The following is a 70,044-nucleotide window of genomic DNA, read 5'->3' on the forward strand; positions in this document are numbered from 1 at the left end:
TGTATACAACTTCACATGTTTCATTGTGACAAATGTCTGTCTCACAACTGTACCGGTAAAATTTTGCTAAGCCTTACAGTCCTAAGCTCATCTAGCCCACTTGATGTTCAGGTAGAAGTATACACGTGTGTTGTATAGCATTTCTGTATAAACAAACACCAGAAGTTTATTCTCGGTCACCTTCAGCCTAGGACCACCAGCAACCTAGCTAGTTGCCTTATGATTACATGGGTATACAAGCTTTGACAGAGACGGTCAGGATTAGGAGCTGATGGCCAAAAAACACTAATGCTTTACAATTGTAACGAACCCTGGTTAAACACGGGCAATGTTTATAGGGATAAGTAACTTTTCCTCTTGACCTTTTCATGCTCTGGTTGTTGAATCTGTTGGCGATGAACCTGTTGGCGAGGGGCATGTATCGAGACCCCATTTTCCATTTGATTTCTTCATTTCGCTTTGAACCTCGATTTAACCATATCAAGGTGTCCATTGTGTTTGCAAAGTTACCGATCGCTATTGCAATCAGCAGGACCCCAAGACCAATGGATTTTTATAACACATCGCCAGATTTTGAACCAGCAGTGATATGGGGTTCACATCACTGCCGGTACTCAGAACCGCCAGTGATGTATAGGCAAGACTGTCGGTTCCTAGCACCACCTGGCAGTGTCAGTTGAGCCAACACTGCCGGCTTGTGGCACGAGCTTAGAGTGATGCTCAAGCAAACACTGCCGGCTTGTGGCACGAGCCGACAGTGATGCTCAAGCCAACACGGTCGGCTTGTGGCTCGAGCCGACAGTGATGCTCAAGCCAATACTGCCGGCTTGTGGCTCGAGCCGGCAGTGATGCTCAAGCCAACACTGCCGGCTTGAGCTTTGAACCGGCAGTGTTGCTCCAGACATCACTGCTGGCTTGACATGCAAACCGGCAGTGATAGGTTTAGCAACACCGCCGGCTCGTAGTTCAAAATGGCAGTGTTGTTGAAGCCATCACTGCCGGCTTGATACTATCCAGTAGTGATCACTTTTTCGTATTTTATTGTTTTATATAATTTATTTTTTATTTTTTAAATCGGATTTCGCTTTATATTCGCTACGTAGACGACAGGTCCATCAACATTAAACATTACAAATGTTATGGCTACAGTTCAAATGTATTTATGAAGCTCTTGATCCCTTGAAATAAAAAAAAGAAATTATAATAGTCTAGGTAGCTACTCTGGCCCGTACTGCGCCTTGTACCTCACAGACTGTGCAATGGAGAATGTTCCTTTTTTTTCAAGCACTTTAATACGATGAAGGCTGCTAGCTCCGATGACAGTGCTATGACCTCCATTTCTAACAGCCTACTGTGTTTAAATTTCTTGCGCTATCATTAAAAAACGGTTTTGAAAAGCAGAAATATTAGAGAAATAAGTAGATCATTTTGTTGAATTAACATATATAAATGAAATGGAGATTATACACACCAAATGCTTTGTCGCCTCTGATTTTACACCGAGATAGCGAAGCATTGCCTACATTACGTAGAACCCACACTCATTGTTTCCCGTCGGCTGGTTTAGGGTCTCCAATTGCATTGGTGCAACCTGGAATGGGACCTTCGTCCCACCGACCATTCTTGTCTGGACACTGTGCCACATTAGAAAGTGTGAAAAAGGGTCAACATTAGAATGTGCTATGTGCGATTATAAAATGCGCTTACGCATTAAGCACTTCGACTAGGGGATCGAGCAAAGAAAGTGGATTTTTCTTCGAGTCCCACACCTTGATACGATTTCTTTTAATATCGACAACAATGAAGACGAAATGGTTGCTGCAATCACAAAACCCTAGTTAACAAATAATCGTAACTACAAAAAACAAGCATAAAAATAAGAGCAGAGAACACATACTCGCAGTTATAGGCTAGAAGTATTTCGGTTTTATTACTCACCATGAATTTTTCAAAAATGGCCGTCAGTCTCTGTCAGATCTTCTACTTTATTTCCATACATGCCTCTGCATGTTCTCTCGTTGACTAGTTCGGGGTCTAGGAAAGACATATGAGCGTACTTTGTTTTGAAGCATTATTTCGCTACACACCTGCATAATTCATGGGAATGTGCAGTCGTTAACTATTTGTGTATCGAGAGAGTAGTTAATTATAATATCGTGCGAGTAGGGTACTTACATAGTCCACAGCATCAACATTTGTGTATCAAGATCGCGTCTCTAGAATAGCTGAAACAAGTGATCCCAACGGACAAAGTGCTTCTGTTCAATAGGATAATGGAAAACATGTGGCGGACGGATAATATATTTGAAACCCGCCTGTCCCGTCTCAAGTGCTTGGGCCAGGTAATAATCATGCAAGTCACGCATATATGTTGTCAAATTTTTATACTCCTCCTCGTCCACCAAGAAATTGCCTCTTTGAAACTGCATTGCCGGTTTTGCCATCTCAGATAGTGAATCATACTAGATGTTCGCGGCATCATCCCTGGTTAATCTGGGGTTGTCTTCGATAATCTTGTTTATCTTCCTTTGATCTTCATGGTGTATTTCTTTGACTTTTAATTGATTGCGCTTACTCTCTGTTTGCCTATTGAATTCGAACTGCACCCTCCACTTAGGCAGTGAGGCAAATAGATTCTAGAATCTAACTTTGTCTTCCTTGGAGGCTACTTCTGGCTTTTGTTGGTTCATCAAGTTTGTAACGCTGCCACTCATCGCCCTTTTCATTTTTTATTGGTCTACTTTGGGAGCATTAGTGACTGAATCCGAGGACCTTTTCTGCGACTGCCAGGATGCCTTAGATCTTGTTTTGGGCTGTTGTGGAGGAGGAGGAGGACGAGAATTATGTTTTCTCGGGGCTGATGAAGAGGGAGGAGGAGGAGTCTTCTCTTTGGTTGGGGCTGATGAAGATGGAGGACGAGGAGGTAGAGAAGGAGACTTCTGTCTTCTCGGGGTGATGGCAAGGAAGCAGGAAAGGTAGAGTGATCTCCTCTGTTGGGAGATGGTGAGTGATCATCTCTGGACAGCGAAGATTCACCGTCGTCCTCATCATCATCCGGAGACAACTAGTGATCAAGCTTAATGAAGCACTTGCGCTAGGCCACATGAGCGCCCTTGTTCTAAACAAGGCGTTGCCTGTCTTCTTGCGCGGGGTAATCAATGTGCATCTTGTTATACTTCTTATCAAGTATAGTATCAATGCTGATGTGGGCATACCCCGTTGGAATTGGGCGGCCATTAATGGTCCTGTCTCCCGTAGGCTAGGCCTGGCCAACCGCCACCTTGTCAGTTGTCCATTACTGACAGATGTACAGCCTGACATTGACAAGTTCGGTGATGCTATCCATCGGATGAGGCGCATTCGCCTCTTCATCGTCGAGCGGGGTCGATCCGTAGTTGCTACGACCCCTGAACTGTGGACTAAAGCTAGTCGGAACAAGTTCTTGTGGTACTACTCCTGATCCCATGGACGCCATAAGTACATTGACTTTTTCTTGAACCCTCTCATCAATCCATTTTTTGAATTTGTCTTCCATCTCTTTCAGAACCCTCATATACTCTGCCTCTTGTGTCGCTCTACCCCTCGAGCGGCTCCGATAAGTGGAAGATTCTTCCTCGAATGCTATTTTCCAAGGAACAAGATTGGCTCCTCTAGTGTGACCAGGGTGCTCCTTGTTTCTGAGTGCTTGGGTGAGCACGTCATTCTCCCTATTAGTAGTGTGGGTCCCTTTTCTCACCTCATCATTTATCTCGGAGATCCTCTGGATGAGGTTGCTCATGGCTGGATTTGTGGAGCTAAAGCTCCCGTCTGAGCCGTGGTGTACCCCCCTCACCATACAGAAATATATCGATCTGGGCTCCTAATTGGCAGTCTCAAGCTCAACGCCAAGGCATTCCACCTCCTAAGTTCACTTTCAAATTCATCCATCTTACTGGCGTAGCCACGAGAGCCGAGTTTATAAGGATTCATCACTTTAAGCGAGTTCTCCTTATTCTTCCTGCTCATTTCCAAGTACTTCTCAGATTGCCTGTATTGCTTGAATTCCTGCCAGAAGTCCTTTTGCTTGGCGTACTCTCCACCATCCCAATTTGGCTTTTTATCCTTGAGGATAAATTTCTTGTACAATGTCCCCTTGAAAGTCTTGAAGCATGTCCCCATGATTTCTTTTGCTTTTTTCTTGACTTGCTCCTTGATATAGTCCTGTGGGAAAGTGAAATACTGTAGGATCCATTTCTCCCATATGTCATCCTTCTCACTTTTGAAAACCCTCCATAGGTCATTCTCTTTTCTAATCCACTTCCTGTATTTAATCAGGATGTAGTCCCTTATAAGTAGCCCGATGACCGTCTTGTATTTGGCCATAGCTTTTTTAGGTGCGGGCGGCTCCCTGACTTGGTCAAACTCAGTGATGTGCCAGTGTGCATTCCTACCAGTAGGAAGCTATGACACACCTCGCTTGGTTCTGGCCTTGCTGCTACCCAAACCATCTAGCTACTCGGTTGGCTGAACCTCCTGCTGGAGACACCAAGTAAGCTAATAGACTCTCAATTAATTAGCGTGTGTGGCTACGTAGTCACATGATACCTAAGTTACCTGGTCATCTTGGTCATCTTGGTCCAGCTGAAGAAGAGTGGTAGGGGTCCATGGTACCTCGTTTTCACCATCGTGATTGTTACCGCCACCGTTTGTCGGATCATGCGGCTCTCCCATCCCACCGATATCAGCTGCTTCTTATTGCTTATCGGTTCTTGGGTGACGGGTTAACGGGCGATGACGAGTCATGGCTGTGACATGATCGTGGTCAGTTTTGGCTGCATAGAACTACTAGTAGCATTTATGCATATATATATTACCCAACTAATAAGATTTAATGCAAAGTCTAATAATAAGTCCACATACAGTTCACGTAGAACAAATGCATTGTTTGATTGGCTCCATACAATAAAGTCAATCTACTGTTCTACGAAACAAAGCCTACATCAACTTCCAAATAAGAAAAGCAATGACTATAGCCATAAATAAAAACATGGCATATTCCCAAGACCAAGGAGCAATTCTTCTAATCTTTATATCTCCGGTGGGTGGCTCCTCTTCAATCTCCAGTGCCGGCGGATGGCAATGGTTTGTATTCATTGGACCATAGTAGGCCCTCAAAGCTTCAGCTTCTTTGTTGTATTTTTTTGTAACAATTACCTAGGTATTGATTGACTTGAGCATAGAAATCTTTCTAGGTAAGGTAGATCCCAGGCACCCGACCAACATGCACTACATACCATGCCATGGTTGCCATTACATTTAACCAAATTAGGTTGACAGTGCTATGTCATTCAAACATGTTGTAGACTAAGTTTAGTGTATCGAGCAAAGTTGTAGACTATATTCAAATATTCAAACTTTAATTTACAACACATTTAGCTAGGCTTCATCCCATGCGTATTGACATGAAAGTATTATGGTAATTGGTAGTACATAAAAGACATAAGAAAACAAATATGAAGAGGCCAAGTTCGATAGTCTTCCAGTGAATCAGCTTGTAAGTGACCTATGTTAAATATTTTTCTCTGGACTACTTTGTTCATTCCTTTTCTAATACCTTTGCATTGAAAAGATCCATGTATAGGTGCTGCCATGCTATGTTAATTTGCTATTTATCAGGAACTTTAATTAATTTGTTCATTTGCTAGCAATTTTCGGAAGATTCTACAACCTAGCAAATTAGCAATTCATGAATACACACAGCAGAGCCCATCCAAATGGCAGACAGTAACAGTACACAGAGCACGATGAAGCAGGTTAGCATTGTTTACCTCATGGAGAAGAGCCCGTCTGAAGTGATGGTGACCTTGGTCTTCTAGCGTCGAGGAAGACGAGGGCGTAGGCGGCGGCGGTGCTCCGACGGCGTCGAGAAAGACGAGGCCGCTGGCGTGCTAGGGACAGCGTCGAGCATTGAAGAAGAGGATGGTGCAATGGAAACAGATGGCGGCGCGGGTGGCGGTGGAGCTCTGTCGACGTGGAGGAAGATGACGGCGTCGGGCGTTGAAGAAGAGGATGGCGCGACGGCTACAAACGGCGACGCGGGTGGCAGTGGAGCTTCATCAGCGTGGAGGAAGACGACGGTGCGGGCGTGGCTAGGATGATAGTGATGGTTAGCGGCAAACCGTCGAACACCTAAGGGGCCCAGTGAGGGAGGCACTCACCATGTAGCGTGGTGACGCCGCTGTCCGCGCGCTCCTTCAAGTCCAAGCTGTGGGAGGGCTGGGAGGGGGCGTGGAGGACCATGGGGTGGGGGACGTCGGTGTGGACGACCGTGGGGTGGGGGACGCTGGGGTGGAGGACCACGGGGTGGGGGACGCCGGGGTGGAGGACGGCATCATGAGTCTTCCTTGCTGGTGCGGGCCGCACGGGGACACGTGGACGTCAGCGTTAAAGAAGAGTAGGGCGCTCGGGCTGCGGACGGTGAAGCGTGGGGCGGCGGTGCTCCGGCGGCTAGGAGGAAATGGATGGCGCGGGCTTCAAATGACTTAGAAAAATTTCAGCCCGCGCCACCGGCTTATATACTCATGGCACATCACTGCCAGTTCTAGAGGCAAACCGACAGTGATGGTATAGCATCACTGCCGGTGCCAAATCCAACCTGGTAGTGATGTCCACTACCATAGCTGGTTGGAGCGAAATGTTAAAAAGATAAAAATAACCTAAGCTAACGAATTCCCTATCCTAGCGCAGTGGTTAAGGTCGCGCACTCACGACCCCGCGACACGCGTTCGAATCACAGGCGGGCCAAAATTTTGTTTTTTATTTTAATTTTGAATCACCTAACTGTACTATGTATAAATAAATAAAAATAAAAAACTACTCCAAATGAATTACATAACTAGCGTAGCGTTCAAGGTTGTATTCTTTGGAGCCCGAGACCCGGGTTCCAACCCCGAGCGGGGCAAATTTTTTTAATTTTATTTTATTTTAGAATATAAGCTAACTACACTATAACTAAATAAAGAAATAAAAAACTAAGCCTAACACAATTACTATCCTAGCGCAATGGTTAAGGCACTACACTCTGGAGCCCAAGACTCCAGTTCGTACCCCGTGCGGGGCACAATTTTTGGTAATTTTGTTGTCATCACTGTCGATTTCTGTCCAAACCGACAGTGATGATTATATATTTTTTCTTTTTTAAACTAAATAAATTCATGTATTTATGTTCCTATTACACCTATGTCCAAATGGCTTGAATTTTTTTTCAAGCATGTACATCCAAATTATGGCCCCACGCAAGATCTTAGGTTTTTCCGATCATTTTCTTTATTATTATATTTTTCTTTGCGCTAAACGGGACAAAAGAGGGCCAATTACATGTTGGGCACCCTAGAATTTGCATCCACCTCGACCAAAAATTGGTCCCTAGGGCACATAAGATCCCGTGGAAAAGTTTGGCACCATTCCAGATCGTTTCTGGGGTAGGCTCAGTTCAACCTCTAATTAATCGGTGACATCACGCAGAAATTCAATTAAATCAGAGAAAGTACCGAACCATCTTAGAAAAAATCCCAAACTTGGTGTTTCATTCACCCGTGGCGCGTGCAAGCCTGAGAAAAAATTTGAGACCAATATGGCATCGGAATTTTGAGTTCTTGTTCCACAGCACATGAATTACATGACAAACACAAGCCGAATTAAACTTAAACCTTGCAAATTAAACCTAAACAAACACTAATGAGGGGGTGGGTGCGCATCACCATACATTTGCATCCAAGCATGATAATTGATGTCATGGATTCTGTAATCACAGCCATCGATGAAGGCCAATGCCCGTATGATTGCACTCTCTCGTGCCTCAAAAGACCGGTGACATGGTCGTCCATAGATGTAACCTACTGAACGACCATTGGCCCCATTAGTAAATCTTATGTAGAACTAGCGTCCTACAGTAGTGTGCTGGCTGAGGTTCCTAGTATAGTACTCCCAATCGTACCCGAGTCTCTCCGTAGCATGGTCTAGAATGGCCGACAAGCCCAATGCAGCATAGGTACTGTCGTAGAGCACCACCTGCAAGCGGGCAAAATAAAAAATGAGAGATTGTTATTACAATAACAACAATAAATAACTATGACTTAGGTATAAGTGACGTCGACTTTACCACATCCATTTAGTTGTAGCTCGCCCAGTATTCGCTTACTTGCGGAACGGGGACATCACCAGCACGCAAAGCTTCTATCTTGAAGTGCGAGAAATCGGGCACCTGATAGCAAATGTGCTGAAGTGCCACCAAACAGTTGCGCACGGCAAAGAACTGGGCGCTTCTCCTGCTAGGCATCCGTGATCCTGTTCGTCGGATAAATTCCTAATGCCCTAATGGTAGCCTCGAAGGGATGTAGAAGCTTAGTTCACACGTCCAAGTTTGACCATCATCAACAGATACCGTGTTCTCAACGATGTCCGACACCATGAGCAAGCTAAGTGCTGCTTGCAGCCACTTTATCGGGGCTGTCGTCTACGACATATGCAACAATGATATTATTTGAATGAGTCCATATGTATTATGAAACAACACTTATTATGGAATTTAAACTACAATTATTAATTAATTAGCATCTAAATGTTGGAAAATATTTCATACGATAGCTGGAATAGGGTGGTTTGGAATGACCACATCAGGATTGAATGGATCATCACTAGGGTGGAAACCTAGTTCTTGTGGTAGGGGAGCTCCGCTCATCCCACATAATAAAATTCAAGAAATATAACTATAAATATATATTTCATTATATAAAATGTGCCAAGTAAAATGTAGCAAACTAAATAAATATAGATCGATGCATATATATACATAGCTAGAATATGGAAGAGGAGAATATATATATATTGCATTGTACCTAATAAAATTCAAGAAATATGAATAGAAATATATATTGCATTATATAAAATATGCCAAGTAAAATGTCTCAAACTAAATAAAAATAGATCGACGATGCATATATACATAGCTACAATATAAGAGAGGAGAACATATATATACATGCAATGAAATATCCAGGAGCCATGACCAAATCATGTAGAGTGAAAAGAGTGAGAAGTGAGAGTATGTGAAACTGAGAAATGAGAGTGAAGTGAAGGTGCGTGCGTGTGTATGTTTCTGGTGGTTCCTTGTTATAGGGGGTAGACACATCACTGCCGGTTTCAAAACAAAACCAACACTGATGGTGTACATCACTGCCGGTTTTGTAATGAAACCGATAGTGATGTGACACTATCACTGTCGGTTTTGTATGAAAACCGACAGTGATGTGGCTGACACCACGTACTTCCATGCATACATGCATGCAACAATAAATGCATTGCATGCATGCTGCAATAATGATTACTTACAAAAAAATATTAATCCTGTGATCTTTATTTAATGCTCAAAATAATGTCAAAAAAATTTGTATCAATTACATAATTTTGTATGGGTACAAAAACACGGTCGTCCACCAAAAAAATGCTAGATAATTAATTATCAGGGCACCATATATATGTAAAATATCCATACAAGCATTGCCATTTGAAGAGACAAACATCGATATATATATTTTGGTTATAGAAATACAACATAAAATAACAGAAACCTTAAAATAAAATTACATATACTGTAACAAAGATATGACACTAAAATTAAATATACGATAAAAAAAACATATTTCCATCTAGGTTAATATTACAATCGAAGTGTACAAACACATTATAAGATAACCATCTCAGAAGCATTCTTCTACCACCCAACTAGGGTCAAATAGCCGCTAGAGAATGTCAGAGATGGCTGATGAGCTACGCCTTTGAGAGACTAACGAAGAGGTTGCCAAGTACTGTTGAACCCATGCCTCTCCGGACAGATAGTCCAGAGCACACGGGACAGTTGCCGAGCACCGATGAATCCATGCGCTCTGGTCAGACAGTCTAGAGCACACCGAATAGGATGACTCTGTCAACCTCGCGGCGTCCCTAAGCTTCGGTGTTGCTCTATGTTTAGAAACATTCTTCTAGTACCTTTTATGTGCACCATTCTTGCGGATGACCACACTTATTGAAATTTGTATGTGGATGGCTTTCTTCCACAGAGAGGCCATAGATGTGTATACTAGCTAGAGAAAACGAAGTGAGAAATAAGCAGTAAGAGGGTGGCAAGACTTGGCGGTTGAGAGGCTCCGGCCGAGGGCCATTTTATAGGGGCTAGCAGTCATGGTAGTTTTTTTGAACTAAAGCTGTCGGGGTAGGTGGAAGCAGTGCTCCTGCTGTGGTGGTCAGTGGGAGCACTGCTAGCCTGTGAGGAGCATCTAGGCATCGCTGTCGATTTTGGTTTAAAATTCGACAATGAAGGTGGCCTTCTGTGCCAGTTCTGGGAACCGACAATGATAGCTTATATCATTATCGGTTTTTAAACCAAAACCGATAGTGATGGGCCCTGCCATGCTGACACTCAGCAGCTGGCCTGCCTACCTTCGTGGCCTTTTTATAAAAAAATCCCACGTCTAGGATTTGAACCCAGGTCTCAGGGTTCTTAGTTTAGAGCCTTAACCACTGCACTAGAATAGGGATTACGTTAGAATTAGTTATACGTTTTCTTTTATCCCGTCGTAACGCACTACTAAATAATAAATGAAAAATAAAAAAAAGTTAGCCTACCTAGGATTCAAGCGCGGGTCGTAGGGTCGAGAGTGCGCGGCCTTAACCGTTGAGCTAGGATAGGGAGTTCGGTTAGATTGGTTTTATTTTTTCTTTTATCCCGTCATAATGCACTACTAAATAATAAATGAAAAGGCAAAAAAGTTTGGCCCGTCTGCGATTCGAGCGTGGGTCTCGGAGTACAAAGTGCGCGGCCTTAAACGCTGAGCTAGGATAGGGAGTTCGATTAGTTTGCTTTTTATTTATTTATTAATAGATATAATGTAGTTATTTTTATATTCTAAAATAAGATAAAAATTTATGTCTTGATTATTTAATTCTATGATAATTAATTAATGGTCTATAATTATCAAATAATAGTGTTTGTGAAATTATCTCAATATTTGATTAAATAGTTAATAATTTAATTATAAAGATGTGCAGAAAATAGAAATTATATATTCAATGTGAATTACTAATACAACATCTGAATAATGATTACATAGTTAATAATAATCTAACTATCTTCATCGGGTCTAACAATGAGGGCCTCCTCGTGATCACACCGGACGTAAGCAGGTTCGTCACCCTCTTCAAAGATAGGTAGGGTACGTTCGCCCCGAATGCAGGCATTTTCTAATAGCCCCTTTAGTCTTCTTCATCCATCACTCCATCGACACCGACAATCTTCCTTTTTTCTTCTAGGACTACTTTTAACTTTCTTTTGTCTTGTTGTCCCCTGCATAGAAGATTTCTCTCTGATCGTTCTTTTGCCATCTAGTCTTCCCTCGTGACGAGATTCTAGAACTGCGACCCTATTGATGTCTAGATAATATATGCAGAACTCAATGGCATCCTCCATTGACCATCCTTCAGCCATGCACCTTTCTGGCCTGAACCTATTCCTAACATACCTCCTGAAAAACTTTCATCAACCTTTCGAAAGGAAACATGTGATGCAGGTACATTGGACCAAGGGCTCTAATTTGGTCAACAAGATGAATGAGCAGATGCACTGAGATATCAAAGTAAGTCGGCGAGAAATGCATCTCAAGACTAATGAGAGTTTCGGCTATGTCCCGCTGCAGCACGTCCAACGTGGACACATCAATGACATTTTTTAAGATCACGTTGAAGAACGAGCACAGCTTTATGATTGGGGCACCGACGTTTGGGAAGAGGATACCACATAGGGCAACAGGGAGCAGCTAAGTCATAATGACATGACAGTCATGGGCCTTCATACAGCCATAGTTGAACTTAAGTTCTCTCATGTTCACTAGCCTCTTCGGGTTTGCATAGTAGCCCATCGAGACTTTGAGTTCATTGAAGAAAGAAATAAGCGCACGTTTTTCTTCCTTCTTCAAGGTCCATGACGCAACTAGAAGTTCAAACCGGCCATCCTCTAGCGCCATAGGATGCCGCTCCTTCCTTATTCCCAAGTGTTGCATGTCTAGGCGTGTGGCTAGTGAATCCTTCGATGTCCCCCCGGTGTCTATCAAGGTGTTAAGCGTGTTACCACACATGTTTTTAGTAATGTGCATGGGACTAAGACAGTGGCATACACTCAGCACTGGCCAGTAAGGTAGTTTCTAGAAAACTATTTTTTTCTTCTAGACGCTCCCATCCGGCGCTGCTACTATATTGTCCCCTTCCCAAGGACAACCTCTAATTTGTTGACTTCTTGAAGTATCTTAGGCCCATCTCGATATTTTGGAGGTAAGCATTTCTTAATAGTCCCGTTAAAATCTTTTCTATTCCTGCAGTAAGAGTGATCCTTAGGTAGAAACCTATATTGTCCCATAGAAACTATCTTTGAGTTCTTTGGCAGATGTACCATATCGGTATCGTTCAAGCACTCGACACATCTAGTATAGCCTTTTGTCTTCTCTCCGGACAAGCAACCTTGACCTGGTAGGTCGGTGATTGTAGCGATAAGTATTGCCTTGATCATGACATGTTCCTTTTTGTACTCGTCCCAAACATCCTCCACACCCTTTTCAAACATCTCCACTAGTTCATCGATCACTGGTTCTAGAAATACATCGATGTCATTCTCATGTTGTCTTGGCCCTTGGATTAATAGTGGTATCTGGATGTATGACCGCTTCATACAGAGCCAAGGTAGAAGGTTGTATATACAGAGCGTCACTGACCAGGTGCTATGATTGCTTCTATCCTGGTCGAAAGGATTCATCCCATCTGTGCTAAAACCAAACCAGAGGTGCCTTACCTCTCCACCGATGTTCTTATAGAACATAGTATTGACTGTCCTACAGTCCTTCCTATCGGTGGGGTGCCTTATCATTGTATCTTTCTTACGCTCTTCGCCATGCCAGCACAACAACTTGGCTGACTTTGCACATGCAAACAGCCTATGCACCCGGGAAGCTATAGGGAAATACCAAACGATCTTCATGGGACCTCCTCTAGTCTTGGTACCCTCATCTGACGGCCCTTCCTTGTATCATGGAGCTTCACACTTAGAGCACGCATCCAAATCTTTGTATTCGTCTCCATGGTACAATATGCAATTATTGGAACATGCGTGGATTTTTTCAACCTTGAGGCCGATGGGGCAGATCATTTGCTTGGTCAGGTATGTCTTTTCTGGCAACTCATTTTTTTCTAGGAGCATTTTCCTTATTATACCTAACAACTGATCGAAGCCTTATTGCTCAATCCGTTTGTCGATTTGAACTCTAACAACATGATGTCGGCTTCTAATTTGCTCATTGGACAATTCTTATACAATGGTGTTTTGCCATCTTGTCTCATTTTCTCTAGTTTTCTCAGCTGTCTTTCATTAAGACATTCGGTCTCTACATTACGCAGCAGATGAGAAATGCCATCGTTATCTTTGGTGTCGTCAGCTAGCGTGTTCCTAAACACATCATTAATTGTGGCCACAGGTTCCGTGTTGACACTAGGTTTTTCGTCAGCATCGTGGATGGCTACGTCAGGCATGGCCACATCAGGCATGGCTACATCGTCATTGTTTTCCTGCGAAACATTTACACCAACCTCGCCATGCATAGTCCATATCGTATAGTTTGGCATGAACCCACTGGTAATCAAGTGCATTCGTACATACTCAATTTGAGTCCATTTCATTTGATTCATGCAATCTTTGTATGGGCAAAAGACAGGGTTCCCATTCCCAGCATAGGCTTTAGCATTGGTGATAAACTGGCAGACGCCATGCATGTACCGCTTGTCCGTTCAGAACAGATGCATCCACTCCTAATTCATCTCTACACAAAAAAATATTGAGACAGTAATTACAGAGAAATTAATAAGAAGTCGAGCTTCATGAACAACAATTGTAGCTCGAAAGTACCATTTATTCTACACTTATTTAATTTAGTCACCTCATTTTTTGAAAACATTATTATACACTAATTATTGAAAAATTAAAATTCATAGCCCTGGCCATATAAATTGAAAATTGTAACCCCATAAAAAATAATTATTGCACAATAATGAAGAACAATTATTCTACTCGATGCCACATAAAAATGGAGACACTAATTTAAAAAAAAAGACTAAAATTGGAGACATGACCATGAATAACAATGTAGCTCCAAACAATGTGTTGGTAGGTGACACATGGATTAATTTGCTCACCAAAATTGTAAAAAAAATCTACTCTACTCTTATCAAGAACTAATTATAGCATCACATACTAACAATGATCTTGACCACCATGTAATTAGCAAGAATTTTAAATGTGTTCAAAGACACCAACCTTTTGGATGATGGATTTACCACAATTTGCTTGGAAGCCTTGCACAAAGTCTAATTGGAAAAGTGCTCTCTAAAATGGAGAAAGAACTAGAATGATAATGCAATATAGCCATCAAAACAACGCTAATTAAGCAACAAAGTTAAAGAAGTGGATGCTTGTTACTAACCTTAAAGCAAAAAGATCAAGCCATTCTTCAAAATTCAAGAGCTAGCTTCATGGTGAAGAGTAGCCGCAACAATAGAGGGAAGGACCCAAACACACGCCTCTGTGCTTGGGATGGAAGAGAGGAGGAAGGAGAGGATGGCGCCAGCTTTTTTATACTGCTATTTAATCACCATCGGTTCTTGGCTAGATCTGACAGTGATAGCACCAAATCACTGTTAGTTCTTGGCTAGAACCGGCAGTGATAAGTAGCCGCCAACTCACTGCCGGTGCAAGCCACAAATCGGCAGTGACAGTGATGTGGTCCTTCACTGTCGGTTTTAGCCCAGCCCCAATCATTTTCTCATTTTCAAGCTCAGAACCGACAGTGAAGGTACATCACTGCCAGTTCTCACAAATCCGGCAGTGATATCCAAATCTGTAGTAGTGACAAACCCGCGGGTTTAATTAGTTTGTGGGTTGGAATGGGTTTGGTTGAACTATAAAAATATGGGGTGAGGTGGGTCGAAGAAGAGAGTTAATTTGTTATGGGTTGGATTGGGTATGGAGTGGATTTTAACCCATTAGCAGGCATAGATTCAATAGAATGCCAGGAAATGACCTTCCACTGACGTGGCATTTTGTTTTGCAACTATAATTGCTCGCAGATAAAAGAAGTAAAGATTAGGCCGGTTGGCAATACTCACAATGGTTGTGGCGTCGTCGGGGAGCTTCTTCATACAGAGGGGCGGCAAAGTTGAATGGCAGTGCTCCCTGATTCCAGCCGGTTGCTTGGTCAGGATCCTGGTGCTTTCAAGTAGCCACTATCTACCCCCCTGTGGCAGTCATTCTATTTGGTTGAGCAGTAGTACCGAGATTGTTAGTTAATGGGAAGCGGCGAATTTATCTTTGACCACTGTTTTCATATATTTACTGTGAGTTTGTAAATAAGCGTCATAGGCAGTGTTCGGCTGGCTGGTTGCTTTTTTTTTCCAGCCAGAGCAGTGTTTCTCTCTCACAAAATTTCAGCATGAACAGTGCCGGATTTCATCCCACCCGAACACTCCCATAGCCTAGTGCACAAAAGGCGAAGCCTGAGCTGGATGCTATTCTGCTTTGTTGTGAAACCTAGCAGGTGCAGAGTTGGGACTGGAATAGGACATTGTAAAGGCCTTGTCATGGCTGCCTTGGTGTCCACTTTATGTAGAATGCACTGACGAAGAGGAAATTCGTGTCTGGTGGGCGAAAAGTGCAGGACCTCAACTCTTCAAATAGCATGGTTGTAGCCTTATCCTTTGTCAAAGATACAGACTTACCGCTGGGATTGGTAAAAGCGTGGGTAGGTGCAAAAATGGAGCCTAGTGATGGTCAAGATTGGTAAAGCAAGATTAAGGCAATGGAACGTGACATACCATTATGTGCATCTCTGCCATGCTGATTTGATGAGCATAGTGAGTGGTACTTGTTACTTTATTAGTCTGGCTCGATACCCTCTCATGTTCCAAATTATAGTTTATTTTTGCTTTATCCTAAGTGAAACTTTTAACTTTGATTAAGTTTATAAAAAAATTGTATTAGTATCTATAATATCAAATTAGTTCCCTTAATAAATTCCCCATGAAGTATGTCTATATAGTGTATTTATTTGAATTTATTGATCCAATAAATATAATATTCTCCCCCCTAAAAATATGGTCAAGGTAAGAAAATTTCTACTTGGGACAAATGTGAAGTGAAAATAAGAGGCCCTGTTCGCTTGTCTTATCCGTACTTTTCAGCTTGTTTTTTGAGCCCGAATAGTGTTTTTCTCTCACAACAAATCAGCCGGAATAGTGTTTCGGCTTGTTTTTTCATCGAAGCGAACGGAGCCTTAAAAAGCATGAATGAGCCAGTAACTCGGGCAAACCAAATATGGGTCATTCTTAAACTGTGATCAAAACGTTTATTAAGCTTAGACTGTGATCAAAACGTTAATTATGCCGCATTTGAGATATGTCATCTGTGCAAGCTACGTACTTGAGTTTGCACTTTGCAGGACAACGACAGCTATACTTCCATCTTTATTCTTTGGTTCCAGCCCCAAGCAAAGAGCACCCGGCTGCATATTTCTTTTTTCTTGATGCCAATGCCAATAGTTACAAGCTTATCGCAGGCAGAGCACGCATAGCACTACCTCTCCTCTGTCCGCTACCTCTCGCTGATCAGCACACACCTCAGAAAAATATACACAGCAGACAGCACCACCGTTTCTTGCATTGTGTTCTCCGATTCGCAGCTCAGGATTTTGTATATACATACACTGTAGCTAGTTGCCAAGGTACGAACAACGACTTCTATGCTTCTTAATTTCATATATGGTTGTTACTACTATTTGGCACCATTTTTTTTCTCTCCCTCTCTATACATGCTTTTGAAGAATAGAGAGAGAGAGATGTGTGCATGTTCACACCGGCGGACGTGCTTATAATTAACTTTAATTTGATCTTGTAAATGGGCTTGCATTAGGGAGTGGAGATCCATCTAGAAGCCATGGGGTAGAGATGGGCTAGACCTCTGGCGCTTCTTCATCTTGCTAATCATTCCTATACAGAGACTCATCATGGCAGCGCGGAGAAAACTCGAGGTATCCCCCCACCCCCAACACACCACACACACACACTCCATTGGCCATTGGAAATATAGATTGTGTGCTTTAGGAAAATACACCAGAATAATCACTAATTTTATTATCAGTGGTTTTGTTTTTGCAATAATCACTTTCAAAATAAATCACTAATTTTATTATCAGTGGTTTTGTTTTTGCAATAATCACTTTCAAAATATGAGTGGAGAGATGAGAAACATATCTAGTATAAATATTATCTGTAATTTCGTATTCTACTCTATTTACTCCAACATTTATTTTTGCTGTATGTGATGTAAATAAATAGCCCAGTTGTGGGCTAGCTGTCCTCAACTCCCCACGCCATTTCCCATCCATTCTTTCCTCTCGCTGGCTCTCTCTTGTCTCGCTCCTAGCTCTAGATCAAGTACGGACAGCTAGCAGCCACGACCTAGGCAGGGCAGCAACACGGTGGAATGCAGCTGGATGCGCGGAGGGGGACCGGATCCCCGGCGTCGTGGACCAAAGCTGCGATATGCAGCAGCCGGCCGATTTGGCTGAGCGGATGGTGCGCTGTAGCATCGACAAAGGACAGTGCCAATGGCAGCACTCAGGGCCGTGATGGTGGTCGCCGTTGCCCTACGTGACGGTACAGCATTGGAGGCCCCATGCGGCGGGCAGGAGCTCGGCGAGTGGTGGCGGCACCCATGTGAGACAAGGGTGGCGAGCAGTACCCGTATTCTAAGTAACGTACCTGAATTCTATTTGATTTAGAGTCGGAACTGATAAGATTAGCCGTCCTAGAAAATAAAACACCTTGATTGATTCTTAAAACCTTGTGCACAAATATTTTTCATCACCGATGCAATAATTAACTAAAGATATATTAGTTCATTTGCTTTTGAGCACATGTTAAGTTCCAACCAAAGAAAAAAGAAGAAGGAAAAGAAAGATACTCTGCTGCTCATGCTAGTCATTGTGTTTGCCGCGTGAGAGTGACGTTAACTAGTTAATTGTTGGCTTCAAACAAAAAATACAGGATATTTGGGTGGTCGATGTCAAGACGGCAGTACAACAAATATCTCCTTACTTAGAGGACACAAGCAACGATGCACCTCAGGTCATCTACTTCGACGGATGGCGTGGACTGGGTGCTTCTGCGGTGCTTAGAGCTATTGCAGAGCAGCCTCCACCATCTTTACGAGAGAAATTCGACAGGATCATCCACATTGACTGTTCGATGTGGAAGAGCCGAAGAGCATTGCAAAGGGTGATCGCAGACGAGCTCAAGCTCACTCAACAGCTAGCGGCTGATTTTGACAGGCAAGATGAGGAGGACGATTTCAGTGGGGTAGACCATGGCTCCAGAGCTGAGGTTAGAGACATAACAGGAGTGATAGGTCGATACCTAGTACAGTACAGATGTTTAGTTATCTTTCACAATGGAAGTAGTAACACAGTTGACTTGACCGACTTTGGCATTCTAGCACTCAAATTCTTAGGTACTAAGGTATTGTGGACTTTTAGAGGATGGCTTCGCCTCAATAGAGAAATTAGTAAAAAGGTAGAGAATCCACACCTTTATATTCTTGCTATGGATGACCATCACAGCAACTGGAATGCACACCTTGCAGAAGATGCTAGAGAAATCGCTTTGCACATGCATAAGCTTGGCCTTGGTGTTACACCTAAAATAGCCACAGAGTGTTGCTTGTACCTATTGTCATTGAATAAACAAGGTAAGACGATGATTGACTACAACTGGGCAACCCATGCTTCCTGCTACTGGGTTTGTGATGGGATCATAGAGGGAGGACAGAACAACCAGACATGGGATGTTGCTCACGCTCTGCAGCAGCATATAAGATTAGAAGACTACACATCCAATACAGACCTTATGTGGTCTGTAGAGAGACTGGATCTTTCCTCGAAACAATGGATTTCTATTACTGAATCATATTTCAAAGAGGTTCCTCCAGAGGCAACAACCCTGTTCTATGGATCCAAAAAGTCAAGTCCACAAGCAGTATCACTACCTAGTGACAAGTTCCATAAAGCAAATCAACTCCGGGTGCTGAAGTTATGTGGATGTACCTTCAGCTTTTCATCACCTCCATTCCATTGCTGCCACAACTTAAGATTCCTTGGACTGGATAGCTGCATGGATGGACTACAACATGGGGAGGAGGAGGAGGAGGAGAAAACAGGTGAACCAGCGGTGGAAATTTTTCAGCGGCTATGGGTGCTAGATGTATGCCACACGGATTGGCCATTGGCTTTTCCCCCAGAAACAGAAGAGCAAGTGTCTACAAACATTAGAGAGGTTCATATAAACAATGGGAGCATTTGGCGCAGCAACCTTGCATGGAGACGACTTCCAAACCTTCACAAGCTTCAAGTAGTTAAGCCCACAAGCCCTTGGGAGACATATCAAGGACTTCCTTCATCACTGGAATCATTCTCGTTAGACGCAGGAAGGGATCATGAAAATGAAGCAAGAATATCCCGTATCAGCTTGGCTGGTTGCACAATATTATCAGACTTTATACTTCGTGGGTCATTGCCAAACCTTGAGGAGCTGGACCTCTCGCACACAGCAATCAAAATCCTTGACCTTGGAGCGGTCGTTGAAGTGAAAAATCTTCAGCGACTCTTCTTGATGGGATGTGGGCAGCTCCGCTCAATTTCATGGCCCAAAACCAAAATGTACAAACTAAGGCTGTTGTGCATTGACACTCGGGCAAGAGGAGGAGAGGTGGACAACAGAAAACCAACATGGTCACGTGATTGTTCTTTGATGGTCTACCAGCAGGACGAAGTAAAGGAGTATTGCCATGCATCTGTTGCCGTTGCAGACAAGAGGTTCCTTCAGTCCTTGGAGTTTCTTTGGACAAGGGAAACCATTCGATGTGATAAGTGGAATCTCTGCTTGTCATCTACCAGCGATGATGATGGAAGAGGCTGCCACAAGGAAAAGATGGGCAGTCATTATAGCACTGGACAGCTAGCTGCTGCTCTGGCTCTGCCCAAGTCATTAACCTACCATGACATCAGCATTGAACAGATATCTGCAAATATGGATATCAGCAGTAGCAGCAGATCAGCGCAATTTCTGCCACTAGACTTGCACATGGACATTGGCGAGGGAATTAGTGACGTCACCGACAAGTGCAGCACGCGGGCAAGGGATGCAATAGGTAATGTGATGGACAGTGTGCAGTCGTTGCACGTGCACGACAGTTCTTCCATCACCAGTGTTGCGCCTCAACACATTTTTAGGGTATTTGTACCAGGAGGTGATGGCACTGACGGCCCAATAATGAATGTGCTCAAGTGGTGCCGCGTGGAACGATGCCCCAAGTTGGATACTGTCTTCGCCACTAACTATGATTGGATATGTTTCTCTCAGTTGGAAATCTTTTGGGCGGCTCATCTCTTGATGGCCCGTTCTATTTGGAGCAGACCAAGAAATCCAAGGTTGGCTGCAAGTGATTTATCGTTTACACAACTGCGGGCTATTCATCTGCACTTCTGCCCGAGGCTCAGATATGTCCTCCCGATGGCTTCGAACAATACCTTATCCAAGGTGCTGGAGACTCTCCACATACACTGCTGCGGTGATCTCAAGCAGGTCTTCCTCGTGGAGCAAGAGTTCCTAGAGAAAATAGCGGCCAGACATGAAAAAGGCATGCTGGGATTCCCAAACCTCAAGAGCCTATACCTGTATGATCTCATCAGTTTGCAACAGATCTGTGAGGCAAAGATGTTTGCTCCCAAGCTCGAGACCATCTATATCAGAGGCTGCTGGGGCCTGAGGCGTCTCCCGGCCACTGACAGTCGCCGCCGTGAAGATGGCCGCCCTGTGGCCGTGGACTGCGAGAAGGATTGGTGGGATAAGCTGGAGTGGGATGGGATGGAGTCTGGCCACCACCCCTCCCTCTTCCAGCCGAGCCATTCCAAGTACTACAAGAGGCGTCACCTGAGGAGCACGGTTCTCCGCTGAGATAGCCGACGTGATCACCTACTTGCTGCTGGCTTCCTTCTTCTCCTGGTACGTACACACATGATCAAGCAACTTCCTCCCCTTAATTATTTGTAGTAATTTATTTCAAGTTAATTTTGTTTCATGTACATACACACATGTTCTCTATGTGCTGATGTTGGATTGGATCGCTCTCTGTAGATTCATCTGGTGTTGGATCGACGGGATGACGACGACAGTGCTTACTCTGCCACTGGGTATGCTTCCATATATAGCAATAGCAGTACTGATGCTGCTGTGGTCAACCAAGTTGCTTGCCAAGTCTTCGGTGTGTTTTCTCTCAAGACAATAATGAAAATAATTTGGTCTCTGATGCTAGCTACCTACTTGGATTTGCATCAACCAAGTTGGTGTGTGTGTGTGCAGTGTGCAGTGTGCTTGATACCGGTATGTGTGAATTCGTGTGTATCTCTCTTGAGAGAGAGGCCGACTGATGTATCCTCCTTTGCTTTGGTTGGGTTTGACTGGTTATGTGTGCGCGCGTGTGCACTCGAAAACTGAAATAAGAGGCTGGGTTTGATGCCTCCACAGAACCAAACCCCATGGTGTGCAAGTGTTGGTTTTCAGTTTCATTGACTGTATTGGACACAATGTATGCTTGTCCGTGATCCATGCAGCAGCATGCTAATGCTGCCAGCAAATTATTAAATGGCTTGGTTTGATCTACATGGAGTGTTAACTGAATATTTGTTTCCAGTATTCATGCATACTACAAGTTTCGCTAGCTATAATAGCTAGTGTATGGGTGCATTCAGGGGAGAATAAGCAATAGCACTGCCATATAACTTGTGCACAGTGTTTATCGGGCGTTGGTGTCGTGCGAATGGGGAGAGCCTAGCGAAAGGGGTTGTGCCCAGGCCCAACAGAATGAGATGCTTTGTGCACAGTTAATTAACCATGGCGACGGCATGCGAAACGGGGGGGGGGGGGGGGGGGGGGGGGGGGGGGGGTGGCGGGGGGATTCTGCCATACCCAACACATTGTTTATATATAGGTGCATTCAGGCAAATGCAGGTTTGCTAGCTGCTTCATACCTGGTCTAGCTGATACGGTGCTTCTTTCTTTTCTTTTTTTTTTTGTTTTGCATTTGCATAGCTTCAGAAGTTGATTTGGGACTTGGGAGCACAAGTTTTGGGGTAACGTGCATAGGTAGCCGTTCTTAATTCTTATGGATTTAAGTTGTTTATATATAGGTGCATTCTTATGGATGGTGTTGGCAGAACCAGAGGATCTCTGTTCTTCTGCTGTAGGTGGCCATTTTTTTTGGGAGTTGGTGCTGCGCAGGCTTATTAGCTAGTAGTAGTACATACTATATCTATACGTAGCTGTTTTTCTAGAGAGCCGTAAGTATGGTATGGTGTCAAAGAAGAAAATGATGGTCAGTAAGAATGAACAGAGGTCTACATGGGTTTGAAGCCATGTAAACACAACAGACCTAGAGAAAAGAACAAAAATAAATAACCCAACTTCGAGTACTGGCCTTGCAAACTTATTAGGGTTATAAAAAAGTGTTTTTTTAGATAATAGATTTTCATTGATCCGGCCACTATATCCACGAAGAATATACACAGCCAAAAGATATAAGAACTTAGACTCACACCTCAACAAAGAGGAAAACACAACAAAAAAGAAAAAACTACGACCTCGATAAGCCTGGTCACTCGAGCAAGAGGAGGAGAGGTGGACAACAGAAAACCAGCATGGTCACGTGATTGTTCTTTGATGGTCTACCAGCACGACGAAGTAAACAAGTATTTCCATGCATCTGTTGCCGTTGCAGACATGAGGTTCCTTCAGTCCTTGCCGTTTCTTTGGACATGGGCACCCAGACCTTCTTTAGATTGCAAGTTTTTTCATTCTCTCTCTATCACATTAAATCTTTGAACATATGTATGGAGTATTAAATGTAGATAAAAAAAATTAATTACACAGTTTGATTGTAAATTACGAGACGAATCTTTTGAGCCTAGTTAGGTCATGATTAGACAATAATTATCAAATACAAACGAAAGTGCTACAGTGTCAAATACTGATTCATAACCCCAATCTAAACAAGGTCCCATTCGATGTTATAAGTGGTATCTCTGCTTGTAATCTACTACCAGCGATGATGATGAAAGAGGCTGCCACAAGGAAAAGATGGGCAGTCATTATAGCACTGGACAGCTAGCTGCTGCTCTGTCTCTGCCCAAGTCATTAACCTACCATGACATCAGCATTGAACAGATATCTGCAAAGATCGATATCAGCAGTAGCAGCAGCTCAGCGCAATTTCTGCCACTAGACTTGCACATGGACATTGGCGAGGGAATTAGTGACGTCACCGACAAGTGCAGCACGCGGGCAAGGAATGCAATATGGCAAGTGATGAATAGAGTCCAGTCCTTGCACGTGCACGACAGTTCTCCCATCACCAGTTTTTTCGAAAGCGTGCTTAGCATGTGCTTCATTAAGGGACGTGGGAATCAAGATACACAACCCGAAGACCCGGTTGGCGAGTTGCCATAGGCGCGACGGGTAGAACACATACAAAGATCACCGGCTCGAACGGTGGAGCAGCAAGGTCGTAGGGCTGGCTAGACTAATTGTGCGACAGAGAGCTAGGGGAAGCCCGCTAGGCAGCAGGCGTGAAGAGCGGCGCGAAGCTCCGGAAGCCGGCCGCTATCCAGTCGTTGGCTTCGTGACGGATAAGAGATACGAGCTCGGTCGGCGTCTTGCAGGAGGAGTCGAAGGTCCTTCTATTGCGTTCCTTCCAAACCTCCCAAGAAACAAGCAGCACCAAGGAGTCGAATCCCCGCCGGAAGGACTCGGGAACCCGCATCCGTTCCTGCTGCCACCAGTCGAGTAGAACGGACTCGTCGCTCGAGCAAAGGTGCTGGAACCCGACACGTGCGAGTAGGCGGTGCCAGATCTCTCGGGTGAAGACGCAGGACGCCAGCAGGTGGTCAGTGGCCTCCGTGCGTTGGGCACAGTGCACGCAGTCGGCGCTCTGTTGTAGTCCGTGGCGCATGCGTCGCTCCGCGGTCTAGAGGCGGCCAAGGAGGGCTATCCAAAAGAAAAACTTCACCTTTGGTGGTGCGGAGGCGTGCCAAAGCTCTCTAGCGCCAGGCATCACGGTCCTCCCTAGGAAGAACGCCTGGTAGGCTGAGGAGCTCGAGTACATGCCGCCGGATGTCCACTTCTAGATCACGCGGTCTGGGACGTTGGGCTGCAAGTGAACGTTCTCCACCATGTCCCAGAGGCGGAGGTACTCAACTAGGACTACCGCAGTCCTCGCTCCCGTGATGTCTCTGGCCCATTGCCGGCCGTTCATGGCGTCTCGCACGGTACGGCTTTGCCGGCGGCTCCCGACTGCATGGAACAGGTTCGGGGCGAAGCTACAGATGGCACCCTCCGGGAGCCAGGCGTCGGTCCAAAAACGGACGGTCACGCCGTCCCCCAGCTAGAAGGAGACCGAGGCCCTAAACATGGCGTAGATGATGCGGCCTGGCTTCGATGGCAGGCCGTTCTAGGGGGGCGTCAGGCTAGGACCGTCGCAGCCATTCCCACCGCAGTCGTAGTGCGAAGCCGAGGGAGGTGAGGTCCATTAGCCCTAAGCCACCGAGTTCCTTGGGGGAGCAGATGATCGGCCAAGCAACTCGGCACTTGCCCCCGGCGACCGAGTCCGTGCCCGTCCACACGAACGCCCGTCTTCTTTGGTCGATCTCCTGGATCGCCCACGGGGAGAGCACGCAGCAGATGGAGACGTGCACCGGGATCGCTGAGAGGGTGGACTGAGCCAACGTCGTCCTCCCAGCGGTCGTCAGGAGGCCGGCCTTCCAGGTGGGGATCCTGGCGGTGACCTTGTCGATGAAGTTCTGCTCGCAGGTCCGTGGCAGCTTGCAGAGCAAAAGGGGAGCTCCCAGGTAGGTGGTGGGGAACTCCTGTAGGCGGCAGGGGAAGACTGTTGTGATAATCCAGTTGCGTTGCGTGTCGTTTGGGTGTGTCCTAGATTAGCGGTGAGCACTGCGTGTCCACGTCGTGCGCGTCTGTTATCTTCATGCAGTGTGCGTGAGTGGTGGAGCTTGGCCCGGCAATGGCGCCCACGTTCCGTGGCTGTGGGATGGCACAGCTAAATCGGGCGTGGGCGGTGCTGAACGTGGCCTTGCCGAGCCTGTAATCAAGTGTCAAATAAAAGGGAAAAAACAAAAATAGCAGCAAGTTCGTGCGCTGCGCCATATCCTGTGTTCATTCTTGAGTTCGTCGCGAGTTCATCGAGAGCCAGAGAGAGATAGCGAGCGCTCCAGCAAGAATTGAGTGCGATCCTATTTCAACAACTGGTATCAGAGCTAGGTTTCGTCGTTGGGATCGTCACCGAGCCATCACTGCCGCGTTCATGCCGCGAGACGCAACCAGATCGCCGTGGCGTCGGCGATCGTGGTCTCCATCTTTCAGCCGCTCAGGAGGCAGCGGCGGGAACGACCGTGGGCTGGTTGTACACCGCACGGTCAAGGAGCTCACCAACACGCAATGGCCAATGCTGACGAGAACGAACTACACCGACTGGGTGTCGTTGATGCGCGTCATGCTGCAGGGACGGTACCTGTGGGACGCCGTCAATGTCGGCACCACCAACTTCACCGACGATCGCAATGCCTTGGAGGCGTTGTGCAAATCGGTGCCGGAGGAGCTCTGTGGGAGCATGGCCAACAAGACCATGGCCAAGGCGGCGTGGGACGCGCTCAAGACGCATCACGTCGGCGTCGACCGTGTGAGGAAGGCCAGGGCGCAAACGCTGCGCCAGGAGCTCGTCGGCCTCGCGTTCAAGGAGGGCGAGTCCATCGACGACTTCGCGTACCGCATCACCAAGATCACCGACCAGCTCGCCATCTTGGGTGATGTGATGGAGGAGGAGGCGATCGTGCGTAAGTTTCTTCAGGTCGTTCCCGAACGCTTTCATCAGATTGCAGCAGCGATCGAGACTCTCCTCGATCTCGAGGATGTCTCTCTGGAGGAACTGGTGGGGCGCCTCAAGGCAGTTGAGGAGCGCCTTGACCGTGGAAAAGGACGAGGCACCGGCGGCGGCTCGGGCACTGGTGGCTCGGCTGGCGGTGGCAAGGAGATCGACGGCAAGTTGTACTTCACTGAAGAGCAGGTGATGGCGCGCCTGGCGTCCCGGCTCAGCCTCAACTCCGACCTGTTCGGTAGGGCGTGGCAAGGCGCCAACCGGCTCTGGCAAGCGTCGCGGCGGTGCAGGCCGTGGCAAGGAACGCGGGAAGGAGGCGTGTTCAGGACCGCCCAAGGGTGGCAACGGTGGCGAGGGCGATGTCGATGCCTGCCACTACTGTGGTAAGTCCGGGCACTGGAAGCGAGAGTGCCAGAAGAAGAAGCATGACGAGGCGACAGCGCTGGCAAACCAGCCCCAGGCCAACCTCGCCAAGGCGGAGGAGGAGTTGGGCGCGCTGTACATGGCGGTGGTGGTGCCAACGTCGGATGTCACCCACGGCGCACGACGCGTCGAGCACGTCTTCCTCAACGAGCACAAGGTGCTGGCAGACCTTGGGGATGGCGGCGAACATGGGGAGATGCAGTGGTACCTCGACACGGGAGCATCAAACCTCATGACCGGCGACGCGTCCATCTTCTCCGAACTAAACCCCGGTGTCATCGGTTCGGTGCGGTTCGGGGACGGCTCACTGGTGGAGATCGCCGGGCGCGGCATGGTGCTGTTCGCGTCCAAGAACGACGGTCACCGAGCGTTCCACGACGTGTACCACATCCCGCGCCTCCGCAGCAGCATCCTCAGCATCGGCCAGCTCGACGAGCATGGGTGCAAGATCGAGATCGACGATGGAATCCTCCGAATGTGGGATCGGGGAAGCCGTGAGCTGCTGGCCAAGGTGAGGCGCACGGTGAATTGCCTCTACATCCTACCTCTCAAGCCGACACAGCCCGTGTGCCTGGCTACGGTGCACGGCGACGAGGGGTGGAGATGGCATGCACGGTTCGGGCATCTTGGCTTCCAGGCGTTGAAGAAGATGGGGCGCGAAGGCATGGTTCGAGGGCTACCGCACATCGAGCACGTCGAGCATGTCTGCGACACCTGCCTGGTCAGGAAGCAACGCCGAGCGCCGTTCCCGCAGGCCGCCAACTACCGCGCCGTCGAGCCATTGGAGCTCACCCATGGGGACCTGTGCGGCCCCATCACGCCTGCGACACCCGGCGGCAAGCGCTACATCATGCTGGTCATCGATGACATGTCACGGTACATGTGGGCGGCTCTCCTCGCCAACAAGTCTGACGCCGAGGATGCGTTCCGAAAGCTACGCGCCGGCGTCGAGGTCGAGTCCGAGCGGAAGATAAAGGCATTCCGCACCGATCGTGGGGGGAGTTCACGTCGGTGAGCTTCCTGGAGTACTGCTCCGAGCATGGGATCAAGCGGCACCTCACCGCGCCGTACAGTCCCCAGCAGAACGGCGTGGTGGAGCGCCAGAACCAAACCGTGCTCGCCATGGCGCGGAGCATGATGAAGGCGAAGGCAGTTCCTGCGTGCTTGTGGGGAGAGGCCGTGATGACGGCTGTTTTCCTACTGAACCACGCCCCGACGAGGAGCCTGGTGGGGTGCACACCCCATGAGGCCTGGTACGGCGAGAAGCCGGCCGTGCACTTCCTGTGAGTCTTTGGCTGCGTGGCGCATGTGAAGGTAACCAAGCCAAACGCAGGGAAGCTCAATGACCGGAGCTCGAAGATGGTTATGATAGGCTACGAGCCTGGCTCGAAGGCCTACCGGGTGTTCGATCCCGTGGCGAACCGAGTGCACGTCACCCGCGACGCGGTCTTTGAAGAAGATACGGCGTGGGACTGGAGCGCGTCCGACAACGGTGGCGGCACGGAGGGGATCGACTACAGTGCTGGTCAGGAGTTGTTCATGGTAGAGGATGACTGGGTCGAGCTGGAGCTGGGGGAGCCGGCTAACGCCCCGTCCGCAGAGCACATTCCTTCCTCACCGTCAACGGGAGGTGCGTCTACGGCGATCCCGCACTCACTGGCACCTGAGGATCAGCACCCGGCGCCCCAGATGGCGCCATCCTCTTCATCGAGCTCTACAGCGACACCGTCGGCTGCGTCGTCACCACGAACAGATCGCGTACATGGTGGCCCTATTCCATGGCATAGTGAGTTGCCACAGAAAGGTGCGGTCCCCGTGCAGTTCGTGTCTCCTACCTCAAGTGCACTGGAGACGCTGGACGTGGACGATGATGAGGAAGCCGCGCACCACTTCAGGATCGTCGACAACCTGCTGTACGACGACGACGAGCTCGTGGCAGACGGCGACCTGCTCCTCACCGTAGATGAAGAACCCACCACCTATGCTGAGGCCGCAGGGCGCAAGGAGTGGAAGCAGGCGATGTCGGAGGAGCTCAGGTCCATCGCCAATAACAAAACCTGGACGCTCACCGACGCACCGCCAGGCAAGAAACCCATCGGGCTCAAATGGGTGTTCAAGATCAAGCGCGATGCCAATGGCAACATCACCCGGCACAAGGCTCGCTTGGTGGCGAAGGGGTACGTGCAACGTGCCGGCGTCGACTCTGAGGAGGTGTTCGCGCCCATGGCGCGTCTTGAGTCCGTGCGTTTCCTTCTCGCCATCGCCGCGCACCGAGGGTGGATGGTACACCACCTCGACGTGAAGTCGGCGTTCTTGAACGGAGATCTGGCTGAAGAAGTCTATGTTGAACAGCCACCTGGTTATGCAATCCGGGGCAAGGAGAGGAAGGTGTATAAGCTACACAAGGCACTGTATGGACTCCGGCAGGCGCCCAGGGCCTGGAACGCCAAGTTGGATAGCTCGCTGCTGAAACTTGGGTTCAGGTGCAGTGCGGCGGAGCATGCTGTGTACGTGCGGGGAGCCGGCGACGATCTGCTACTTGTCGGTGTGTACGTGGATGATCTCGTCGTGGTTGGGGCAAACCAGACGGAGGTCACTCGCTTCAAGGAGGAGATGGCAAGGCTCTTCAACATGAGTGATCTCGGCCCCCTTCACTATTACTTGGGGATCGAGGTCCGGCAGTGCGCGAATGGCATCACGCTGTGCCAGAGCGCGTACGCGAACAAGATCATCGAGAAGGCCGGCCTCAAGGGGTGCAACCCGTGCAGCACACCCATGGAGCCTCGACTCAAGTTGAGCAAGGTGAGCTCAAACCCACCGGTGGATGCCACACTGTACCGCAGTGTCGTCGGGAGCCTGCGGTACCTGGTGCATACGCGGCCAGACATCGCGTTCGCGGTGGGCATGGTGAGCAGATTCATGGAGGCGCCAACAATGGAGCATTGGGGCGCCGTCAAGCATCTCCTCAGGTATATTGCGGGGACGTGCTCTCACGGCTGTGTCTACAGACGCGGTGAGGGTGCGCTGGAGCTGATCGGCTACAGCGACGCCGATCTGGCCGGGGACTGCGATGATCGGAAGAGCACGTCTGGTGCCTTCTTTTTCCTCGGCCAGAGTCCTGTGAGCTGGCAGTCAAAGAAGCAGCGTGTGGTGGCATTATCGTCGTGTGAGGCAGAATACATTGCTGGTGCCACCGCGGCGTGCCAGGGAGTCTGGCTCTCCAGGTTGCTTGGCGACCTGGTGAACGCGAAGGTTGTCGCGCCGCTGCTCTACATCGACAACAAGTCTGTGCTGGCCCTCGCCAAGAACCCGGTGCTTCACGAACGGAGTAAGCACATCGACGTTCGTTTCCATTTCATTCGGAACTGCATCAACAATGGCACGTTGGAGACGAATTACGTCAGGACCGGTGATCAGCTGGCGGACTTGCTTACAAAGCCGCTCCCGCGCGATCGTCTGCAGGAGCTGCGCGCACGGAGCGGCATCATCAACACCGTCGCAACGCAACATGTTTAGGGGGAGTATGTTGTGATAATCCAGTTGCGTTGCGTGTCGTTTGGGTGTGTCCTAGATTAGCGGTGAGCACTGCGTGTCCACGTCGTGCGCGTCTGTTATCTTCATGCAGTGTGCGTGAGTGGTGGAGCTTGGCCCGGCAATGGCGCCCACGTTCCGTGACTGTGGGATGGCACAGCTAAATCGGGCGTGGGCGGTGCTGAACGTGGCCTTGCCGAGCCTGTAATCAAGTGTCAAATAAAAGGGAAAAAACGAAAATAGCAGCAAGTTCGTGCGCTGCGCCATATCCTGTGTTCATTCTTGAGTTCGTCGCGAGTTCATCGAGAGCCAGAGAGAGATAGCGAGCGCTCCAGCAAGAATTGAGTGCGATCCTATTTCAACAAAGACTTGTCTCACAGCCGCGACGTCTTCCTCAGAGCAGTGGATGGGCGTGATCGCGCACTTGTCCAGGTTAGTGGCTAGCTCGGACGCTCCAGCAAAGAGCTCAAGGATCATGCGGATGCAGCTGAAGTCTAGACTCGAGGGTGCCAGGAAGATTACCAGGTCGTCTGCGTAAATGGAGGCACGGTACCTGATCGCGTTCCCAGGGAGCGGGGTGAGCTGCGCACGTCGGTCGGCTTCGGCAATCAGCGCGTTGAGCACCTCCATGACGATGATAAACAGGAACGGCGAGAGCGGGTCGCCCTGTCTGAGGCCGCGCGCATGACAAATGCGGCGGCCGGCCCGGCCATTCGTGAGCACCCTGGTGCTGGCTGTGGACAGCATGGCAGATATCCAATCGCGCCAGCGCAACGGGAAGCCAAAGCGCTCCAGCACCTCAAGCAGGAAGGGCCACGCCACCGTGTCGAAGGCCTTGGCGAGGTCGACTTTCAGCAGGATCATAGGGTGGCGCCGGGCGTGCAGCCAACGGCACGCGAGCTGTACCGTGCGGAAGTTCTCATGTATCCTGCGCCCACGGATGAAGGCCGTTTGGTTGATTTTGATCATCTCTGGCATTCGCGGGGGGAGGCGGAGGGCGAGTCCTTTTGCAAAAAAATTTCCAACCGAGTGGATCAGGCTGATCGGTCGGTAGTCCTTGAGGCCATCCGGTGCTTGTGTTTTGTGGATGAGTACCATGGTCGCTTCATTTAGATGGCTGAAGCTGCGGAAGTCCATGTCCCAGAGTGCCTGGAACACCCGAAGCACGTCAGGTCCGACCACTTCCCAGGCCGCCCGGTAGAAGGCGCTGTTGAAGCCATCTGGGCCCGGTGCCCGGTCAGCCGGGGATTCCCTCACGATCGCTGCAACCTCGTCGGCGGAGAAGGGAGTGATCTGGTCGGAGAGGTCGAGGCGCGGTAGGTCTAGTTGGCCCAGATTGATGCGGTGTGTTCTGGTGAAGGGCTTGCCCAGCAGGTTATTATAGTAGGTGAAGACAATGCCGGCCTTCGCCTCCTCCTCCGTGAACGTCTGGCCATTATGGTTAATGGCAAGTAAGTAGTTCTTCCGCCGCCGGTGACATGCCTGGAGATGGAAGTATTTGGTACAGGCGTCACCCTCTCGCAGGCGTCTAGTCCGCGCATGCTGTCTGGCCATTGAGCGAGCGAGCGAGGCAAGGCCTAGAACATTCGCCTTAAGTTCACGGTAGAGCTCCAGCTCGCCCGGCGACAGTGAACGGGACTCTTGCGCGACGTCGAATTCGTAGATGATCAGCCTAGCTGCGGCGAGCTGCAGCCGAATGTTGCCGACCCGAGTGGCGCGCCAGCTGCGTAGGGCCTTGGCCAGGGCGCGTAGCTTCTGGTCGAGGCATCTGCAGGCGTCAACGTTGGGGTTGGGTGTCCCCCAAGCCGCGCTGACGGTGTCCAGGAAGCCGTGAACACATTTTTAGGGTATTTGGACGAGGAGGTGATGGCATTGACGGCCCAAGTTGGACATTGTCTTCGCGACTAACTATTATTGGAGATGTTTCTCTCAGATGGAAATCTTTTGGGCGGCTCATCTCTTGATGGCCCGTTCTATTTGGAGCAGACCAAAAAATCCAAGGTTGGCTGCAAGTGATTTATCGTTTACACAACTGCGGGCTATTCATCTGCACTTCTGGCCGAGGCTCAGATATGTCCTCCCGATGGCTTCGAACAATACCTTATCCAAGGTGCTGGAGACTCTCCACATACACTGTTGCGGTGACCTCAGACAGGTGTTCCACATGGAGCAAGAGTTTCTGGAGAAAATAGAGGCCTTGCATGAAAAAGGCATGCTGGAATTCTCAAACCTCAAGAGCCTGTACCTGTATGAGCTTCCGAATCTGCAACAGATATGCGAGGCCAAGATGTTTGCTCCCAAACTCGAGACTATCTATATCAGAGGCTGCTGGGGCCTGAGGAGTCTCCCGGCCACTGACCGTCGCCGCCGTGAAGATGGCCACCCTGTGGCCGTGGACTGCGAGAAGGATTGGTGGGATAAGCTGGAGTGGGATGGGATGGAGTCTGGCCACCACCACTCCCTCTTTCCAGCCGAGCCATTCCATGTACAAGAGGCGTCACCTGAGGAGCACGGTTCTCCGCTGAGCTAGCCGACGTGATCACCTACTTGCTGCTAGCTTCCTTCTCCTGGTACGTACACGCATGATCAAGCATCTTCCTCCCCTTATTTATTTGTAGTAATTTATTTCAAGTTAATTTCATTTCTTGTTCCGCGTACTGATGTTGGATCACTCTCTGTAGATTAATCTGGTGTTGGATCGACAGGGATGATGACAGACAGTGCTTTCTTCTGTCATTGGGTGCTTCTTCATATATAGCAGTACTGCTGCTGCTGCTGCTGCTGTGGTCAACCATGTTGGTTTGTGTTGCTTGGCAAGTCTTCGGTGTGTTTTCTCAAGAATGAATAAATAACTTGGTTTCTGATGCTATACCTACCTACTTGGATTTGCATCAACCAAGTTAGTTACATCGGTGTTTATGTGTGAATTCGTGTGTATGTCTCTCTTGAGAGACTGGCCGACTGATGTATCATTTGGTTTGGTTTGCCTGGTTATCTGTGTGCGTGTGAGCTTGAAAATTGAAATAAGAGGCTGGGTTTGATTTCTATGCCTCCACAAACCAACATAGGATAAGCACGGTGTTACATTCTTGAGAAAACACCGATGTTACAATGGTATGAACCCTGGTTAAACACGGGCAATGATCATAGGATAAGCAACTTTTCCTCCTGAACTTTTCATGCTTTGGTTGTTGAATCTGCCGGCGATGAACCTGTTGGTGAGGGGCATGTATCGAGATCCCGTTTGCCCTTTGATTTCTTCATCTTCGCTTTGAACCGGGACTTAGCCATCAAGGTGTCTACTGTGTTTGCAAAGTTACCAATTGCCATTGCAATCAGCAGGATCCCGCAGACCACAACCTGTGACACAACACAAAGCTTATAACACGGATAAAATACTACAGAATCCTGGTTGCATTAACAACTAAAAATACAATAGGATCCTAGTTCATTAACAGCTAAAGTCTCTGACCTGCCACTCAGGGACGACGCCAGTATGAGCTGTGCGAAGAAGTAAAAACCCGACATAACCCTCAAATCCCTAAACAAAAAGGAAAAAGAACAATCAGATATTTCCTCCAGGGGGCATATGTTTATGAGAAGACTGTAACATCATGTTGCATGATGCAATCATGAACCAATCAATAGTAATGATATTCGATATAGAAGACTTGGCACTATCATCAAGAAATTCTCACAAAAGCATCGTTTATTTATTAAAGAATATGCAAAGATAATTTCACGACATTGAATAGGAAAACTAAGTTTGCAATGTATAACCCTAGATGACGTTATGCAGAACTGCAGGTTGTCATGTTCGGCAGCATGCAGCTATCAGAAGAAAGAATACCTGCAAGAGAAAAAGGAGAGGGCACAACAGCAACAATTGACCTTCAACGCCAGCAGTCTCTCCCCATACAACATCCATTCTTTTAGCCTGATGGCAAAGCAAAATTCCAGTTACAAAATATTACTTTTACTGAAGTAACTGCGCGACTAAATGCCTGCAATGTATAGAAAGATGGGTAGGCCATGCCAATTGTGTGCTTCCTCCGATCACAAGTATAAGTCCATTTAGGTTTGTCCTAACTCCTAAGTCAAACTTCTTCAACTTTGACCATCAACATCTAAATTATATAAAGATTGGTAAAGCAAGATTGACATTGTTAGACTTGATATAAGAAATACTTTCATAAATTTTGAACCTTGTGTTTTAAATCTATATAAAAATTTAAGATAGTGATGATCAAAGCTAAACAAAATTTGAGTCTGGACAAACCTAGATGATTTTATATTTGTGATGGAATGAAGTAAATTCTCTCAAGACAAGGGTGAGATACTGAGATCCTCCATTTTTGTCAGAATATTACCTTCCCCAAAGCAATCCTAGTATATAATCTTTGACGCTGATATCTATTCTGCAACATCATAACAAATCCTTGCATTATGGCCCAGCACAGAAAAAGTTCAACGCCTCTCTGTCAAAAGAAGAAACAGGTTAAGCACAGGCATTTGTATACATTGCATAATGGAAAGATCTAAAATGCATACCTGTTTGCGTGCACAATTAGGTTGCCCCTTTATCTCCCATGTGAGACTTATAAGAGACATCAGCATGGCACAGTAGTGATGAAGTATCCACCTTAAGGGAGAAAACAACAAGAAGAGACAGTCACAATATGGAACCGGAAAAAAAAGAAGGCAAATGGAATAGTGGATAAATAGGTCTTGGAAAACAGAAGTTATCCCACATGCGTTAGTTTAAAAAAGCTTTTACAGGCCACAACACTCTTAGTTTCTGCAGATATGATTATATGCCAGAGCATCAGTGATCCTTACCAAGGACGAATATCACTTCCATTAACTCGCAGTATGTTCTCACGCAAAGCTAAACTAGTATACAGGAATAACAACCAAGCCTGTACAAGGTAAATTGAGATATCAGTGTCTTTTGGCATGGCATGAAACATAGGATTAATTCAACTATTGCTGTATTGACACAAGCAAGCATTAGAGTGTACCTGGTATAGCTGAACTGGCAATGCTGGAAAGCATCCATTCCATAACCATTGTCGAAGAAACAACAGAATCACCGGAAAACCAAGAAACAGCAAGGCAGTTCTGTCCTGGAAACAGGGGAAAAGGTGGATTATAAACAAAATAAACTTTCTAGCTAGTCTGGATCTATTATCCAAGGATCTAACATTGATAGCTAAACTAAGATTCCTTTTGCAAAAGCGGAGAGTAAAAGGATGCATCTAGTTTCTTGTTTGTATACTTAACGATGATCAAACATAACATAGAACGATCCAATTAATGTTGATGGGCTACTATAGGGGGGGGGGGGGGGGGGGGGGTACTATGTTTCACTAGGAAAAAGTGAGGGAATCAAGAGGGATGTTGTGTTAGCTATTTCTGTAAACTTACATAACTCGAACCTACAAGGTTATAGTTTCAGAGGAAAATCAGAGTTACATTAATTTAAATTTATTTACTTCAAAATTTTATATGTGGATAAAAACTCCCACAAGTTAGACCACTATGTTCACTGAATAGCATTAGATACAAACAGAATTATTATAAACATTTGGTCGGTTGAGCAGCACAGACCTGTAACCTGAAGTCTAACAACCTTTTGTGCTAAAGATTAAATTACACATTGTGACAGTGCAAGTTTTCACTTAGTGGAAGCTTTGAGCGAACTTAAAATAACATTGTTCCCAAGATACTTGGATCAAAGAACAAGCCAAATTTCAAAACTCTAAATCAACTAGTGCCTCCAGCGCGATTATATGATTCACCCAAAGTCCTCATTTGGAAAACACAACTTGACACCAAGAATACCATGAATAGTAGTACAGTTTGACACATACCCTGTAGCTATTGTACTCCTCCTTCACCTTGAGCTGCACCTCCTTACTTGTTGCCCGCAGATTTACTGGTCCCAAGAACATCTTCAGAAAAGCGCCTGCAAACCCAACAGAAGTACAGGACATTATTACAAATAAAACACAGGCTTCACTCTCGGAAAAAGAAAGATGACAAAACCCAAGAACAAGATGAACGAAGCTTAAAACAACTCAAATAACCTTGCGTCTTGCTCGGGAGCAGCGCCGCAACATCGCCGTCAGCAATGAGGCACGTTGCTCGATCCAAGTCCTCCTCAACCTGGCCAAAACCACACCCACATCAACACGAGCAATCACGCACATTGTGAGGATCAATCACGGAAAATGGCGCAGCGATTCAGGAACCCAAGGAACACCAAGAGTTCCCCCTCAGACACCCAGACTACACAGTGCATTGACGCTACCAAAGCTGGCACTTTTTTACAGCAGGCCGAATCGCAGTTCCACAGAAGCAGATCTCCCCGGCGATCCCGGAGCCACCCACCGCCCAGCGACGCAGCATGCAGAGCCAAGCCAGCAGCGCGCGGAACCCTAGGCGCAGCCGGGGACCCGCGCGGCGAGCGATCTCCTCAAGCGTCTCCGCGCACCGACACACATCCGCCGCCGGGCGCGCACTCACAAACACACAGGGGGTTCGGGAGGCACGCGCGCGCGCACAGACACACAGAGAGCGGGAGTGCGTCGGGAGGAGAGCACCTTGTCGCTGTCGGCGTGCGCCGCGGCGGCCTCGTGCAGCCGCCGGAGCTCCCCCTGGAGCGCGGCGGCGCGGCGGCGCAGCGCCTCCTCCTCCGCCCGCGTCCGTGTCAGCAGCGCCGCCGCCGCGTCCTGCAGATCCCGCGCCTGCTCCGCCGCGCGCGCTGCCGCCGCCGCCGCGCCGTCCTCCCCTCCTCCCCCTCCCTTCCTCTCCTCCTCCCCCATCTCTCTCCTCCTCTGCTCGCGTTGCCCCCCTCTGTAGAGCGAGCGGCTGCTCTGTCTATAGGGGCCGCGGGAGTGCGAGGCAGACGCACGCGGCTGGAGGCTGACGGCCGGGGCCCACGGCGAGGTGGGTTAGTGTCGTGGTGATTTGGTTTGTGCTGAGCTTTTAGTTTAATGGAGTGTGTGAATGCGATTAGATTTTTGGCAGCATTTAAATCAGGGGATGTAGATGTAGTAGATTTGGATGGGATTCGTGTGATTTTGGCCTCTTGCACTTACTTTTTTTTGGGGGGTTTGTTTGGCTTTTAGGGCTTTTTGTAGGCTTTGATTTACTTGTAGGGAACGAGGAGAGTATGTGTGGCCGATTTTTTTGGTCCGTTTGTGGGATGTGTCATTAATTCATCATGGTTTAACTTTTATAAGAAGATTGTCGTGTTTTGTGTATGGTATAGTGCACGCCATCACGTAAGTTTCAATACTTTGCGCTTTAGGATGACGTGTTATTTGTGTTTTTCTGATCACAGGTGTATCAAATTAATACGAAATTAATTAACAAATCTTTAGGTGATTTATTACACTTTTATACTGTCGTGGCATTTGTATTCTTCAACTATGGGTAGTAAATTATCATAGGAATTTCATAGAAAATAGTTTTCATTTTTTCAAAAAAAAATCTCGCATTCCAAAATGGCCCTAAATATAGCTAGGGTCAAATGACATTCCACCGTGTCCATAATAGTTTGATACATCCTTTCATCTCGTACTAGTTGGGATTATTTTTTGTTGGTGTGCTCTATTACGGTATTATGATCGCTGACCTGGGTGCTATAACAACCCAAAAATCCACACACTGAAAATACCAACTACAAAATTTTTCTTAAAACTTCCATGTGATGATGAGTGTCATGTATAGTAACCCAACCTAAGAAATGCATTAGGTCTAACCCCAACCCAAGTTAACACGTAAGCATGGCATGTCATTAGTTAATTGCGTTTATTTAAATTCTAACAAATAAGTGTTGCATACATTGAATGTGATTTGGATTTCCATTTGAGTTATGATATGCTTAACAACTCCAATAAATTAGGTGCACCAAATTGGAATTCAAGTTTTAGAACCAAATCTGAAATTCAAATCAAGGAAGAAGAAAAAGAAAACAGAAAGAGAAAATGAGGAAGAAGGCCTCGCAGCTCAGGCTGCTCGGCTTCGCGGCCCAGCTAGCCCAACCGTGTCCACCTTGCACCGGCGCACGCACGTACGCGGCCCACGAGCCGGCCCAGCGCATCGCCCGCGCACCCATCTGCCTCGCTCGCAGCCACTGGCCACTGGACCCCGCATGTCAGCCGCACTCCCGTCTACAGTGTCGTCTTCCTCACCCACGCCTCAACCGCCTACGCGACCGGCGCCCGACAGCAGTGGCAGGGGCGGGCCAGGGGGTCACGCCCGGGGCATGACCCTGTCCCCTTGCGCCGCGCCCACGCAACCTCGCACCACCGTCTGATGCGATGCATCAGCCTCCACCGCACGATGCCATCCGCCCTGGGAGGCATGGCGCTCGGCTATAAAGCCAGCCCGCACGCCGCTCACGCCCGGCGCCCTAGCTTCCCCCTCAGCCTCCGCCGCCGCTTGGTGGCCCAGCAGCCGCACCACATCGAGAGTAGAGGGCCGAGAAGGAGATCGTGAGGGGGGAATCGGAGCCCCCGCACGCTGCCGAAGTCGCCGGAGCCGAGGGCGACGCCGTCGTCGTCATCACGATCGCGGATCGGCACTGCACGGCACTGCTTCCGGAGCTACACGGCCGCAACTCGACACTGCACCGCCATCCTTTCTTCCACAACACCTACGGTGAGCCCCGGTTCATTCCCTGCTCGCCACTGGACCTTGTTACTCCGGCCATGGCGCTCCATACCGTGAGCGCGTAGGCCAAGGCCATCCCTGGCCTCTAGGCACACCAGCACAGCACACTCACGTTGACCGTGACCATCCCCGAGCCCTTGGACGCTGTAGGCCTCTCCAGGTTCCCCGGACGTCGTAGCCGAGCACGCATGTCGCGCTCGCAACGCCGCCGCCATGACGTAGCCACCACCAGAGTACCCGACCACTGGTCCGAGCACTCGACCACCGGTCCGAGCACCCGACCACTGGTCCGAGCACGCGACCACCGGTCCGAGCACCCGACCACCGGTCCGAGCACCCGACCACCGGTCCGAGCACTCGACCACCGGTCCGAGCACCCGACCACCTGTCCGAGCACCGACCGTCGTGGCCAGTACCGCCGGGAGCGCCTAGCGCCTCCTTGATTCGCCCGTTCCGTTCGCTGAAGCCACGGGTAAATCACGCGCACGCCGTGACCACCCCGTAGGAGCCCGCAGTGACCCGCGTGCCTCGCCGTCGACACCATGTCGCCGTGGCCACCGGGAAGACCCCACCGGCCACCTAGAAAACCAGAAGTCCTGCCCTGAGCTCTGGACGCCCTCGCCGCATCCACATGGATCCGTAGGAGCCTACACGCCCCACTGTGACACCCTCTGAGGCCATAGCCACCACACCGACGTCGCCGACATGATCGGAAGGCCGTCCGCCATGGCCAAAGCCACCGGAGGCCCTAGAGGATCCCTCGACCTACCCAACATGCCCGCTGGAGCATTGTGACGCCCATGCACACCATAGAGCCGGCCAATGCCGCTGTACCCGCGCCACTCCCGCATGTGGGTTGTGCTCGAGCCACCGTTCGCCGTGACCAGTGACTTAGGATGCACCATCCATCGCCCGGACTCCACCATTGCAGTCGCCATGGCACAGGGAGGCTTTTCCCCACCTCAATTGGAGGTCTGAGCCGTTGCGGGAGCTCGCCGGTGAGCACGTCGCTGGCAGGAGCGCGCCGTGGAAGAAACAGAGGAAAAGGGGCAAGGTGAGCAGCGTAGCCCTGCACCCGGTGCACATGAGCCGAGCTGAGGAGAAATGACGATGGGCTCGGTCCACCATGGACCCTGCCTTAGGACCATGGACCAGGAGCGCTGGTCCACCATGAGCCACACGGTGTGAGCCGTGCTGTGGACGAAGCCCAATAAGAGCCCACGGCCGTGACATGGCTGCGCCACAGCACGCCACGTGTTCGGCCCGACCCGAGCCCACCAAGGCCCATTTGAGACCCAGCACGCATTGATCGTTGACCTGGCCCCACATGTCAGCAGCACAGACACGCTGGACCCACACGTCAGATACTGATGTCATGATGACGTCATGAGGGACCCACATGTCTGCGACCCAAGAGCCCCTGGGCCCCACCTGTCAGCTAGGAACCATGATGACAATGCCATGCTGATGTCATGCTGACGTCAGCAAGCCACGTGGACCAACCACAGCATGACACGTGTCAGCCCAGGATTAATTCAGCCTTTTTGCAATTTCAGAATTAGATTTAAACTTCGGAAATTCATAACTAACTCATACGACCTCGAAAAAATACAAAACCAGGACCAAAATCCATCTAAAATCAAGCTCTATGCAATGAACCCATGTTTGAGTGCATTTGGCTCTTTTGAATTTTCATTGCTTCTTTGTGCTATTCTATAGACGTCGCTAACATGACTATAATACAAACGTTGCAGACTCGGAGGAGAACCTGACAGACGAGGACCGTGAGTACCGTGAGGAGAACGGAGACGACTACACTAAAGGTGCCACATCCCACCTAATCTCGTAGCACCTATTACGCATGGCTAACTTAGAACTGCTATCGCTTTACTTTACTGCTACAATTATACTATGTTAGGACTTGCATGGTAGTATGCTTGCTTGAAAGCCTTTACCTTGACGCAACCTTACCCCTGCATACCCTGCTATTAGGCTAGACACACGCTTACTGCTATATATTTCATTACTTATACTTCTACTATGCTTATACTACGTGCATGGTGGAAACTGGTGTTACCTGGACTATGGGGAGAGTGCTGCGTGTGTGACTTGGGTGTGTGGAGGGTGAGGGTTGTGTCGACCAAGTTGGAGTATATGACGAGCCTGGGGCAAGTCTTGCTAAGGGATGCTACCTGGGCACCCCTGGAAATGGATACCTGTGGTGGGTAAATGGTATATGAGGTGGACCTGGGTGTGAACCTGTGACGGGTGGAGCCCGGGATGGAGGTGCTGTGGTGGCACGATAAATGGAAACCCCGATGGAGACATTCTGGCTTGGTCATCCCTAAGGACTTACTAGTACTCAGATTCACCAGGAAGCCTTACATACCACTCGCCCTATATGGTGCGGGACGGCTGGACTACTTGGTAGGATATTGCCACTACTGCTAGGTTGATAGCGGACAGTGTAAGGAGGTACAGGGCGTGGAGGATTCCCCCCACACCCTTCCAAGACTTCATGGAGACCTTGTGGACCCGGCTCATGACTCACAGTTTCAGCCACCCTAGACTTGACTTGGGGTGAACCAGGGCTGAATGGTAGAGTGGCATTATCCTAGGCTAGCAAGCGGCCGGAATCAGCCTAGTTGACGACGGTCAGCGAGGAAGGCGGATCTTGTGGTTATGTAAAACCTCTGCAGAGTGTATGGTTGATCGATCGATACATGTGCCGACTTGTCGGCTATGGACCTTTCCTGGGGTTTCGCTTAAACTAGATAGTGAGATGAGTCCTTCTCTTCTTCCCCCGTGAGAGAGTGTCGGTCGTAGCCAGGGGCTACGGGCCTTGAGACAATGCCGAGAGGGAGTTGGCCTGTCGACTGAGCGAGGGTATGGTATGGTATGGTATGGTGATGGTATGGAGATGGTGGTACGTCGATCCCAGGATCGAAACCTGGCTCGGAAAAGGGAATGGAGTGGAATGTGTGTGGGAGTGGTGTTAAAACTTGACAAACTATTACTACTTACTTGATATGCTATTGCATAGGAAACCCCAGCCTTATAGGTTCATTTTGCTTATATCCAACTTGCATCCAATTTCCACAAAGCAATGCTCATAGGGATGGGAGTGGCCAGTACAAATCGTACTGATAAATTTTGGCACACAGGTTCTGCTGAGGAGTATAGCTCCGAGGAGTTTGACGGATGAGGGGTTCATGCCTACGCTCGAGTTTGGCGATCTTATCTTCAAGCTGTTCTGAATGAATGCTACTTTTGATTCCGTCAATGCGGCGATGTAATAAATTATGTAATTCCGCACTATTTGTACTCTAATATTATCGTTGTATGGATGTGATATTCGACTGGAATTTGGGTAATATGATCTACAACGATCTTATTACACTTCGACGCTGTGGATTTCCCTTCGTGGAAATTGGGGTCGTTTCAGTTGGTATCAGAGCCAGACTTGACCATAGGACGAAACCCTTAGAAATAGACGATAGAATAGGACGTGAACAGCCCTTCTTTCAGTTATATACCGACCCTGCATTTACTTTTATGCAAGGCTTATCTATTATGGACCTGCTAACACCTGTCCCCTTGAAACATGCAGATGGCAACGAACATCGACTGGCCGCCACTAGGACCGCTACCTCTGGACCACGCCAAGCTTACCTTTGACCTACGTGAGCTTGGGGGTTTTGCACAGACCCTCTACCGAGTTCTCGTCATGTTAGGTGTCCCCGACGAGCTTGTCAAGGTCACCTGCACCGGGAAGCCAGCCAAGGAAGGAGGAATCGAAGGACCGATTGTCACCTTAGTGGAGTTCCTAGCTAGCACTACCTTACCGTCTGTCCCAGCTTTCACCGAGTTGACTATAGAGGACACAGTTGAGGAGGGACTGCAAGCTATCTCACACAAGGCACTTCACAGAGTGATGAGGGACCACTACGAGCACCTGAAGACGACAGAGTTCCGTCTACTTCCCCAGGCCCTCGACCGTAGCCTTACCCCCAGTGAGTAGAGTTTCGCAGCAGGCAGAGTTATCCTTGCCGAGGAGGATAGATGCCTTCGTATCTCAGCTATTCACCTACTGGAGCAGGACAGGTACATGACCCAGCTGGAGCAGAGGAGACGTCAGGATCAGGCCCTCCAGTGGGAGTACCAGGAGTGAGACTCGTAGGGAGCATAGGAGCGAGCTAGTCTACTAGAGACAGTTGCCAAGCTATAGGATGAGCTCAACCGTCGTGAGGAGGACCACAGAGCCAAGTTCGCTGACTTACAGGACAAAGCAGCTGACCTAGGCAACAGGAACTGCTACCTCGATAGCAAGGTCTTAGAGTTGCAGAGTGAGTTGGACGACAAGAAGGCTGAGTTCAACCGTAGAGGAGACAGAGAGAGATCCAAGGGGATTGTTATGCTGAAGATCCAATCTCGGAACAAGACCCTGACTCAGGAGCTAGAGGAGTTCAGGAAGAAGGCCATTCGCAACTAGGGTCACCTGATCGAGGCACTTAGGTAGACCGAGTACCTATAGGATAAGTGTGAGAGGACCTGGCAGGCTTGGCAGAAGTCTGACAGGAAGCGCCTCAGGGAGATGAAGGGTATGTGGGATCAGCTACCCAAGGAGGTTCGCAGCAAGACAAAGCCTAGGATAGAGGAGTTTGAGTTAGCCCTGACTCGCCTCAACCTAGATGCCTACCCTACCCTACCTGGAGCCAAGCCTACTGAGGAGCTCGCTGAGGCCTTGAAGTACGTGTCCTGACTTCACAAGTCTGACGAGGAGATCGAGATCGAGAACAGTCGTATCCCAGCTGCGGTGTACGAGTTAGAGTAGATGACCCTGCGTGGTCATGAGTCATGTTAGTAGCTTCCGTAAGTTGTACCCCATGATGTACCCCTTATGAGATGTACTATGAGACACTATGCATAGAACGATTCTCGCACGTCTTCAAGTGTAGCTACTGGAGATGATGCTATGTAATAAAAACCGTGTAATGAATGTTCGAATCTTATTGCATCTTTATGAATCTTATTGCTTCTTTGTAATGAGTGTTGGATAGCATAAATGTTTTCTTTAAATTGTCAAAATCATGTAATCATTTGGAATTAGAAGCACTTATGGCACAAGCACTGAACTATTTATGATCCGTGTTGCAGATGCCGAACCGCCATTCTAATCGCCTAATGAATCGAGGACGTGCACCCACCCCTGAACCAGTTGAACCCAATGGGGGACGGGGTGGCAACAACCATGGTCATGGCCATGGCCGTGGACGTGGAGGGATACCTTTCCACCTAGAGAATACTCCGCCACCTGAGGAGAACATTCCACCACCACCACCACCGAACCTGGCAGAAGTGATGGCACAACAGACCTAGCTTCTTGTAGCTCTTGTTGAAGGAGCAAACTGTCACCAAGGAGGTCAGCAGTATGACTTCCAAAGGAAGCTAGAAGGATTTCTGAAGCTAAGGCCACCTACCTATGATGGCACCAACCCTGACCCGCTTGTAGCTGATGACTGGCTCAAGAAAATGGAAAAGAAGCTTGACCTCACTACTTTCACTGATGATGAGTGTGTTGGAGCTGCCACACACCAGCTCATAGGTGCAGCACGCGCCTGGTGGGACAGTTTTAGTGACTCCCATGAGGACCCTGCCCACATCTCATGGGATGAGTTCGCTGAAGCATTCACTGAGTATCACATTCCCAAGGGTATCATGGAGACCAAAGCCGAGGAGTTCCGCAACATCAAGATGGGAAAGGATAGGGTGACTGAGTACACTACTCATTTCACCAACCTTCTGCGCTATGCACCTTCTTATGTTGTGAACTCTGAGAAGGAGAAGCTGTACTATTACCGCAAGGGACTTAACCCGCACATCAAGCTGAAGTTTGGTGGTATTGAGAGCAACACATTGCGTGCTCTGGTGGATCGCTGCATCCAGATTGAGAAGGACCGTGCTGAAGCTGGAGAAGAGTACAGGGATAGGAAACGTAAGCCTAAGGAGTCTCTCCGTGGTCGTGATCGCAAGAGGTTCCGCAGAGATGCACCATCCAGGGAACACTCTCGCCATAACAGGGATGACAACCCTAGATCGAGTAGGGGAAGTGGAGGCTACACCGCCAAATACTCCTGCCCTGCTTAGGATCGTTACACCTAGGACCATTATGCTCAGGACCACAACAGTTAGGACCGTTTCAACCGTCCCCGCTCAGCGAATGAACGCCCAGCACAGAACCGCTCCGCACCAAGCACTGGAAACTAGAAGGCACCCGCGCCAACCCCTACAGGCGGTACGCCTTTCACTTGCTTTGCTTGTGGCCAACCAGGTCACAAAGCCGCTGAGTGCCCTCAGAACTCAGCTGCACAGAAGTCTCAGTTCAAGGGATCAGCTACTCGTGGACGTCTCAACCATCTGGACGCCGAGGAAGCACAAGCTGCCCCTGACGTTGTGTATGGTATGTTTTTAGTTAATGGCAATACTGCATCAGTTCTATTTGACTCTGGAGCAACTTGTTCTTACATATCATCCAAGTTTGCATGAGATCATGACCTATCTGTAACCCCATGTGAAGATCCTATCATCACTAGCTCACCTTTAGGAGACCTAAAATGCACCCACATCTGTAAGGGAGTGAGTCTTACCATTGAGGGTCTTATCTTTAAAGCCGACCTAACCCTATTACCTTCCACCAACCTTGATGTCATCTTAGGTATGGATTGGTTAACCATTCACCAAGGTATCATATCATGTTCACCTAGATATGTCCAAGTGACCCACCCATCAGGCTAAATCGTTAGATGTGAACCCCAGTCTGGAAAGTCCACCTCTATCCTATGTGCCCTTAAAGCAAGTTCAGAATCACAAAAAGAGGAGAAGACAGTTCATGATGTGCCAATAGTCAGAGATTATCCCGATGTATTCCCTAAAGAATTGCCGGGAATGCCACCAGACCGTGATGTAGAGTTCATCATTGATCTTTTGCCGGGAACAGGACCCATTGCCAAGAGACCCTATCGCATGTCAGTTGATGAACTGGCTGAGCTCAAGAAACAGCTTGATGAGCTCATCTCGAAGGGGTATATCAGACCCAGTGCTTCACCCTGGGGATCCCCTGTTCTGTTTGTTAAGAAGAAGGACGGCTCGATGAGAATGTGCATTGATTACAGGAACTTGAACGCAGTCACCATCAAGAATAAGTACCTCTTGCCAAGGATTGATGATCTGCTTGATCAGCTTCGAGGAGCCAAGTATTTCTCTAAGATTGACCTCAGATCCGGCTATCATCAGATGAAGATTCGAGAGAGTGACATCCCGAAGACAGCTTTTGTGACCAGGTATGGTCAGTTTGAGTTCACCGTGGTGTCCTTTGGACTCACGAATGCTCCCGCATACTTCATGAACATGATGAATAAAGTTTTCATGGATGAACTGGATAAGTTCATGGTGGTATTCATTGATGACATCCTTGTCTACTCAACCACCGCTGAAGAACATAAACATCATCTGAGAACCGTGCTTGAGAAACTAGCCCAACATCAGCTATATGCAAAGTTCAGTAAATGTGAGTTTTGGCTACAGGAAGTTGCCTTCTTAGGCCACGTACTATCGGCTGAGGGTGTCACAGTTGATCTAGCCAAGATTGAAGCTGTGAAAGAATGGGATCAACCCCGCAATGTGACAGAAGTCAGAAGTTTCTTGGGATTGGCTGGATATTATCGCCGATTCATCGAGAACTTCTCCAAGATAGCCCGTCCAATGACCAATCTTCTGAAGAAGACCAAGGAGTTTGAATGGACGCCCGAGTGCAAACAAAGCTTCTAGGAATTGAAATAGAAGCTTACCACAACTCCTATGCTAGCATTGCCTGACATCAGCAAGGATTTTGTGGTCTATTGTGATGCATCCCGTCAAGGACTTGGCTGTGTATTGATGCAAGATGGAAAGGTAATAGCTTATGCTTCTCGACAGTTGAAAGAACATGAGAACCAATACCCCACTCATGATCTTGAGTTAGCAGCAGTGGTGCATGCCTTGAAGATCTAGAGACACTACTTGATAGGCAACAAGTGTGACATCTACACCGATCACAAGAGCTTGAAGTACTTTTTCACTCAAGAAGATTTGAATATGAGGCAACGCCGATGGCTTGAGTTGATCAAGGACTATGACCTAGAAATTCACTATCATCCGGGAAAAGCTAATGTAGTTGCAGATGCTCTTAGTCGCAAGAGTTACTGTCACACCTTGATCACTGAATCAGTACCACCTGAGCTCAAGGGAGAGATTAATGATTTCCGACTAGAGATACTACCGCATGGCTTACTGAATGAGCTCCGCATACAGTATGATCTCACAGATCGCATCCGTCAAGCTCAGAAAAGTTGTGAAGAGATTGAGTATCTCCGTGGTCTGATGAAACTAGGCTACAAGACCAACCACCAGGAATATGAACAAGGAACTATCTTGTTCAAGAACAGAATCTGTGTTCCATCTGACCTAGTACTACAAGGGGAAATTTTGTTGGAAGCTCATGATTCCAAATACTGTATTCACCCTGGAGGGTCAAAGATGTATCAAGACCTGAAGAAACACTTCTGGTGGAAAGGCATGAAGACAGACATTGCAGGACATGTGGCACATTGTGACACCTGCAATAGAGTCAAGGCTGAACATCAAAGGCCTACAGGATTGCTAAAGCCTCTTGACGTACCCGAGTGGAAATGGGAGAACATATCCATGGATTTCATAGTTGGATTGCCTCGTTCACAGAAAGGCAATGATTCCATCTGGGTGATTGTTGATCGCTTGACCAAGATTGCTCACTTTGTACCAGTAAAGACCAAGACCAATGCCGAGAAATTAGCGGATCTATATGTTGAGCATATTCTCAGACCGCATGGAGCTCCCTCTAGTATTGTATCTGATCGTGGTCCTCAATTTGTGTCCCGATTCTGGGAAGCTCTGCACAAGTCTATTGGAACCAAACTTGATTTCAGTACTGCTTACCACCCACAGACAGATGGACAGACAGAATGAGTAAATCAGATCTTAGAAGACATGCTTCGTGCCAGTGTACTAAATTACGGCTCTGATTGGGAGAAATGCCTACCCTATGCAGAGTTCTCTTACAACAACAGCTACCAAGCCAGTATCAAGATGTCGCCATTTGAAGCTCTGTATGGCAGACCTTGTAAGACACCTTTGATGTGGTCCCAACCGAGAGAAAGATCATTCTTTGACTCCGCTAAGATTCAAGATGCAGAAGAAGGAGTTGCTCAGGTAAGAGAGAATTTGAGAATTGCTCGAAGTCGATACAAGAGCTATGCTGACAAAAGAAGAAGAGAACTGGAGTTCAATGTGGGGGACTTCGTCTATCTCAAGGTATCCCCGCTACGTGGAACAGTCAGATTCCATGTGAAAGGCAAGCTTGCCCCTAGATTTGTTGGCCCATACAAGATTTGCAAGAGAATTGGAAAGCTCGCCTACAAACTTGAGTTACCTGAGGAATTGACGGGTGTACATCCCGTATTTCATGTATCCTAGCTACGCAAATGTTTAAGAGTACCTGATGAAGTAGTCCCAACTGGTACACTTGACATTCAAGATACACTTGAGTATAAAGAACATCCTATCAGAATTCTGAGCAGAGATACCAAAGAGACCCGAAGCAAGACTATTCCTATGTGCAAGGTTCAATGGAGTAATCATACTGAGAGAGAAGCTACATGGGAAAAAGAGTCTGACCTCTGGCTACGATATCCCTACCTCTTCGAAGAGTATGTTATGCTTTAATCTCGGGGACGAGATTCTGTTAAGGGGGTAGGACTGTAACAACCCAAAAATCCACACACTGAAAATACCAACTACAAAATTTTTCTTAAAACTTCCATGTGATGATGAGTGTCATGTATAGTAACCCAACCTAAGAAATGCATTAGGTCTAACCCCAACCCAAGTTAACACGTAAGCATGGCATGTCATTAGTTAATTGCGTTTATTTAAATTCTAACAAATAAGTGTTGCATACATTGAATGTGATTTGGATTTCCATTTGAGTTATGATATGCTTAACAACTCCAATAAATTAGGTGCACCAAATTGGAATTCAAGTTTTAGAACCAAATCTGAAATTCAAATCAAGGAAGAAGAAAAAGAAAACAGAAAGAGGAAATGAGGAAGAAGGTCTCGTAGCTCAGGCTGCTCAGCTTCGCGGCCCAGCTAGCCCAACCGTGTCCACCTTGCACCGGTGCACGCACGTACGCGGCCCACGAGCCGGCCCAGCGCAACGCCCGTGCACCCATCTGCCTCGCTTGCAGCCACTGGCCACTGGACCCCGCATGTTAGCCGCACTCCCGTCTACAGTGTCGTCTTCCTCACCCACACCTCAACCGCCTACGCGACCGGTGCCCGACAGCAGTGGCAGGGGCGGGCCAGGGGGTCATGCCCGGGGCATGACCCTATCCCCTTGCGCTGCGCCCACGCAACCCCGCACCACCATCTGATGCGATGCATCAGCCTCCACCGCACGATGCCATCCGCCCTGGGAGGCATGGCGCTCGGCTATAAAGCCAGCCCGCACGCCGCTCACGCCCGGTGCCCTAGCTTCCCCCTCAGCCTCTGCTGCCGCTTGGTGGCCCAGCAGCCGCACCACATCAAGAGTAGAGGGCCGAGAAGGAGATTGTGAGGGGGGAATCGGAGCCCCCGCACGCTGCTGAAGTCGTCGGAGCCGAGAGCGACGCCGTCGTCGTCATCACGATCGCGGATCAGCACTGCACGGCACTGCTTTCGGAGCTACACGGCCGCAACTCGACACTGCACTGCCATCCTTTCTTCCACAACACCTACGGTGAGCCCCGGTTCATTCCCTGCTCGCCACTAGACCTTGCTACTCCGGCCATGGCGCTTCATACCGTGAGCGCGTAGGCCAAGGCCATCCCCGGCCTCTGGGCACACCAGCACAGCACACTCACGTTGACCGTGACCATCCCCGAGCCCTTGGACGCTGTAGGCCTCTCCAGGTTCCCCGGACGTCATAGCCGAGCACGCATGTCGCGCTCGCAACGCCGCCGCCATGACGTAGCCACCACTAGAGTACCCGACCTCTGGTCCGAGCACTCGACCACCGGTCCGAGCACCCGACCACTGGTCTGAGCACTTGACCACCGGTCCGAGCACCCGACCACCTGTCCGAGCACCGACTGCCATGGCCAGTACCGCCGGGAGCGCCTAGCGCCTCCTTGATTCGCCCGTTCCGTTCGCTGAAGCCACGGGTAAATCACGCGCACGCCGTGACCACCCCACAGGAGCCCGCAGTGACCCGCGCGCCTCGCTGTCGACACCATGTCGCCGTGGCCGCCGAGAAGACCCCACCGGCCACCTAGAAAACCGAAAGTCCTACCCTGAGCTCTGGATGCCCTCGCCGCGTCCACACGGATCTATAGGAGCCTACACGCCCCACTATGACGCCCTTCGAGGCCATAGCCACCACACCGATGCCGCCGACATGATCGGAAGGCCGTCTGCCATGGCCAAAGCCACCGGAGGCCCTAGAGGATCCCTCGACCTATGCAACATGCCCACTGGAGCATTGTGACGCCCATGCACACCACAGAGCCGGCCAATGCCGCTGTACCCGCGCCACTCCCGCACGCAGGTTGTGCTCAAGCCGCCGTTCGCCGTGACCAGTGACTTAGGATGCACCATCCATTGCCCGGACTCCACCATTGCAGTCGCCATGGCACAGGGAGGCTTTTCCCCACCTCAATTGGAGGTCTGAGCTGTTGCAGGAGCTCGCCGGTGAGCACGTCGCCGGTAGGAGCGCGCCGTGGAAGAAACAGAGGAAAAGGGGCAAGGTGAGCAGCGCAGCCCTGCACCCGGTGCACATGAGCCGAGCTGAGAAGAAATGACGATGGGCTCGGTCCACCATGGACCCTGCCTTAGGACCATGGACCAGGAGCACTGGTCCACCGTGAGCCACACGGTGTGAGCCGTGCTGTGGACGAAGCCCAATAAGAGCCCATGGCCGTGACGTGGCTGCGCCACAGCACGCCACGTGTTCGGCCCGACCTGAGCCCACCAAGGCCCGTTTGAGACCCAGCACGTATTGATCGTTGACTTGGCCCCACATGTCAGCAGCACAGACATGCTGGACCCACACGTTAGATACTGACGTCATGATGACGTCACGAGGGACCCACATGTCTACGACCCAAGAGCCCCTGGGCCCCACCTATCAGCTAGGAACCATGATGACAACGCCATGCTGACGTCATGCTGACGTCAGCAAGCCACGTGGACCAACCACAGCATGACACGTGTCAGCCCAGGATTAATTCAACCTTTTTGCAATTTCAGAATTAGATTTAAACTTTGGAAATTCATAACTAACTCATACGACCTCGGAAAAATATGAAACCAGGACTAAAATCCATCTAAAATCAAGCTCTATGCAATGAACCCATGTTTGAGTGCATTTGGCTCTTTTGAATTTTCATTGCTTCTTTGTGCTATTCTATAGACGTCGCTAACACGACTATAATGCAAACGTTGTAGACTCGGAGGAGAACCTGACAGACGAGGACCGTGAGTACCGTGAGGAGAACAGAGACAACTACACTGAAGGTGCCACATCCCACCCAATCTCGTAGCACCTATTACGCATGGCTAACTTAGAACTGCTATCGCTTTACTTTACTGCTACAATTATACTATGCTAGGACTTGCATGGTAGTATGCTTGCTTGAAAGCCTTTACCTTGACGCAACCTTACCCCTGCATACCCTGCTATTAGGCTAGACACATGCTTATTGCTATATATTTCATTACTTATACTTCTACTACGTTTATACTACGTGCGTGGTGGAAATTGGTGTTACCTGGACTATGGAGAGAGTGCTGCATGTGTGACTTGGGTGTGTGGAGGGTGAGGGTTGTGTCGACCAAGTTGGAGTATATGACGAGCCTGGGGCAAGTCTTGCTAAGGGATGCTACCTGGGCACCCCTGGAAATGGATACCTGTGGTGGGTAAATGGTATATGAGGTGGACCTGGGTGTGAACCTGTGACGGGTGGAGCCCGGGATGGAGGTGCTGTGGTGGCACGGTAAATGGAAACCCCGATGGAGACATTCTGGCTTGGTCATCCCTAAGGATTTACTAGTACTCAGATTCACCAGGAAGCCTTACGTACCACTCGCCCTATATGGTGCGGGACGGTTGGACTACTTGGTAGGATATTGCCACTACTGCTAGGTTGATAGCGGACAGTGTAAGGAGGTACGGGGCGCGGAGGATTCCCCCCACACCCTTCCAAGACTTCATGGAGACCTTGTGGACCCGGCTCATGACTCACAGTTTCAGCCACCCCAGACTTGACTTGGGGTGAACCAGGGCTGAATGGTAGAGTGGCATTATCCTAGGCTAGCAAGCGGCTGGAATCAGCCTAGTTGATGACGGTCAGCGAGGAAGGCGGATCTTGTGGTTATGTAAAACCTCTGCAGAGTGTATGGTTGATCGATCGATACATGTGCCGACTTGTCGGCTATGGACCTTTCCTGGGGTTTCGCTTAAACTAGATAGTGAGATGAGTCCTTCTCTTCTTCCCCCGTGAGAGAGTGTCGGTCATAGCCAGGGGCTATGGGCCTTGAGACAGTGCCGAGAGGGAGTTGGCCTGTCGACTGAGCGAGGGTATGGTATGGTGATGGTATGGAGATGGTGGTACGTCGATCCCAGGATCGAAACCTGGCTCGGAAAAGGGAATGGAGTGGAATGTGTGTGGGAGTGGTGTTAAAACTTGACAAACTATTACTACTTACTTGATATGCTATTGCATAGGAAACCCCAGCCTTATAGGTTCATTTTGCTTATATCCAACTTGCATCCAATTTCCACAAAGCAATGCTCATAGGGATGGGAGTGGCCAGTACAAATCGTACTGATAAATTTTGGCACACAGGTTCTGCTGAGGAGTATAGCTCCGAGGAGTTTGACGGATGAGGGGTTCGTGCCTATGCTCGAGTTTGGCGATCTTATCTTCAAGCTGTTCTGAATGAATGCTACTTTTGATTCCACCAATGCGGCGATGTAATAAATTATGTAATTCCGCACTATTTGTACTCTGATATTATCGTTGTATGGATGTGATATTCGACTGGAATTTGGGTAATATGATCTACAACGATCTTATTACACTTCGACGCTGTGGATTTCCCTTCGTCGAAATTGGGGTCGTTTCAGGTGCCATGACGGAACCTGGAGTCCCCTGTGGTGTGTGCTGTAGCCATGCGTGGTGCTACCAGGTGCGCACATGCATCGAGGTATATGTTGTCATGATCCATCATGGACCCAACGCTAGTGAGCTGTCCTAACTTGCATAGCTATTCAAAATTTCCTTGATGACCAACATACATCCTTGTATGTCTTGGTCACATCCTTGCGTTTTTTTAAGACTTGTTGCATTGCTCTTTTCAATAAGATGTTTTATAAATAGCGTGCCTTGCAATGGTACGAACATCTCTCCTTTGAGGATGCAAGGGAACCGAGGCTCCATGTGGATTGTAACCACATGAGTAGCTTATGGATGCCCCCGAGTATCAAAGAAATTGTCACTACCATTGTAACATCTCATCAATGGACATTCTTATTGAAAGTGATGCCCCTCCCAAATACTCTCCTTGCTGCGATAAGTGACTCCGACAAATCCTTCATTGATGTCTAAGGTCCATGCTATCCTTCTTACATGGATGATACGAATTTGCTTGCCAATTCCCATACCAATCCGTGCTTAATGCACTCTCCTTTGAGAGACACCCTTGTCCAACTAAACTCTACTTCAAAGTCACCTTGTCTAACCTTAGAATTCTTGACCGATGTGTCCTACTCCAAATTACCTTAGTGTCTTCCCTCACCTCGGCCTCTTTCAAATCTCGAGGACGAGATTTCTCTAAGGGGGGGGGGGGAGATTTGTAACGACCCAAAAACTGTTACCGTATAGGCAGTCATTTCTGACCATCCAAGTGTGCATGTTTTAATCCAAATTAGGATCTGACTTGTGCCTAGGCCAACCCAAAACCGAGCACTGCTAGTTTTGGCGGATCGTCCATCAAGACATCTCACAGACTTGGGATAATCTTGGCCAACCCGTGCACTGACGGAGTGTCCGCAGTATCCCGCGAAGTATCCGATAAATTATAGAGGACAGTAACCTAGCAACCCGAGAGTGACCAGTTCATACCGGAGTGTCTGTCACTCGTGGCAGAGTGTCCATCGAAACCGTAGCACACTCAACCAATCTAGCGGAGAGTCCGTCGCAATTGACGGACTGTCCGATAAAACACATCGACACATGTCTCATGTAGTTTGATTTGGTGTCACACACACCACATATGGTCTCACTTGTCATTGGCACCACTCACACACAAAACCCCCACCAGCCTCTCCACTCTCTCCATCTCCCTCATTCTCACATTCACGTTTAGCAACAGAGAAGAGAGAAAAGACAGAAAGGGAAAGGAGAGAAGAGAAGGAAGAAGAAGGGGAAGGGAAGGAAGGAAGAAGGAGGGCGACCAGCCCATGGCTGGAGGACATCATCGGCACCGTGCTGCACCTTATCCACGCCGTCAAGTTCACCGGAATTGGAAGAGAAGGCCACCCCGAGCACCTTCTTCAACCTCGAGTTTCCATGGAACCCAAGCTCAATCTCCTTCCATGCTGCGTCCCCGACCGAGCTGCTTCATTTGTAGCTTCCCCAAGGCATGGTGAGAACCCCCATGGCGTCCATCTTCATCCTCGCTAACCCTAGCAAGTTCCCCCATGAACTCCAGGGCCGCCCATTGTGATATTCATCATTTTTGGTGGACGACCTTCCCGCAGCACATTCATGGCACATCCATCACTTGTAGAGGCTTCCCCACATCACTAGTAAGCCATAGAAACAAACTGCACTTGATTTGTAGCTCAGATGCCCCAGGAATCATCTCCAACGTTTTTACACCCGAACTGTTCGTCATTTTACCGGATGGTCTGTCATTCTCATGGACTGTTCGTCGGCGCCAGTGTTCGTCCCAGCAGAACACTCTGGCGCACGTGTTTGTCCCTGGCGGACTATCCGCCGCTCGTGGACCATCCGTTGTACCACAGCAGCATAGCCCCAACTTGTAAAGGTCATAGAAGATGCATTTGAACTTCAAAAATTATGAAACAAGTTTTGTTGTGTTCTTTAGGATATTCTCTATCATCTAGACATGATCTTGACACCAAAAAGTATATCTTAATTTTGATGTAGAATAATGCATTTTTAGTGTAATAAATAGACAACTTATTCTCTAGGCCTCTTAAAGTCATAAAACTTGCTTTGTTAGCTTGCTTTGAGCATATGATGTTTGTGAGACATGTTTTGTGCACCATCTCATTACGTTCATGCACATAAGCTTATCCTTTGTGTCTCACATAATATAATTTGGCAGAGTGTCCGCGCTCACTACCGAAGTGTCCACCAAATTATAGAGCTTGGTCTCTAAATAACCCAAGAGCCCCTAATTCTTACCGGAGTGTCCATTGACTATCATGGACCATCCGATGAGGACTAAACACCTGTTTAAGTCCCAAAACTAACATAGCATCCATGAGCTGTGATGGAGTGTTCGTTAGTGCATACTGACAGCACAATAAGGCTATGTTACACACATGTTACACACACCTAGTACCATGTACTTAGTAGTTCACTATTATACTCGTACCTTTCGCAGCCGCATCATAACCCACACCACAGTTCAATTTTGGCCTCGGTAGTGAGATGTCAACAGTGATGGTCATAGCCTTCATCGTCACCATCTGGGACCGACTGTGGTGTACACTAACACTGTCGATTAGCTTATGACCCGTCCGTGATTAGGTCCTTACTTCAGTCGCATTGGAGCACGACCCGGCTATGGATGTACACTAACACCGCCGCATTGGCAAATGATCCGACTATGTCGAGGCTATCAAAACCATCATGTGGGCACATCAACCGCCTGTGTAGTGGTCACTAGCATCATCACCTTGTATGTCAACTCGACTATCAACGATGCGGGTTCACTGTCGGTTCAACAGCCAAGACACCTGTGTAGAGGTTAACACCACTGCCACTTCAGCATATGATCCACCAGTACAAAGGTCATGATCACCGTCGCCTTACACCACTATCCGTCTTTGATGATCATTTAGTCGGTGTTGGGTTACTAGAAGATTTGGCGGTGATATACTTTTGATCTTTGCCGCATCATACCTATAGCGATGGTGATAGAATTTCATCCCGTTTCACAATAGTTACTAATTCAGCTAGGCCCTTAATAGCTTAATGAACACAAAGTATATATATATAATTATTACATCCATAAATCATATTCACAAACAAGAGTACTTTTTACAATAACAATAGACGCTACCATAACATCTTTCTCAATTGATGTCCTAACACAAGCGGTACATAAAGCATACTAAAGGTACTGATCTATATAGACTTACATAACAAAACGACATAGTTGTGCTCCTTATATGTGGCACTCCTGCTTGTAAGGCAAAATGAATATAATTAGTGCATCCTTCGGATTGGTAGCCAATGCACCATGGAACCCCTCTTATTCATCTTTGGTCCACAACCTGAATAAAGTAGCAGAATTAATAATATTGAATACCATTCCTTTAATTAACAAGCCAAAATTGGCCTATACGTACATAGAATGAAAACAACTGCCTACCTGAACAAAGATTGTCGTGATGACGAAATACAGGAAATGCACCTTTACCGCTCTGCTAATGACTCCATGAACAAGGGAACATAAGAAAGATAGTAAGGCATGTTCATATGAAAACGCCCTCTTGATCTATAAAAGCGGATGACATGGGCATGAATGACATGAACCTTTCTGCGATCCATGTCATATGCAATCAATGTTCTATCCTTCCCAACAAGGAAAATGAAATTCCATTCTGGGTGAACCGTAATCACTCTGTACTCCTCATCACAAAACTCAGAACCAACTTTAATATTCATACGTCCAAACAGTTCCTCCGTGTCCACAACATGCTTTAAATTCCAGTTATTAGTATTATAGTCTTCAAGTATCCACGCTAAAAGCCAAGACCTATTGCGAAAATCAGCACAGCACACACATAGGTGACCCTGAGCTTGATGGATGGATATTTTAGCGCCACCAGGTTTACAAATTATCCTCCATGTCTTTCCCTCCATATCCACAGCAACTATCACAGAGTACTCAACCATGTGCATAAAACCATTAAGAAAAACACTTCTTAATTTTGAACGTAGAACAATACTACCCTCGCCCCATTCAGATTCCTTAAAGATCCATGCTGTAGTTTTAGATGAGTAGATCTCCACACCTACGCACGCACCCTCTATCTCAACAAATTTAATCACATGAAAGTGCGAGGACGTTGGTTCAGAACCTAAGTGAGCCTGACCAACAAAATGGATGCTACGTGACAGTACATGCCATTTGTCGATCGCCGGATTGCATACAATATAGCGACGTAATCCATCAGGCCTAGCACACCAACAAAGGACGAGGCCACTGCAACAATCTGAGACTAGAACTTTTTTAAGGGGAAGGGCAAGAAGGACAAGGAGGGTCGTTCATCGGTGATGCTGGTGAAGTGGCGATTGCCCTTCCACCAGCTGCCATAGAAGAAGCGGACGATAGTCTGTGAAAGCTTCTTACATTGATAGGAGTAAGAGATGGCGCACCTCCAGGAGCGACAGACACACTTGCAGCAGCACAAGGACCAGGTAGGGAGGTAGTTGAAGATGTCGGCAAGCACATCGTCTAAGAGGTTGTCCACTGCGTTCCACATGTTGCGGGCCTCCATCATCTGGAAGGACACCACCCGCCGAAGAGATAAGGGCACCCTGCCATGGAATTGCATCAATAAACATTAGTAAGGAGATGAGTTTCGAGGAGAAGGGACGGCGATGCAAGTAAGGCCTTATTATACTTGCCTTTGGATCTCACGGTGGTGAACACGAGTGGCAACGCCGGTGACAGTAGCAGTTCATGTGTCGGTGGATCTGTGCGGGCAAGCCAGCGATGTGCACCGACGCGGAGCAAGAGCGGAGCAGTGGTGATGAGTAGGAGCGGCGATGACAAACAGCAGCAATGAGGACAAGAAAAGCTATGTGTGTGGGAGGAGGGAAGGGGGTGGCGGGGGGGAGGGGGAGGGTTAGGGGGGATGTTGGGGCAGAGGTTGCTTGCTCTCTGCGTAACTTTTATGCCACACGGGAATCGAACTTTCATCAGTTCCGCGCGGGAGGGTTAAAACGCAGGATTGGAAATTTTGCAACTAAGCGGCGGTGAATGCACAGTACCATCACCGGTGACTGGGTTCTATTACCACCCGGAGACTATCGTATGATACGGTGGTGAACACTAAGGCACATAATCTTAATGTTTGGCATTGAAACAAAGCAAAACTGCGCACTTAGAAAACTAAGAAAAACACAATTCCAGTACTTAGATTGAAAGGAAGCCAACTTGAGTTCGATGGTGAATAATAAGGCACATAGATTTACATTGAAAGAAAGCCAAACTGCGCACTTAGAAAACATAAGGAAAGCACAATGCTAGTACTCTCGGATTGAAAGGAATCCAACTTAAGTTCCATACATTCATATCGAATAAATAGGTGGACACTACCAAGCTAACAAGCATGCCGAAAGCTAAAATGCAGATACTAATTAGGCCGACACTATGCAAAAGTTAAAAGGCCTTTATATGTACATCATTGGTTGCATAATTAATCATTCTCCATGCAGATCCTAATCAACCTCTATGGGATTGTTGTGAATCTCCATAATATCCTACAGATCATTGTCGACCTTCACGAGATCATTGTCAATCTCCATGTCATCCCGAGTCTTGACCACTACAACCCTATCCACATCCATTGGTACACTTTCATTTAGCTCATTTACTTTGTTCACAAAGTAATGATTTAGAGAACCAATACTGAGGACAATAAGGCTCACAAGCTGCACTCCACGAATATACAAGGCCACAAACACCAGAACAAGAAGATGTATTTTCATCTACAGATCCAACAAAATTACTGTAGCAAGGTTGGAGGTGAAGGAGTAGAGAGCACGAGAGAGCAATACAATAGAATATAGAATCTGGTGACAGAGCAGATCCAATGTAGTTACCTTAGATCCAGATGGAGCAGAGAACCAGGGACGGCGCACTGAAGATTTGTGCGCCGGCGAGGCTGGAGGTGAAGGAGCAGTGAGCACGCGAGAGGCTGCCTTTCGTCCGATGCTAGCAGGGTGAAGCAGAGTGGGGAATGAATGGGAGGGTGTGGTAGGACTGTAGGAGTGTATATACATAGTTCAATAAATTGGCCCCTGTACCAGGGCCCAGTGTCTAGGGAAGTAGGATGCCTCCAACACATCAATTGATACTTGGATCTACTATCATTTATAGTTCAATAAATTGAACACCTGGTTAATCATCTTGCATTTAGTTCAACAATAGTTGTACAATAGTGATAGATTTCAGTCCGACACATCAATTGATACTTGGATGTACTAGCATTTGCATTTCAATAAATTGAACACCTAGATAATCACCTTGTATTTAGTTTAACAATAGTTGTACAAAAGTGACAGATTTCAGTCCGATACATCATAAATTGATACTTGAATCTATTGCGGTGAACTAAGCAACTTGCCAATGAATATGCCAAGAACTAATATAGTACAAAATTGGTGAAAGAAGAATAGGAAGCACATTTCTTTCTCAAAGGCATGAAATCTTCCATCATCTTTGTTGGAACCCTGGTCATTTCTTCAATCTGTGGCATAATCTCTTCCTTCTCCTGTAGATGTTCTTCATTTGTTGTAACATTAGCCTCCGCCTTCAGCTCCCAAATCTTGTTACGTAAATCCAAAATCAAAGTCCTCAAAAATTTTCCATATTGGGGATCGTGCCACTTAAATAACCCGCAATCTAAGCCGGGCAACAAAAAAAACAAATTACCATAAGTACAACGAGATTTCAGCATTTGCATTGTGAAAATAGAATGAACAAGAAAGAAATCGAGTTACATTATTTGCCCTGCAGCATCTGTGGTACCGACGTCCTAGGTTTCCATCACTCCATGAAATCCACTGAGGCGTCTTCAAGCCACAGCGACACAAAAGTGGTGGCTGGTATGCGTAGGGGTGGTTCTCGACACGACACGGGATGGGCAGCCCCCTCCCATTGTAGCCTCCTCCACTGGAAGCTGGTGTTCTTCTCGCGACGATGCCTTGGGATGGTGCCGACCACTGGGAGGAGTTGGAGCTAGATGCAGCCATGGAGCAGTCAGGGTTCAAAGTGTAGCACACTCTGAGTGAAGAGGTCGACCCAGGTCTTTTGTCTACGCTTTTTCCACTCGCCAAGGCACCAAAACGTCCTTTAAAACCCTCACACTCCCGCCAAGATGAAATGTTGTGTTACCACAATCAGGACCAACTGATTCAATTAACAGTTCAACCAAAGTAATAGTTCAACGATTATGCAATACTCATATATACTAATCCAGAGGTTTCATCAGTACATATAAACTTCATTAACATAAAAGTTCCATAAATTCTAACACTTAATGTCGGATGGGTAGGCAGTTGCTAAGGCACTCAATTGGTTGATGCGGTCCCAAAAGTCAGAGGTAGTGAACCATAGCAAAGATGACAGCATCTCCATCCATGGACACATTGTATCTATAAAGTATGTCTACTTCCTATCCAGTCCTGCAAAGCACAGAAATCTCTCCACAAACAGGGTCTTGAACGATTCTTGTCAAATTTTGTGGTCCGAGAAGGTGACGAACAACGGCTTCAACAATCAACAATCGGTCCAGGTGAATGCTCCATCCCCAAGTAGCAAACAACATCATCTAGGGTCCTGGTGCCACCCCTAGCTGCCAAAACGCAAGGTTGCTCGCATTGAAATGGCTTCTTCCGAAGTAAGACATCTGTTGTAATGAACAAATTCCTAATATGAATAAAACTAATACCGAACCCAAAACCAATTAGAACCAAATGCAAACAAGGGGGTGACCGAATCCATCTAACCTTCACGGGGCGTTGTCCATGACGACAACGCAAGGTGCTCGAGGTAGGGCAAGTACAGGCGACGGGTCAAAATGAAGATGAAGCAACGGGTAGGGAGAATGAAGATGAAGCAACGAGTGGGGAGAATGAAGATGAAGCAACAATGGGTGGGGAGAACTAATGGTTTCATATTGGGGTTTTTTAGTTGGTCGAACCGCCGCCAAGGCGCCGCCAGGACCCGAGGAGAGTTCGGAACCGGCCGGGCGCTTCTAGGTTTCTTGCCAAACGGACGGTCCAAATTGATCGGCAGCGAGAACGGATGACACGGGATAAGTTAAACAGTGTTCGTATTAAGCTGACCATTGCCACGCTAATCCAACGCAATAATACGGTGATTGTCAGCGGTTAAAATACTTTTAGATTCTCTTGGAAATAAATGCAACCGTACATGATAGTTTTTTCCTTTTTATTCACAAAAAATATACAGAAAAACAAAAAAACATTCGTCGAGAGATCAAATTCGTGCACCGTCATTTTAGAAGTAGTATTGGAAAGAACTTACTTTGCATTTCATATAAAAAAAAGGTGGCAATGAAGAGATCAAAGCTGCGCGAATAGAATTTTTTTCCTTGATTCATTATGTATATGTAACATATAGATACAATTTGGACGAGTACAATAGAAGCATAATAACTAACCTAAACTATTAAAACTACTTATACTAACTATAAACTACTTAATCTAAACATATGATCATGCTCGCCTCGCTCGCTTGGGAGGAGGCGAGGCGAAGTCGGAGTCAGAGTCATCGGAGTCGTCGTCGTTTTCTTCGGCGTCGGTGTTGGCGTCGGCGTTGGCGTCGTGCTCGTCCTCATCCTCCTTCTCCTCTGGGTCCTCCTTCTCAGAGCTCCATAGAGGACTATAGTCAAAAGGCCTCCAGTCGTCAGAGGAGACGTCCTCCTCAAAGGATTGGCGGGCTGGCAAGTCGTCCTCGCTGGATGACGGGCTGCGTAGAAACTTGATGGGGTTATCTGACATTTTCTTTGTAGATTGGAAGAGAAGGGGATGATGGTTGAAGAAGAAGGGTGGTTTCAGAGGGCACCAGGCTCGAAGTATATGTACTGCAGTGGGTATGGCTCTTAGGCTTTCGACGGTGGAAGCAAAGGTGATTTGATGTCCTTGGAAGTTGAGGCAATTCAACACTCACGCTGAATTTTCTACCGCTTGACCAAACGCTAGTTTAGGGCCGGTGGACAAAATGCGTATCCCAGTCGGCTCGGCTTTTCATGCAACGGAGCAAATGCAACCCCAATACCACTGTCGCATCTAACGTTAACCCGTCGGTGGTAGAAGTCTGAACTGCCGGTTTCATTCCCAGGAGGCGTCGCCATCGTTCCAACCAACGGTGGAAGTATCACACGGTCACTTCTATCGCTACGATAGTGAAAGTGGCGACAGCGATAAATCATTTTGGCAGGTCTTTCCCTATTCAATGAACTACTAAAATGCTACACCGGGTTAATTAACTGCTAAAATGAATGAGGGGATTAACTTGATTCATAGGTAATTAAATATGACTAGGATAATTATAAATCCTTTTGGCAGGCCTTTCCCTATTCAAAAGAGAGTCTTAGTCCTTTCCAAAATCGATTTGTTTCCAAAACAAATTGCGAACGATTTATCAAACAAAAGGCTTTCGTAAAGGTTTTGTTTTATAAAGTCTTGATCCCTTCTAGTTTCAAAGGTATCACTTTAGAAAGGCTTTGGGAAAACCAATTTGTTTGCGAAAGCTTTACCTTTAAAAAGGAGAAATGGTTTCAAAGCAAAACAAGTATCAAAACCTTTTGATTTGAACTCGTTTCTAAAAATGATTTGTTTTACTAAACAAAGGTTTTCTAAAAGACTTTAGTCTCCTAAACCTACCTCAAGGGACCCACCTTGACTTAAGATATAATCTGATGGTCACCTTGTTACTTTCTAATCTTGCAAGGGGTAAGGTCACTATGAGTGTGGGATCTCAAGTGACATAGCTCGCGGAGCAGCTAAGGACCGTTCATTGGGATAGTGAGTCCGAGTAACCACCCGTACAGATCACATGTCGCAGATGGGGTCGACAAGCCAAGTAACTAATTATGACCGGTTTATCCGTGAAACTGGCAAATGGATTGGCGTCGGTCGGGAATGTCCGGGACATTGACCAGGCAACCGCTCGAACCTTTCGTCAGATATTCTAGCCGGATTAGGGAAAGGTTGGGGAACGTGAGGCAACCCTTACCTGTCGCTCGGGTATGGTGGTTCGTCATGTTCTCCGTGTGGGTACAGTTGTACCCTCTACACAGAGTCTTTCGAAAGCTTGAAGTCCTTCGGTACAGAACCAGTTGTTCTTACCTCTATACCCATTGTAGTGGTTGATGATGGAACTTGATGATATGAATTACATATGTTGATTACTTATCTTGCTATCATGAACCTTTAATGCTAATACTTTTAATAATGAATCATGGGCATGTCATTCTTTTAATGAACCTTGTGTTTTTATGCAAATGTACAAATGCCTATTAATTCTCTTGCATCCACCAAATATTTATATGTTGGAATTAAGTCATGCGAGTACGCAATGTACTCACGGTGCCACCATTAAGTTGTTTTGCAGGTAAAGGACATTGGCGTCATATATACATATATTAGTTTTTTCACAATTTGTTGAGCAATCACGTATATATGTGGCCAGATTGAAGGAAAAAACACATCAAAGTATGAGTGTGTGTGTGTCACATGGTGGATAACCGAACTTATGTACGAGTGTGATGCTCGATCTCCTTTTCTTTTCCATAATAGCTGGTTATATATTTTTATATGCAAAGTTATACTTAGGTCTATTTGTATCTATTAGCACTAAAAATTAGCAGCTAAAATTAGTACTATTAGATGCAGAACCTGCTAATTATTAGCGGGAGAGCTTCTAACTATTAGTTCCATTAGCAAGTTTAGAGTTGCTAAGTAGATGCTAATAGCTCATCCATCTTCAACCCACTATCCAACCACCTATTAGCAGGTGGATCCAAACAGTCTCCTGCTAAAAATTAGCTAGCTAAAAATTAGTAGTTATTAGCTATTACTCCCTCCGTTTTAAATTATAAGTCGCTTTGACTTTTTTGGTATATTCATTTTGCTATGTATCTAAATAAATAATATATCTAGATACATAGCAAAATGAATGAACTAAAAAAGTCAAAACGATTTATAATTTGGAACGGAGGAAATAGCTATATAATTTCTAGTACTAATGGATCTAAACAGGGCCTTACATTATCTTAGGTTCATAGCCACATATGTGGGGTTTTTTCATGTTTATTTTTCTGAGAATTGGACAAAGAGTTTTGCCACTGAATGAGGCGAAATGGAGCTAGCTGCGGGTTTGAGAGCAGCCGACACAAGAAGCGGGTGTGGAGGTTAAACAACCTCTCACCACGACTTTGGCCCATTTAATTGGAGCATGCATAGATATTTTATTTTACACATGTATTATGTTGCCATCAGATATTTGTCGGAAGTCAAAGCAGAAGACACTTTGACCGCTAATATATATACACAAAAGTTTTGATTCGATAATAACATAATAAAAATAAGAAAAGGCATGTTATGTGAGAAGTCAAAGCAGAAGACACTTTGCCTCGCATTAATTTAGGATTTCGTTTACACAATTTCGAGACAAAAAATGCAGCACGCCGTTTACTTTCGAAAAAAAACAAAAAACAATACAGCATGCCTCGCATTAATTTAGGATTTCGTTTACTTTCCAAACAAAAAAGTACAGAATGCCGTTTACTTTCCAAACAAAACATACAGCATGCCTCACATTAATTTTGGATTTCTAAAAAAAACAGACGGCTTCGTTGCCTCAAGCTGGCAAGGAGTTCCCCGGTCACCGATGCTGCCGCACATCGTAGTCTTGTTTTTTATATGTACACGTCATCATGCAAGTTTTCTTGCTTTGCGGTTTTAAGCTTTCGTGTTAATTTTGGTCTTCAATCGCGTGTGTACCAGATTGATATGAATGAAATCGACAAACTTTTTAAGTTATTTATTTGCACTTCATATTGTCGTGGCATTTGTACTTTTCGATTGTGTGGGTACTAAACTGTGAAACGAAATGGATAAATCTTAACCTTTATGGCACGACAAGGAACATGTTGCTTTTGACAAGGCCATGTGGTTGTACAGGTAAATCATACAAATGTATAGGTCAATGTCGGAGAGACTAGCGTCTAGACGTCCGGATGCGGTGTTGGTTTGGACATCCGCACTTGCTGCCCGTCGTTTTCAATAATGATACCCTCAGGACGTTTATGGATGCAGCTTCACACTCTGCTTCGTCTCATGCTCCGCACGTGCTGCCTGCCCATGGATGCAGCTTCACACTCCGCGAGGCGTAAGTGGCACGAGGTGAGAGCAACGTGTGACACGAGGCACAAGGCGCAGGTAGGGGCGCAAGGCACGAGGCACGGGTGGGACGCTCGAGGCACGAGGCACATGGCGCGCGAGACGTGAGGTGTGGGACAGGCGGGTCCTTCCCATTCGACGGACGGACGCTCGGTAGAGAGCCAGACTGCAGTCCGTCGTGTGCATCGTCCCCTCAACCTGGCCAGGAGTTCCCCGGTCACCGCCTCACCGATGCTGCAGCACATGGTAGTCTTGTTTTTGTATGATATATGGTACACGTCATCATGTAAGTTTTGTTGCTTTGCACTTTTAAAGCTGTCGTGTTAATTTTGGTCTTCAATCGCGTGTACCAAATTGATATGAATGAAATGAAATTGACAAACTTTTTAAGTGATTTATTTAGATGTACTTTATATTGTCGTGGCATTTGTACTTTCCGATTGTGGGTACTAAAATGTTACGAAATAGACAAATATTAGCCTTTGTGGCACGACAAGGAACACGTTGCTTCTGACATGGTCATATGATTGTACGGGTAAATCATACAAATGTTATAGGTCAACAACAAAATATTTATGTTTATTAGATTCATTATGAGAAATGGTTGCATAATATATAATTCACACGTAGTAAAATCACACGGATTTCTTAAAATTTCATGATCAAAATTACAGAGTTTTTCTCTCACAACAAAACAGCATTAGCCGGCTTATCAGCTGTAGAAACCATCAATCGAACAGCTTGTTAGTACAATGTAAGAAAACAGAGTGTGTTAGTTTTTTTTTCATATTTTGTTGAGTAAGCACATACTCCCTCCGTCCCCAAATACAAGTCGTTGTATGATTCAAAAATTGTCTCACAGTACTTGACGTTATAGACCAACATATCAGTCTAATCATAGCCAACTTACATCAAGCGGTCAGATCATGTCCTCCACTCACCTGAAAGATAGATTAAAAAGCAAAAAAAAATGTGTACTGATAGCCTCTACAGTGTGGAGAATTGAATAGAAAAATATTTCGAACTCCATTCTGCAGCACGTCACCATCACCCGCGAGATTGCCGTGTAGGGGTGTTAGGGTCTTCTTGCTTGGGCATTGGTCTTCGTGATAGCTTCTACAACATACTTTAATCTGGGACAAAGGGAGTAAGAAACAAACACATCAGAGTAAGAGTATTCTGTGTCACATGGTGGATGACCGAACTTGAGCAGGTACGAGTGCGATGCACTCTCTCTCTTGCCATATATATGGCTAGGGTTTTTTCTGTGAAGCTATAATTATTGTAGGTTGAACGGTGTTTGGTTCAAGGAATCGCTCCATCATCTTAGATAAGGTGGTGCATTATGAGTTTATTTCTCAAATTTGTTGGCATGACACCATTTCTCATACTAGTACTAGTTGTTATTAGCTTATGAGGAATAATGCATTGATGCATCAACCTGTTCCATCCCATATGCCAAACCAAAAAGTGAGGAACCGGAAGTTGATGAACTAAATTATTCCTCAAGCTAAACACACGCTTAAGTTCATAGCCGCGCGTGTGGTGCCACGAGGAGGCGAGAGAACTGTCCAAGCAAGCGGACACATGCATGTGTTGTTCGTCTGTATTTATTTTTCCGAGAATTCCGAGAATTAGAAAGTAGGTATGCCTTTGAATGAGGCGAGATGGACAGTGATGTGATGGACTGGTTTGTGAAACGTGGATTAGATAGAGTGGATTGATCTAACATGGATTAGAGTGGATTAGAGTGTAGCCAAATAAACAAGCGTGCATGCATAATTCTATCGAATTCATACTTCGTTTTACATATTAATAGATGATGATGAGGTACTTGTTCCATGCATAAATAGATAGATGTCATTACATATTTGTAGGGAGTCGAAGCCGGAGAGACTTTGCGCAGCAGCAGCGATTACTTTACAAAAATTCCACAGAAAGACGTGCGCTGATCTTGAGTTCTTGGCACTGCACGATGACCTGCTACCTGCCAAGAAGGAAAAGCCGAAACGAAACCAAGAGGACGTCACAAATTTTCTTGCCACTCGATCGATGCGAAAGTCACGGAAAGGTGCATCTACCATGTACTCCTATATTCTACGTATGTCCGGACCATACGCAATTGCAACATCGACGCGTCGACAGCACGTCGATAATAAATAAAGCAGAGTGACACCGACCGCACGTACTGCATGACTCACAGATTTTTTTTCTCTCTTTCTTCACAAATATTCCATGTATCTGTCACTCGTAGCGGACCAAGTAGCTAGCAACCACTCTTATGGACGACAGTAGTGTCGGCCGGCCGTTCAGTTCAGTGTGGAGCTACGTCAACCACTCTTATGCATAATGAGGATGGTGTCGTTAGCCGACGGATCACAGCAACAACAAATCAACATGTGAGTGAGGAGGCCGTTGTTAAACTAAGGGCTTTGGCTTCTAGTACGTACACGTGGAGGATTAATGGAGGTGCTAATATTTCGGCGCCCATATTGCCTAAGTTTGAACCCGAGTGAGTATGGACTCTAGTAAGTGTGAGAGATTAGATTAATCTACTGGAATGGAATTCGGGTTGCCGTATTGAATATTGCCACGGATTGATGGCGGCGTCGGTGTGCATGGCTCTCCATTATCTTGCCTGCAGCCTCTGCTTCTTGTTGTTATCCACAAGTTCTGTCCTCCTGGCTTCCTCCTGCTGTTCAATGAAAACATGCATCTAGTCTTCTGTAAAGACGATGGAGAATGCAGGCATGTAACACACAGTTGATAGGAATTGAATTATCATCATATATAATTGATAAAGTTGCACATTGACTTACTGTACCTTTGACTTTGTTTTCCGGGCGTTATTATGCATTAACTATTTTTTTCTTAAAACAACCTTATGTACGAACTTATGAAGCATGGGAGTGAATGTGAAAAAACTTGATTACTCCTTATGTTTCAAATTATAAGATGTTCTGGCTTTTCTAAATACATAGCTTTTGTTATGTACTTAGATATACACTATGTTTAGATAAATATATAATAAAATTAATGTATCTAGAAATGTCAAAAAGTCTTATAATTTTTTGAACAGAGGGAGTATGAGGTTTTAACAAATTAAACCCAAAATAAGATATTTAAAAATACACCATCTTTAGAAAAGATGAGAAGATCTGGGAGATGATGGTATGTAGAGGTATGTAGAGACCTAAGACTTGAATAGAAGAGGGACTATGTGCCCACTCTAGTGACTCAGGAGCAAAGTTTCTCAATATCTGTTGATGTTGTATGACTAATACAACACCTGTTGTTAGCTCTTCGAAGAAGATGAATAATGAAAACAAGGATCTTGTAATACAGGACCCTGTAGAATCAATTGCCTCTTGGCAATGAAGAGCAACAACAGCCCCATATGAAAGTGCCAGTAGCTGAGGGCACAGAAGGTCTCAAAGAATTAGTAAACCAGTTTTTCTGATGACTACGAAGTCTATGTTAGTAAATAAATTCAAATGGAGGGTGATCCCACCTCATTTGAAGAAGCCATGAGAAGCGTTTACTCGTTTAAATGGCAAGAAGCTATGGAAGTTGAAATGAATTCGATGAATACCAATAATGTTTGGGACTTAGAAGAAATTCCTAATTGAGCCAAAACAGTAGGCTGTGAAAGGGTCTACAAGACAAAATATGACTCCAAAGAAAATGTAGAAAGATATAAAGCATGACTTGTAGCAAAAAGCTTTACGCAAAGAGGATGAATAGATTACGATGAGAGTTTTCTCTCCAGTCTCATGAAGGATTCTTTCGAATCAAAATGGTGTTGTTGGCACATTATGATTTAGAGTTACACCAGATGGATGTAAAGACGACATTCCTCAACGGGGATTTATATGAAAACGTTTACATGGCACAACCCAAAGATTTTGTCGTGGAAGAAAAAGAACGTATGGGATACCGCCTGTAGAAATCCATTTATGGGTTAAAACAAGTCACAAGACAGTAGTATTTGAAGTTGATGAAACAATGAGAAAGTTTAGGTTTTAAAAAAATGAGAAGGACAATAACGTTTATGCGAAGTTTAAGAATGGAAAATTCATTTTCCACATCCTGTGAATAGATGACATTATACTCACTAGTAGTGATGTTAATCTGTCATTGGAGAAGAAGAAGTTTTTGTCCTCAAGTTTCAATGTTAATGATCTTGGTGAAGCATCATTGGTTCTAGGAATCAAAATTCACCGAGATAGAAAAAATGGGGTATTAGGACTATCGCAAATGCATACTTAGAAAAGATTCTAAAGAAATAAAGTATGCATGCGAGTAAATCTATGCCTGCTCCTATAGTCAAGGGTAATAGATTTGAGAACTTTAAGTGTTTCAGAAACCGATATGAGATCGATCAAATGAACATGGTTCCATATGCTTCAGTTGTTGGAAGCTTGATGAGTGTACAAGTACAAGTAAGAACTTACACTGACGTAGTTTACGTATCCGGGATATTTTGGCAGAAGTCGAGTTCAGATATAGATCACTGGAATGGAATTGTGAATGTCTTGCAATTTTGCAAAGTATCATAGGCCTCATGCTGAATAAGAAAGAATAAGTACTCTCAAATAGTTGAGGGTACAAATGTTAATTCTTGGCGAGATGTATAGTGAAATCCACAGTAGTTGCTAACACTCGCAGTTGGAGTATTATTGTGAAAAAAGCTCCAAAAAACAGTTGTGGTGTCATCAATGATGCATACCATAGTATAGCTTGACATGATGCTTA

The 70,044-nt window shown here is 47.1% G+C and overlaps 3 protein-coding genes and 1 pseudogene across 3 annotated transcripts; 2 read left to right on the forward strand and 2 right to left on the reverse strand.

The window, feature by feature from the left end:
- Nucleotides 1-17,070: 17,070 nt before the first annotated feature.
- Nucleotides 17,071-21,614, forward strand: LOC136499100 (uncharacterized). The gene is made up of 3 exons (XM_066494797.1): nucleotides 17,071-17,153; nucleotides 18,172-21,183; nucleotides 21,316-21,614. Exons 1-2 carry the CDS (start codon nucleotides 17,130-17,132, stop codon nucleotides 21,133-21,135), a joined length of 2,988 nt encoding a protein of 995 aa, XP_066350894.1. The 5' UTR covers nucleotides 17,071-17,129; the 3' UTR covers nucleotides 21,136-21,183; nucleotides 21,316-21,614.
- A 2,174-nt stretch (nucleotides 21,615-23,788) lies between these two features.
- LOC136499490 (uncharacterized) lies at nucleotides 23,789-24,184 on the reverse strand. Its single transcript, XM_066495124.1, has one exon. It carries the CDS (start codon nucleotides 24,182-24,184, stop codon nucleotides 23,789-23,791), a length of 396 nt encoding a protein of 131 aa, XP_066351221.1.
- Nucleotides 24,185-31,736: 7,552 nt separating this feature from the next.
- On the forward strand, nucleotides 31,737-32,598 carry LOC136499491 (putative disease resistance protein At1g63350; annotated as a pseudogene).
- A 516-nt stretch (nucleotides 32,599-33,114) lies between these two features.
- LOC136499101 (uncharacterized) lies at nucleotides 33,115-36,915 on the reverse strand. Its single transcript, XM_066494798.1, has 10 exons — nucleotides 36,679-36,915; nucleotides 36,163-36,241; nucleotides 35,947-36,041; nucleotides 35,095-35,199; nucleotides 34,913-34,992; nucleotides 34,625-34,715; nucleotides 34,444-34,551; nucleotides 33,924-34,010; nucleotides 33,546-33,614; nucleotides 33,115-33,433 (listed from the first exon to the last, which is right to left on the reverse strand). The coding sequence occupies exons 1-10, from the start codon at nucleotides 36,898-36,900 to the stop codon at nucleotides 33,251-33,253; spliced, it is 1,119 nt and encodes a 372-aa protein (XP_066350895.1). The 5' UTR covers nucleotides 36,901-36,915; the 3' UTR covers nucleotides 33,115-33,250.
- Nucleotides 36,916-70,044: the final 33,129 nt, after the last annotated feature.

This window comes from Miscanthus floridulus, chromosome 13 (genome assembly GCF_019320115.1).
Source record: "Miscanthus floridulus cultivar M001 chromosome 13, ASM1932011v1, whole genome shotgun sequence".
Classification (NCBI taxonomy): domain Eukaryota; kingdom Viridiplantae; phylum Streptophyta; class Magnoliopsida; order Poales; family Poaceae; genus Miscanthus; species Miscanthus floridulus.

Coding starts and splice junctions, on each gene's coding strand:
- LOC136499100 (XM_066494797.1), top strand. CDS start 17,130: ATGGCAGCGCGGAGAAAACTCGAG. Junction 17,154..18,171: donor CAGCGCGGAGAAAACTCGAG/GTATCCCCCCAC, acceptor CAAAAAATACAG/GATATTTGGGTGGTCGATGT.
- LOC136499490 (XM_066495124.1), bottom strand. CDS start 24,184: ATGCGCCACGGACTACAACAGAGCGCCGACTGCGTGCACTGTGCCCAA.
- LOC136499101 (XM_066494798.1), bottom strand. CDS start 36,900: ATGGGGGAGGAGGAGAGGAAGGGAGGGGGAGGAGGGGAGGACGGCGCG. Junction 36,242..36,678: donor CGCACGCCGACAGCGACAAG/GTGCTCTCCTCC, acceptor GGTTTTGGCCAG/GTTGAGGAGGACTTGGATCG. Junction 34,716..34,912: donor GGAAGTGATATTCGTCCTTG/GTAAGGATCACT, acceptor TTCTCCCTTAAG/GTGGATACTTCATCACTACT.